Here is a 62,213-nt window from a genome sequence, read left to right on the forward strand (position 1 = left end):
ACTTCTCCAGGACCATAACAATTTAGATTACACATATTACCCAATCCCAGGACAAAATCCATTCATGGAGCAAAAGCAGGAACCTGGAGGCTGGACCTGAAGCACACACCATGGAGATACACCACACACTAGATTGTTCCTCATGCCTTCTTCAGCCTGCTTTCTTATACAATTTAGGATGACCTGCCAAGGTGTGAAACTACCCCATATATTTTCTTTTGCATATTTTTCTTTTGGATTTTTGCATTTTCAGTCCATCCTGCATGGACTAGGAGAGGCATCTCTGTTTGTCTGTCTGTCTGCTTGCCATCTTCCTGCCTCAGCCTCCCAAAGTTAAGATTACAGGGACTATGAACATCATGAAGATGGAATTTAATTTGAAGTCTCTTTAATCCAAGTTCCTTTCCAAGAATGAAGCAGAGAAATGATTTTAGGTTCACGTGACAACAAAATTTCTGTATTAATAAAGAAAAGTCAAATAGAACATTTGCAGGAAAATAGATGCTACTTGAAATCATTATGTGTATCAAAATAAGCCAGATTCAGAAAGATAAACACACATATAACTTTATATATAGAAACTAGATTTTAATTATATTTTTACTTTTTAATTTTGTATTGACTTTTTACATTATCACACAAAGTATTAGGTTTCATTATGACATTTTTATACATATTTTCTCATAGCTTGTGTGTGTGACAAAACTAGAAAAAGAATGAGAAAAAACAAAGAACTCTTCTTAATATAAGGCTTCTTTAATTTTAAGGAAATTACACATGTGCATACAATGTACTTTGATCATATTCAATGCTGATTCCTCTCCCAGAAATGGCTGTCCTGTAAAGCATATCAACTTCTTACAGGACTCAGGGAACATCATAAAACAAGGGGCAGTGAAACAAATGTAAGAGCCAGAGGATGGGAAGGGGTGCTGTGAGAGGCTGTGTGCTGGTGTGCTAATGACTGAAAGTCCTCAGGTATATTCTCAAGAGTGGTATAGATGGATAAAGTGATGAGACTTCTGTCTAAATCTTTTAGGCAATTGTAAAAGGTAGTGTTATCTTGGCATTATTGCTATTGTGATTTTCAGTTTTAAATGTCATCCTGCCACAATCTAGAATCACTTCAAAATAAAGTGTGGCAGAGAATTTGTCTAAATCAGAGAGTTGGTGTATGGGCATGTCTGGGGAAATTTTTCCTATTTATTGTGAAGAGATCTTCCCAATATTTAGGGAATGCCACCATTTCCTAAGCAGGAAATTCTGGACTGCCTAAGAATGAATACAGCAAGCTGAGCATAAGCATGTATTCCTTTATCTCTGTTCTAACTAAGGATGCAATGTGACCTGTCCAAGTGATTGTCTCTGTAACTCACACATAATGATGGAACTGTGGGTCAGATAAACCTTTACTCCCTTAAAAATCGGAATAAAAAAGGTTAAAAACAAATATGGCTGTGCACACTTGTACTCCCTCATTTGGCAAGGTGAAGGAAAAGGAACTCATTTTGAGTTCAGGCTGTGCTTCATAAGTGAGTTATGAGATACACTGGGATGCATAATAAAGACTGCCAGCAAAAATTAAAAAGAAATTCCAGGTGCAAAAAGACACAGGAATTTGAGCACCAATCAACATTGCATTGAGGAAAACCCTCCTTTCATGTCTGAAATATAAACAGGATTCTTGGCCTCTTCTAAAAGTCCACCCAAGAGCAGCTGAGAACTTTTCAAAAAGGAACTGTTCCATTTGCCTATGGAGCAAAAGATGTAGAAATCCTGTGGTCAGGAACTCAGACCTCACACATCCTGTGAGTCCTACAGTCTCAAAAGTATCTGTTGTCTATTAATGCACACAGACAGGAAGTTGAGGACATATCAACATCATGGCTCCACAGGACACCACCTTCCTGTGTCTCGGTGAGTCCTGAAATGAAACTGGGTTTGAAAGAAAGACAGAGATTCCACAAAAGCTAGAACCTCTCTTAACACAAAAGCTAATTGATTTTAGTGGCAGCCAAGGATAGTTTAATCTCCTTATCATTCTGCTGAGGTGGTAGTAACTGGGTCTCTGTTAGAATCTTGTGGGGCTTGCTTGCCTCTATTCAATACATTTCATACTGTCTGGGTTTTTTGATAACTGCAGGGTAGAGACAGGGAGACTGAAAATGTAAGGGTGACCCTTCAGGTGTGTTTGTTTTTGGAAAAAAATATTCTTGTGGATATACAGACATACATTTGAAATCTAGAGCTAGACAGAAGAAATGATACAACACAGACAAAACTAGATTATCTATAGAGGTGATAAATCAGTGATTGAAACTGACTGGCAGATTTATTGATAGATTGCAGATAATTTATAAAAGATTATCAATTAATAGATAATACCTATATGGGTAGGTAGAGATGATCAACACATACATATATGCATACATACATACATAATAGATAATAGATTATAGAGAGATAACTGAAATTACTATAGATAATAGCTATATAGATAATAGATAGGCTGTAGATAAATGAATAGATAGGTAGAGAGACACATACACACATACATACATACTTACATACATACAGATTCACTCCATAACTCATTATGCAGGGAGACTTGTACCAGAGTTTGGATATTGGAAGATTAAATTTTTACCAATGGTTCTCTTCCAGCAGTCTTCCTGGGCCAGACAATTTGGGCACAAGAAGGTAAGTGCCCTCTAAGTCTTATCTGTCACAAAACCTTAAATGCTACTCATGACAGCTGTGGAGTAGAATGTTGGAAAGATAGTCTGAAGCCCAAGTAAACTCCCCTTCTACTCCCATTCTATTGTTTTCTGTTTCCATCACTGTGTTATCTCATTAAGGGGACCCCAGGGCCCTCTGTAGATACAGCCTTGGCCTCTGCTGGCTGCATGTCTAACAAAGACCTGTGTTCTACTGAATAGTCATAAGAGGAAGCATAAGAGTTGGTTTTGTCTAACATCCTCCTGAGTGTTGATTCCTTTTTTCTCCAAAACCAAGGTTTGTTTACTTCACCTGTTTAGAGGAAGTCGGTCTACTCTAGCTCTATTATACAGCCATGTACTCTACCACAATGCTGAACCCTAAGTAGTACTGAGGGAAGCATTGACTTAAACTGAAGGAAGCGGTAATCAGGTTAAATTCTGCATATTTTGTCACTCTGACTCCTGTTTTGGTCTCCTAGTACATGTGAACCCCTCACCTACCATGTCTTCTCTCTCCTGAATCCTTCCAAAGACTGAGTTATTTGTATGCTTAAGACACAGTTCTAGGTATCTCCCTCTGATAGCTCCTCAGAGCTGTCTTAGGTGCAGTGCTCTAAGTTGCCTCCCACCTTCCTCTTCCTGGCTTGTATCTGCTCCTCCAGAATGTCTGTCTCTTCCCCTCTTCACCCATGCTTACCTTCATTGAGTTTATCTTTCACTTTGTGCCTTTATCAACCCTCAGCCTTTCCTGTAGTGCCCCTTCTCTCTACAGTGCTCCATCCCACCTAGGCACACCTCCCACACAGTCCCTCCACTTCCCTGTCTGAACTTCCACACCAGTCGCCTGATCTCCTTTTCTACAACTTGACACTGTTGATCACAGAGCCACACGTGTGCACTTGGGATCTCAACTGCACAAATTTACAGGGTACAATGGGATGAAATACTCAGTGTATTCAGACCACATGTGCTAACCAAACCAGATTAATTAATATTTATATCTCCATATATATGAAAATGCCACAGTATGCATCTGGAGGTCAGAGGACAACCTTGAATATCTGCCCTTGCCTTTTACCTTAGTATATCGTATTTAGGGCTTTTCAAATTCCTCTCTCCTGTTTATTCACAATAGGTTATTGAAAACTGTAGTCATCTAGAGAACTAGAATTTATTGAACTGCCCATTTTTCAGCCTTTGTCTGTCCCCAATCCCTCTAGTGACCATTATTCTATATTCAGGTCAAATTTATTGTCATCATCAATTATTGTTTATTTAATCTTGTATCTATAGGGCAAAATGTGATGTCAGGTATATGTTAAGTACTCTTTCAATGTCTTCTAAATGACTGATTGAGTGTTAGGTTCAGATATGAAATTACTCAGCTGTTTTAACTATATGAAATCATGGAGGTAGTCACAAACCTCATTGGGGGGTCTATGGGCAGTTAATGGGTTCTGGGGAAGGGATTGTCATTTTCTTCAGTAGTGTAGCCTACATGCCATTAAATAGCATCCCACATACATCCAATAAACTCTGATGAAAACTGGTGGGTCAAAAGAAGACATCACCAGGTTTCTCCCTAATCCCCAAATGTCCCCTCTATTAAGCTTCTCTTTCATTACTCTCTCACTCCATCCTGCCCCCAACTACCTCCCATGCCAAGCCCACCCAACCTAATCCCTCATGTGCCCATCCCCCCACCCGGCCCCCAACCCCAACCCCAGTTTACCCAGGAGATCTGTTCTATTTCCCCTTCTCAGGGAAATCCGTGCATCTCTTTTGGGGCCCTCTTTATTATCTAGCCTCTCTGTGGCTGTGGATTGTAGGCTGGTTATCCTTTACTTCACTCCTAATATCCACTTATGAGTGGGTACATACCATGTTTGTCTTTCTGAGTCTGGATTACCTCAGTCAGAATAATTTTTTTTTCTAATTCCTCTATTTGCCTGCTAGTTTCGTGAGGTCATTGTTTTTTACATCTGAGTAATATTCCATTGTGTCAATGTACCAAATTACTTTATCCATTTTTTGGTTGAGGAGAATCTAGGTTGTTTTCAAGTTCTGGGTATTACAAATAATGCTGCTATGAACACAGTTGAGCAAGTGTCCTTGTTGTATGTATGACTGAGCATCCTGTGGGTATATGCTCAAGATTGGTAAAGCTGGGCCTGGAGGTAGATTGATTTCCAATTTTCTGAGAAACTGCCATATTGATTTCCAAAATAGCTGTAAAAGTTTTCACTCCCACCAGCAGTGGAGGAGTGTTCTCCTTACTCTACATCCTCTCTAACATAAGCTGTCATTACTGTTTCTTTATCTTAGCCATTCTGAAAGGTATAAGATGGTACAGAGTTGTTTTGATTTGCATTTCCCTAGTGACTATTCTGTAAGAAAGGCTAAGATCAAAAACACTGAAGACAGCTTATGTTGGAGAGGATGTGGAGCAAGGGGAACTCTCCTCCACTGTTGGTGGGAGTGCAGACTGATACAGCCACCGTAGGACATACATGAGCTACAGAGATGATGCTGAGAGGAAGTTAGCCCAAGTTGTTTATGCAGAGATTAGATACAAATGATGCTGAAAGGAAGTTTGCTCAAGTTCTTTATGCTGAGATAAGATACAAAGATCAGGAGATAATGTCAGTGCATAAATAACTCCTAAACAAGGAAATGAGTATAGGGTAAACTTTAAAACAATTGGTTGGTTCCTTCCACTTCCTCCTAAGGTTCTGAGGTTTTTCTTCTATAAAAGAGGCTTACTGCCTAACAATAAACAAGTTCTTGCTCGACTCCCCACTGCATCTGATTGTCTCTGACTAAGAGGAAGGCTGGGAAATGGGTGAGCGGTGCACTTACCTTTCCTTAGTTCTAGGCCACCTCTTCAGGGGTGACCTAAGTTCCCAGTGGGGCAAGACCCCCACACGGCCACTTTGCAAATCAGTATAGTGGTTTCTCAGAAAATTGGGAATTGATCTACCTCAAAACCTTTGGGTATATGCCCAAGATAGCACTCTTGGGCATATACCCAAAGGATGCTCAATCATACCACGAGGACACTTGCTCAGCTGTGTTCATAGCCACATTATTCATAATAGCCATAACATGGAAACAACCTAAATTCCCTTCAACTGAAGAATGGATAAAGAAAATGTGGTACATATACACAGTAGTGTATTACTTGGATGTGAAAAAAATCATGAAATTTGCAGGCAAATGAAGGGAACTAGAAAATATCATCCTGAGTGAGGATGTTGAACAGTTCTTAAGTGTCTTCCAATCATTTGATATTCTTCTGTTGAGAATTCTGTTTATATCTGTACCCATTTTTAATTAGATTATTTGGTTTTTTTATGTCTCACTCCTTGATTTCTTTGTATATTTTGGAGATCACCCCTGTCAGATGTGAGGTTAGTGAAGATCTTTTCCCATTCTGTAAGCTACCATTTTGTCTTATTGACGGTGTTCTTTTCCTTACAGAAGCTTTTCAGTTTCAGGAGATCCCATTTGTTAGTTGTCTATCTCAGTGTCTGTGCTGCTGGTGTTATATTCAGGAAGTTGCCTCCTGTACCGACAGATTCAAGCTACTTCCTACTTCCTCTTCTATCAGGTTCAGTGTAAATGGATTTGTTAACTGTTGAGGTCTTTTATCCACTTGGACTTGAGTTTTGCACAGGGCAATACATATGGATCTATTTGCATTCTTCTACATGTGGACTTCCAGTTACACCAGCACCATTTGTTGAAGATGCTATTTTTTTTCTATTGTACAGTTTTGGCTTCTTTGTCAAAAAATCAGGTGTTCAGAGGTGTGTGGATTAATGTCAGGGTCTTCAGTTCTATTCCATTGATCCACATGTCGGTTTTTATGCCAATACCAAGCTGGTTTTGTAACTATACCTCTATAGTACAGCTTGAAGTGAGGGATGATGATACCTCTGGAAGTTTCTTTATTGTACAAGATTGTTTTAGCTATCCTGGATTATTTGTTTTTCCATATGAAGTTGAGTATTGTTCTTTCAAGGTCTGTGAAGAATTGTGTTGGGGTTTTGATTAAAATTGTGTTGAATCTGTAGATTGCTTTTGGTAAGATTGCCATTATTAATATGTTAATCCTACCTATCCATGAGTGTGAGAGATCTTCTCATTTTTTGATATCTTCTTCAATTTCTTTCTTCAAAGACATAAAGTTCTTGTCATATAGGTCTTTCACTTGTTTGGCTAGAGTTACCCCCAGGATATTTTCTGTTACTTGTGGCTGTTGTGAAGAGTGTTGTTTCTCTGATTTTTTCTTATCCCATTTACCATTTGTCTGTAGAAGGACTACTGAATTTTTAGTTAATCTTGTATCCTACAATATTACCGAAGGTGTTCATCAGCTGGTGCTTATCAGGTTTAGGGGAACCTGTTCCCCATGCTGGATTACCTCACCCAGCCTTGGCATAGGGCTTGATCTTGCCTCAACTTGATGTGCCATGTTTTGTGCATCCCCATGGGAGGCCTGGCCTTTTCTGAATGGAGATGATGGAGGAGGAGTGAATTGGGAGGGAGTGGATAGGAGGTGGGGAGAGAATGGGAGGAGAGGAGGGAGGGGAAACTGTGGTCAGTATGTAAAATAAATGAAAAAAATAATTAAAAATGAAAAAAACCCACATGGTGAAGGGAAAAAAGTAGACATCTAAAGGGCTTTTTGACAAGGGTGAATTTGGCAACAGAGCAGGAAGATCAGAGAGAGAAATGGGGGTGGTGAAAATGACCAAAGTGTATTTTAAGTGCACATGTGGAAATGAAAAAGCATTTTAAAATCACATTTCTAAACATCCACATATGAGAGTGAACACGTAGTACTTACATTTTAGTTTTGGTTTGGCTTTGTGATACCAAAGGTCACACCCATGACTTCCTGTGTGATGGGAAGCATTACACCAACTCAGCTGCACCCATGGAGCAAACACCCACGACGAAGAGAATCTGAGGGCTTTGAGTGCCCCATTGCCTATTTCATACAATGATTAAAAGCTGAGAATAAAGTCTTAAAGATGCAAAAAAATCGCTTGCTCAAGGCAATCAACAGTAAAGCCAGGAAGATAACTAACATGTTCTGGCTCCCCGTGAGGTCCTGGACTCAGCACCAGGATCTGCCCATTCTGGTTCCAGATTACCTGGCCCTGGCCCTCAGAACTCTTCATTCCTCTATCAGATACATACATACATACACATGTGTGTGTATTTATACATGTATGTGTGTATGTATTATTTATAAAATATACACAAATATGCATGCAATCACACACACATATCTCTTTTACAATTTTTTTTTTATTTTTGGTACTTGGAGACAAGAAATGGGTTTGAAGTCCAGATTCTGACTAAGGGAGAGTGACAATTTACTGCTTCATGGTTACAGGGTTTCTATCTGAGGTTGTGAAACCATCATAAATGGTGATGATGAGTGTACAGCATGATAAAGCAATCAGTGCAACTAAATTAACACGAACAGTCATTTTTGAAAAAGCCTAGCAATGGCGGTACACATCTGTAACCCAAATTCTTGGGAGGCAAAACGGTTGTGAGTTTGAAACTGCATAGTAAAACCATGTATATATTTCAATGTATGAAATATACCCAAAACAACTGCTTCCTTTGGGAGGGTTGTTCATGTATGTGCAGGTGAGCATGCACATCTGTGTGCATATAGTGGACACAGGACAAAATTGCTGTTGTTCCCCTTCAGGTGATGTCCACCTTCTTGTTCTTTTAAAAATATTTAATTACACTTGTTCTTTGACAAGTTCATACCTGTATACAGTGAATTCTTATTGATAACACTCTCACACTTTCTCTTACCTCCCTCCTACACTTCTTACCCTCCACTTCTTCCCTACAAGTCTCTTTCACATGTCCATGCCTTTTTGGTTTGTGTGTGTGAGGGGTGTGTGTGTGTGTGTGTGTGTGTGTGTGTGTGTGTGTGTGTGTGTGTGTATTTGGCCCAATGAGTTTAACCAGGGCCTCCTGAGTAACCATGGGTTTACAGGCATCCACTGGAGCCTGAAGGACTCACTAATGGGTACATACTCAAGATAATGCCTACCCCTTTCTCAGAATCCATTAGTAATCAATAATTCAGCAAAGAGGGGTGAGGACAGGTGGGCTCTTCTCCCATCTATCATTAGTTATTGACAAGCTGTCTTCTGCAGGCTCTTTGCTGGCAGCTGCTGTTGCTGCTGTGAAATATGTTTGCATTGGCTATGTCAGCCCCTAAGGATGACATTTGACAGCTCGTCTCCCTGTCTTCCATCTCTTACCTACTCTCCACACACTTTCCAATTATGTTCCCTGAGACTTAGAGGAGGTGGTTTAAGTCTCCCATTTAAGGCTGTACACTCAGCCTTCACAAATTATCAGCATCACAGGAAACCATGAGTCTGCATTCACTGCTGTTCTTTGAAGCAGAATCTCTCACTGGCCTGGGGCTCACTGATTAAGCTAGCCTGACTGGCCCGAAAGCCCTGAAATTTGCTTGCCTCTGCCTCCACAATGGGTTTATAAGTGCACCTCACCACTTCTGGTTGTTGGTGTGAGTTCTGGAGAGGCAAGTTAGGTGCTCATTCTTGCAAATCAAGGGGGCTAGAGAGATGCCTCAATGGTTAAGAGTGCTGGCTGCTCTTCCAAAGGACCCTGGTTCAATTCCCAGCACCCATGTGGCAGCTCACAACTGTCTGTAACTCCAAGATCTGACACCTTACACAGACACACATGCAGGCAACACGCCAATACATATAAAAGAAAAAGAAATTAATTGAAACACAGAGCTTGCAGGTCAAGCACTTTAGCAACTGAGATTTATCTCCAGACACAATACTATTTCAAATTGAAATGGTTATAGGTCCTTTGCAGTTTAACTCATGGCCCCCAACACAGATGAAATAAAATAGCTTCTGCAAGCCATCTGAGCCTAGGCTCCGTTTCCTTTCAGAACTTCCCATTCCTACCATATCTGCTGCCACAAGTCCTGTGGTTCCCTGGAATGGTTCTGTGAGGATTCTCTGCTGGGGAATACCCGAAGCCTTCCTGTATCAGCTGTCCCTGATGAAAAACTCCACGCACACAGTCATCGAGAAGAAATTAGGATTTCAGAAAAAGGCTGAATTCATCATCAACCACATGAATACAACCATGGCAGGAGGTTATCAGTGTCAGTATAAGAAGAAGTACCACTGGTCAGAGTGGAGCAAACCCCTGGAGGTGGTGGTGACAGGTGAGGAGACATCTTGGGAACCTGGCCTTCGGATGGTTTTGTCTTAATGAGCAGACTTTGGTTTTTGTCTTTATTTTTGTTCATTACAATTGTTAAGAGGTAACTAACACAGTGTACGCAGTGCACACTAACCACTCTCACCCCCACTTCTATTCATTTTTGTTTTGTGACCCACTGAGATTAACCAGGTCCATTCCTATTACTAGGGGTTTGTAGATAAACGTCTGGAGCCTGGCGGGATCCTCAGTAGGTACACAACTAAAGGCAAAGATTCCCCCTCCCCCAGAGTCTGTCAAGAGCCAGTAATCCCGTCATAAAGGGCAGGAGCCCCTGATTACTCCCTCATCCCCCAAGTCCCCTGCTTCCTTGACCTACTGTTGACAGGGTTGCTCTTGTGTGGACTGAATGCAGGTAATTACGGTTGTATGTTAATAATTGTGATGGGTCTGTCAAGTCTAGAGAATGACATTTACTAACTCTCACCCTGTCCTCTGACTCTTGAATACTTCCCATTCACCTTTGGAAAGTGTTCCCTGAGTCTTAGACAGGGATGGTATAAATGTCTTGTTTATGTTTGGGACCACAGCCATCTTTTTTCTCTATATCTTGGGCAGCTGTGAGTCTCTGCATTCGATGATGTTCATACTTTTTAAATTTTTATTTAAATTGTTTTCATACAATACATTTTTTATCATATTCTTTTCCCTCCCGCAATTCTTCCCAGATCTTCCCCACCTCACATATTTTTAGGATAGCTTTAGGTTCAGAAAAACTAAGAAGATGTTGAAGACTGAGAAGATCAAGAATGAATGAATAAATATTGATCTCTCTCTTAGCTGGTATCTCAAGTATATTCAGAGTTCCTTAGTTGCTATCTAATGGCCTTTATCTACTCCAGGACCCCATCCAAGATCTTACATTGTATTTAGTTCTCTCTCTTGCTTTTGATAGCCTTGACAGTTTTGAAGAGCACGGGTAAGTATTTTCTGGGACTTTCCATTCTTAGAAATTGACTGATACTTTTCTCCTTTTCTCATGACTACACTGGGTCATGGGTCATTACAAGAAAACCAGAGGCTATGCATGTTGTATTTCAACTGTTCTTTACCACAAAAAACATAACTGTGTCAGGTGATATATGTGCTATTCACTCCAATTAGCCATTACAAAATGTATACATGTATCAAACGTCATGGCTTGCATGATAGATATACAACATCATAGTGTACATGATAAACACACAAAACCTTTTTAGTTTTAAAAATAAGCCAGATGTGATGATGCACACTAGTAACTCAATAATCCCAGAGGTGGAGGCAGGAGAAGCAGACGTTCTAGGTCATCCATTGCTCCGTAGTTAATTTGAGGTCAGCCCCGGCTACATGAGAGCCTTTTGACAGAAACAGAGAAGGGGCAGAGGAAGGGAAGGGGTGAGAAGATGATGGGAGGAGAGAGAGTGGAAATGGGAGAGGAGGGGAAGGGAGAGGAGGAGAGAGAAGGACAGGGGACAAGAAGGGATGAAAAATTGGGTGTGTTTGGTACACACCAGTAGTCCCAGCACTCAAGGTGAGACAGAAGGATCATAAGTTCAAAGCGAATCTGAGTTATATTTCAAGACCCTGTCTCAAAATTTAAATAAATAAAAAAATCGACCCACAAGCCTGCCTGGCCCTGCTCAGCCTGGGTGGGTGGAATTTACCCACAGTCCCTCCCAGCACCTCAAGGCAACTCTATGGTGGAGAAACGGGAGAGAAAGAGAAGCAGAGCCGATCATGTGCTGAGAGAGAGGCAGAACCGAGGAAGCAAAGGCAGTGAGGAAGAGGCTGATGTGGGTGGCCTAACTGCCACCCAGGGCCATGGTGATATTCAGCCGAGCTTCTACCAAGAACCATGTCTGGGTCTGTGACCCTACAGCAGCCAGGATCTGTGTGGATGTCCATGGCTCCTGTTACCACTAAAGGCCGTGCAGATGCCAAGCATCTGGGTCACCACCTGGGACCGTGTTGGTGTCTGAGTGCCATGCTGCCCCCAGATCATACTGATCTTGGCCTGTGCTGCCACCCAGAGCCATGGTGACGTCCAGGCCCGAACTGCTACAGAGCGCCATGTCTGCATCTGTGGCCTGCCTCAGCCAGGGTCTGTGTGGATGTCTGCAGCTCCTATTAGCATCAAAGTCTATGGCTGCCAGGGGTCTGAGTGGCCATTTGTGGCCATGCTGCTGTCAGGGCCATACTGATCTGTGTGGCCTGTCCTGCCCCAGAACCAGAGTGACATCTGAGGCTGAGCTACTGCCAAGGGCCATGTCTGGATCCATGGTCCTTCTGCAGCTGTTGTCTGTGTTGATGTCTGTGGCCCATGTTACCACCTGGGGGAGGAGAGAATGCAAATCACGCATGTTGATGCTGAGCTGGTCCCACCCTTGACTGGCCCTGCCCCCTCCCCCTGCTGCTGCAGCAGGAGACTTGGCCCCACCCCACATGGGAGAGCTGGCCCTGACAGCCTTGGCCCTAGGAGATCTGGCCACAACCCTCACCATGGGCACAGGAGAGCTGACCCCGATGGTGGGGAACGCAGGAGAGCTAGCTCTGCTCCTTGCCGGAGGGGTGTGGTCCCAGCAGAGGATAGGAATGACTAGCTCAGCGACTACACAGGTATCACATCCAGTGCTTTGAGTTGGCCTACCCCAACATCTACCCCATCTATGGAGCACATGAAGGGACTGGTCCTGTGGAACCAGAGCTGCGGCATCTCCATGACTCCGGGCAACAGTGGGATACTTAAAAGGAGTTTTGTGAGGGGTCAGTATTGATGGTGTACCAAAAGCCAGAGAGGCCTTGAACCAGACCAACAACTTATTACCATGGACAACTGCAAGTAAAGCCATTGGGACAAAAGGGTCTACTGTGTAACACACCGCAGCTCCCAGTGCCACTAAGATGAGCCAAGAGGTGTTGGAGAGGTGGGAAGGACAAAGGAGTGAGGTGTTTGGGGGGGGTGTTTGTTAATTAATGTTTTTCTTTGGGGGAGCTGCAAGGGGGAACAGCACATATGGAAGGACAGGGAAATGAGTGGGATTGCAGAGCACGATGTCAATTCCCCAAAGAATCAATAAAAAATTATATTTAATTTTTTTTTAATCTTTAAAAATTAGGGGGAAAAGGTGAATAAGGAAAAGTAGTATGGTGTTTGCCTCTTATACATGAAGCCCTGGATTCCATCCCCATAACAAATAATAAGTTTGCTTTTGTTCTTGTCGGGGTGTGTGTGTGTGTGTGTGTGTGTGTGTGTGTGTGTGTGTTTATAACTGCTTCTCTTTTCACGTCATATAGTCATGCATTAATTTATATATCTATATAAAAGTATATGATCCACAACTGAGAGAAAACATGATTTTTCTGAGTCTGACTAAATTTACTTAATATAATAATCTCCAGTTATATCCATTTTTGTCTTCATGGTTGGAAACAACCCTGTTGTACATCACATGCCCCAGACAGACATAGAGTTGATTCCATAAAATTTCTACTTGTGAGACAGAGTCTCACTCAGTATCCCACACGAACCTTTACTCTTGACTTTCCTACCTCACCACACCCCCCCCCCGGATTGCTGAGGTAACATCCACAAACCATAATGCCTGGCTGCAAATAATTTTTTAAAATAGCAAGAGGAGAACATCTTCTAGTCAATTTACTCAACTGAATTGTTTTTCTTGTTAAAAGATTTATTTATTTCTGTATATGAGTGTGTTGTCTGAATGTATATCTGCACATCAGAAGAGTGCATCGGATCCCATGGAACTGCAATTATAGATGGTTGTGAGCCACCATGTGGGGTCTGGGAATTGAACTCAGGACCCCTGAAAGAGCAGCCAGTGCTCTTAACAACTGATCCTTCTCTCCAGCACCATCAACTGAATTTTTTATTTTCTGTATATGGATTTTTTGCCTGCCAGTGGACCATGTGAATGCAGTGCACTTGGAAGCCAGAAGAGGGCATCAAATCCCCTAGAACTGAAGTTACAAGCTGTTGTGACTCTGATAGAGCAGCCAGTGCTTTTAACTGCAAACCCACTGCCCCCCAGCCCCTGAAAATAATGCTTTAAAGAACAAAATTTTGCTAATAGCTCAATGTCTTCTCTTTCAGGCTTATACGACAAACCTGTCCTCTCCACAGATCAAAGCCCTGTGCTGATACCAGGAGGGAACATTTCTTTCCAGTGCAGTTCAGCACACACCCTGTTCAGCAGATTTTCACTGGCCAAGGAGGGAGACACTTCATCGCCATGGCACCAACCTGAAGAGTATCAGGGCAACTTCAGTCTTGGTCCTGTGAATGCTGGCTTCTCTGGGAATTACAGGTGCTATGGTTGGCACAGCAGCAGCCCCCATGTGTGGTCAGCCCCCAGTAATGCCCTGGAGATCGTTGTCACAGGTAGATGCATCACAGCCCGACTCTTTGTTTTCCACCAATGCTGCCTGTAGGTGGGAGTGTGAAGAGGTGTTCTGAGAAAGAGGCGTATGGCAGTAAAGACTCACTCTCCCGAAGAGCATGAGGAGAAAGGGGCGTGTGTGTGTGTGTGTGTGTGTGTGTGTGTGTGTGTGTGTGTGTGTGTGTATGCACAAGAAGAGGGTGATTGATTCCCTGGAGCTGAATTTACAGGTGATACTGAACCATCCAGTGTGGGTGCAGAACCTCGGCAAGTGCAGCAAATGCTTTTAACCACTGCACCATCCATCCATCTTCTCAGTCTATTGATAAAGGAGAGAATCACATTCAGGGTCACTTATTTTAGTAGCTAGCAATCTTTAAATTCACTTTGAGAATCCACTGGGAGTGATTGACTATAAAGATTGAATGATAAGACTCATCTATTTTGTTGTTGACATATAAAACTGCACTTGAAGGAGCAAAAAAAAGGTGAGATTTCTGGTAGAGGAAACTAGTTGCTGGTAGCTGAGTGGGTTGACCACATTCTGCTTCTCCTGCCCATCTTTTGAGAAAAGTATCATCACCCCAGCGATGCTGTGAGCTCTGCAGTGTGGTAACCGTGTGTCACAAGGTTGTAAAGCTAGATGGGTCTTTCCAATGAGTGGCAGAGAGACACCTGGATTTCCCTGCAGAAGAATTAGAGTTCAATTAAAAAAGTTCAATTAAACAAGAACACATTGCTGATGGATTAGAGGCTTAACTGCCAAGTATATCCTGTGGGAGACCACAAAAGGGAATTACCTTGACCCTGACATAGGAAATGGCTTCTAAAACAAGATACAGGACGTGCTTGCTCTAAAGAAAAGAAATAACGAACTCAACCAAACTAAATCTTAAAATGCATGTTCATGATAATGATAAAAGGAAAAAATCACATTTCATATAATTGACTAGGTCATGGAATCTATTTGTTGTTCTGAGATAGAGTCTCACAAACTTATGCATGCTAGAGAATATTGTTGAACATTCAATTTTTCTGAACATTGTCAGCTCATATATTACATTACAGCCATGGGGGCGGGGGAAACAGGTTTATAAAGATAAAGACCAACTAACCTGTGAAAAAATTTTAAAAAGTAGCTCACTTGAGCATCCTTGTCTACAAACATCATACAATAATTGGAAATGAGAAGTTGGAATGAAGTTGAGCGACAGAGCACCTGCCTAGCATGCATAAGGCAATTGGCTCCATCATCATCACAATGGTCATTTTTAAGTAGAGATACGTTTCAGCTAAACTTATCTTAAATCTTGCAGTGTCGGTGTGTCTATTTTGACACATTTGAGAGGAACATAAATTGTCATGTAGGGTGAGGAAAGTATGAAGGAAAAAATTCAGAGCTCCTGACGCAGGGAGGTATTGACCAAATGAGGTGAGAAAATAAAGCACAACTCCTCCTTTCCCTGGAACCACAATTTCTCACCCTTGGTCTTCCTCTATCTCACACACCCTAGAAGTGTGGTGACTGTGAATATGTGAGCTCATTAAAAGGGGCTAGGACCGGGTTTTGGCAATGTATAGGGCAAAGAGTCCCTACTTCAGGGATATAGAACTGAGATAGAATGGATCATGGCCAATAATTACCCATTTCTTTCCCTTATGTCTCTAGACTCCAGCAAGCAAAATTCCATGATGGAGAATTCAATCCGGATGGGTATGGCAGGGCTGGTCCTTGTGGTTCTCTTGGTGATACTAGCTGAAGATTGGAACAGCCGCAGGGTATCACACAAGGAAGACTTTCAGGAATTGGCTGCACAGAGATGGAGCAAATAGTGGCTGTGGGTAAACACTGGGAACTGCAGGTGGGGATGCATCTTGCAAAAAGGAAAAGCCATTAGAAGCCTGGATCCATCTGCAGAACGTAAGGTTCAAGTGTAAAGTGTCCATCACAGGCTCATGTGTTTGAACACTTACTCCCCAGCAGAGGGCGCTGTGTGGGGAGATGTGATATATGTAGGTCAATGGAGGCTGCTCTTTGAAGGTGATGCTCACTTTGGGTTCCCATCTAACTCTCTGCCACTGTCACTCCCATGGAGCTGCTCCTATTGCATGCTCTCCTGCAATAATAGAATACTCTCTTTGAAAACATGGGCCAGAATCAGCCTTGTCTTCCTTTCTTTCAAGACAAAAAAATCCATAGTACACAGAGCTATCACACGGTGTGGTCCTAGGTGGATCTGATGCTATTTCTTCTCTACTGGTTAGTATGAGGGTTAGTTTTTTTAATATATTTTTTCTTTTATTTGTGAGATTATAATATAACTACATCATTTTCCCCTTCCCTTAGTTAGTTGTTTTTTTCTTGGTTGTGTTTTTTGGGAAGGGAGCAGTCAACTAGACACAAGCTAGGGTTATCCGGGAAGAGGAGATGTCCATTGAGAAAATGTCTCAATCAGATTGTCCTGTAGGCAAATCTGTGGGATATTTTCTTGATTAATGATTGATGTGGGGGGCCACAGATCACTGTGGATGGTGCCACCTTGGGCAGGTGGTTCTGGGTTTTATAAAATGCAAACTGGGAAAGCTAGTACACACCACTCTTCCATGGCCTCTGCCTTCAGTTCCTGTATCCATGTTCCTGCATCCATGTTCCTGCCTTGATTTCCTACCTCGGCTTCCCCTGATGACAGACTGTAACCTATAAGCTAAATAAATCTTTTCCTCCCCAAGTTGCTTCTGTCATGGTGTTTTACCACAGCTGTAGAAAGCAAACCGAGACCATTGATTATAATTATAATTTTCCATCTTTTTAACATCCTTTTTGTGTTCCTCCTTTTGTGATACTGGAGGCTGAACTGATGGTCTCACGCATGGTCGATGAGTTTTCTACAACTGAGTTGCACCCCCAGCCCTCTTTTCATTTTAAGAGTTTTCATAGAGTTGTCCAGGCTAGACTTGAACTCACTTTGTGGCCCAGTCTAACATCAAACTTGTGATCCTCTGTAAGAATTCTTTTTTAAGAAATGCTATTTACAGTTTGCCTTTACACATCAAACTCTCATCCAATTTATAATCAATTATGTGTTTTGAGATCTTCAGAGCTATGTACTAATTCTTCTGACATCCTATATACTCAGCCTGTTCAAAATTAGCTGACCTCTAGGAAAAGCTTACAATCAATCATATTATACTTTGGACATACAATGTAAGTCATGCCTTCAAGCTCAGCTGAATGCACAATCTCAGTTTTACCACATTTCCTATTTCACCTGTGTGACACATTTATGCCTTGACTCAAGAAGTGTGTGAATGTGGCGGGGGGCGGGGGGTCGGAGGAAGGGAGATGTGGTGACCAGGTCTAAGACTATGTGCTGGAATCATCGAGGTGTTGAAATCAATGACCCACACACAAAATATGTTGGAAACCTCATGTGGGTACAGAATGATGATATGTGATTATGGCTTTGTGTGCTGTTCTGAGTAAGTACGGCCAGGAACATAATTTTCTACCTTATGAGACTCCTGTAAATTAAGACAACAGTTCCTCATTCTTTTTTGTTATTGTATTTGCTGTGCTGTTTGGTATATACAGAGTATGACCTTTATTCACACTACTTCATTTTTTATAATTTTTTATTTTATAATTTAATTTAATTTTACATATCAGCCACAGATTCCCTTGTCCTTCCCCCTCCTGCGCCCCCCCCCCGTCTTCCCCCCAGCCCACCCCCCATTCCCATCTCCTCCAGGGCAAAGACTCCCCTGGGGATTAAGTTCAACCTGGTAGATTCAGTCCAGGCAGGTCCAGTCCCCTCCTCCCAGGCTAAGCAAAGTGTCCCTGCATAAGCCCCAGGTTCCAAACGGCCAGCTCATGCACTGAGGATAGATCCTGGTCCCACTGCCTGGATGTCTCCCAAACAGTTCAAGCTAATCAACTGTCTCAGACACTCCACAATAGACTACTGGCAATGGTTGAGAGAAAGCCCAAACTGACCAACTCTGGTGATAGGATGGCCAAACACCCTAATTGTCATGCTAGAAATCTCATCCAAAGACTGAGGGAAGTGGATGCAGAGATCCACGGCCAGGCCCCAGGTGGGGGAGTCCATTTGTCGAGAAAGAGGAGGGTTTGTATGAGCGAGAATTGTTGAGATCAAGATTGGAAAAAGCACAGGGACAAATAGCCAAACGAATGGAAACACATGAACTATGAACCAATAGCTGAGGAGCCACCAACTGGATCAGGCCCTCTGGATATTCACACTGCTTCTTAGATTACAAAGTTGTCTTTTACACTAGGCTTCTTTTAGATTAAACAAATATTAGATTAGAGCACAAGATAGAGAAACCCTTCTGAGCATATCAGGCCCACGCTTGAGTAACCGAAACCAAGAGTCTTTCTTCTTTTATGGAGCATCGCCTCAATCCTCCTGACTCAGCCTCTTGGGTAGCTAGGATAACAGGTCTACACCACCAGGCTAGGACCTCTCTTTTACTTCTCTGGTTTTCTTCTTTATTCTTTATAGTTCTTCTTTATATTTTTATTCTTACTGTTCAAGAATTCCATATGTGAATATATTTTGATAAAATTCACTCCCATCTCCTTCAGTTCCTTCCTTCTCCATACCACCACTCCCACACCCCCACCCCCCACTTAATTCATATGCTGTATTTTAAAACTCACTGAACCTAGTTAGTATGACCAGTATGTGCCTGGTTGATAGAGCCATGCCCTGGAACATGGGCTGCCTCTCAATGACTGCACCCTATGGGGAAATACTGACTCCCTCTCCCAGCAGCCATCAATGGGTTAAACAGTTCCTCAGCCAGGGGTGGGACTTTGTGACACCCATTCCGCATCTACACAGGGATTTGGATATTTTTAAATGTGTATCCACCAATTATAAACAACTGGTAGGCTTGCTGCAATAGTAAGTCCCCTCCTTTGTCTTTAAGGTATTGGTTTTGTCTAAATGTAAATTAAATACATAAACACAAGAACAAATGAAGGTCACAATCCAATCCTATTTGGGAAATATGAAACTGTATTAAATGACAACTTCATTTGGGGCACAAAGTTGACATTTACAACTTTGAAAGATGCTAGCCATTCTGACTTGTCACAGTGCCAATGTATTTGACACCATTGGACCAATAATTGAAAAAGTTAGAAGAAATAAACCAGTCTCACAAACACCAGAAACATATATTTTCTATTATATATGTATTTGGAGTGGGGAAAGGACATAAAAGTAAAATGGGGATTATTAGAGATGTGGAAGGAGAAGATGGGAGGGGGTAATAAAAAGTAACAGAGAGGATGGATATCTTCAGGACCACAAAATAGTTCATGCCTATAAGGAAATGTCATACCAAAAGCTTTATACATGCAATTAACATATTTATGCTAAATGTCACACAAAAAGCTTTATTTATGCTAATAAAATTGGGGAAATCTCAAAGAAATTATGTAAACATTCATAGCATTGAAGAAATCATGAGGGCTGGAAAGATGGCTATGCTCACAACCAACAATGTCAGAAATTGTGAGTTTGAGAAAATGGGGTGTGAATTCTGACTTGACGCTCCAGTTGTGGTAGATGTTAATGTGGAAGTGTTAGCTAAATAAACCATTTCTCCCCTAGGCTTCCTTTGCCAGGGTAACTTATCACAGCAACGAGAGTGAAAGTAGAACGGTGATTAAAAGACAAAATCTGAGACCCCACCAGATGGCAAGAATGTTGTCAAATGCATCACAGGTCTAGATAATCTATAAAATCAACTTAGAGCAGAAAGTTTCCCAAGTCGAGAGAAAGACCTAGACATCCAAACACAAGAGTTATCTTGAACTCCAAATAGACATAATCAGAGTAGAACTCTGCATGACAAAATACAGTCAAGATATCAAAAACACAAAACAAAGAAAGACTATTTTTAATAGTTTTTTAGCCATAAGGGTAAGACACCAGCTCATTTATAAAGGCACATATATCAGAATAATGTAAGCTCTCTCAGCAACCCAAAAGGCAGAAAAGTGTGGGATGATGTATTTCAAGACTTGAAATCAATTAACTCAACTAATGCTGCTATATCCAGGAGAGTTTTGCCTTGAAGTTGACAAGGAAGTAAGGATATTTTAAGATAAACACAAACTGAGGCTGGTCATGATCACCAAGCAAGCCTCACAGAAGATGACAAAATTAATATCATGCACATAGGAGGAAGAAAGATGTTCTCAGTCACAAGGATACAGGAAATAATAAATTTCATGAAAGAGGTAAGCAAGACAGGAAGAAGGAATCCATGGTGTCCAACATAGTAAACCAACAAACCCCAACATTAATGGAGGAGAAAGGGAGAGAAAGCAAACTGACCAACAAGTCAGTAAAATGCTCACCTTACAACTGTGAGGACCTCAGTTCAATCTCCCAAAGCCAGGTAGAACCTGGAAGGATGGCTCAGCAGTGAAGATCATCCACATCAGGAGGCTCACGACCACCTGTAATTCCAGCTCTACAGAATCCTTTTGAGGCCCTTTTGAGGCCTCTACAGGCACTACACTCACGTGCACATACCCACACATGGACACACATAATTTAAAATGAAATCTCTAAAACATAAAAACCAAGGGTGGTAACACATGCTCATGATCACTGTGCTGGGGAGGCAGGACGTGGATACCTAGGGCTTATGGGTCAGCTAGCCTAGCCTATTGGCAAGTTCCTGGCTCTTGAGGAACATTGTATCCAAAAATACACAGATCTGCGCATGCGCGCACACGCGCGCGCGCGCGCGCGCGCGCACACACACACACACACACACACACACACACACACACACACACCTAATAGGTTTGGGGAGATAGCTCAGTGATTAAAATGTTTGCAAGGCTAGAATAAAGACCTGAGTCTAGCTCCCTAAAACCCACATAAAACATCACATGGACATGGAAGCCCACTTGTAGTTCCAGCCTGGGAATGCAGAGGCAAGGAATCCCCAGGACCACTTATCTAGGGAGATATTGGTAAGCTCTGAGTTTGATTGAGAGACCCTGCCTCGGTGAATAAGGTGGAAGAGCAATCAAAGATGATCCATGGCACCAACCACAGGCCTCTCTACATGCACACATGCACACAGATGTTTCTATGTACATGCAAACATACATACACATACATATACACACCACATATGCACATGAAAATAAAAATAATAGAATAAGAGCATTTTACTGAAATAAAATAGCAAAAATTTTAATAACGCATTAGTGTTGCTTTCTGATTAAACCAATCATCAAATCCAAACACATGCATGTTGCACACAGTTAAAATTCCCATTTTGGGAAATCCTCAGACATTTTGCTCTGTAAATCTCCCCCATGCCTTCCCCAAATGAATTAAAGTTTGACCAAGAAACGGGTTTCAGACTGGGCAGATGATGGTCAAGGGAACCTTTTAGACTCAAAATGTGGTTAAATGTGTTGTGTGAACCACAACTTTGCCTGAAGCCCAAGGTCAGTGGAGATCTGTGACCCTTTCTGTTTAAAAAAAAAATGTGTGAAAGTCCCATGGTGATTGGTGTTGGAGCTCACCTACCACATCCTGTGCATCTCCCTCACAAACTGGACTCAGTCCAAACACACATACACACACACACACACACACACACACACACACACACACACACACACACACACACACACAGTTCAGCATTAGACTCACCAGTGGTATGCCGTCCACACTCACTGCCCTACTCTGCCTCCGTAAGTCCTTCATAAAAGGGGGTGGAATCAAGAGCAGGGATGGGGGGAGACATTGTATCATTGTTGTTGTTTTCTAGAGCTATGTCTGAGCCAGAGGATCAACACAGAAGAACGTAAGTCCTTCCTCCCTTGAGAGCCTCGGGATCGTTCATCTCAGGTTCATCTCAGAGTCTATCTGAGAACATCCCAGAAACAGAGATGAGCATTCTGCCTCACTATGATGGATGGCCTCAAGCTGGTGGCTGAGGGTAAATAGAGTAGATAGGAAATGGTTCACCTGGGACTCCTGCTTTTGGTTCCTTTTCAGAGAATCTCCCGAAACCCATCATCTGGGCCCAACCCAGTACCAGGGTCCCAAAAGGAACCCCTGTGTACATCTGGTGCCAGGGTCCTCAGAGTGCCTCTGAGTATCAACTGTTCTTTAGAGGAAGCATTTTGGACTTGAAGAAAGCAGAGTCACATAGATCAAGGAGCAAAGTAAACGTCTTCATTCCACAAATGACCTTACACACTGCAGGGGAGTACGCTTGCTTCTATCGGAGTGGGGAGCTTCAATCAGAACCCAGCGATCCCCTGGATCTGGTAGTTACTGGTGAGTGTCTTGGTTTTTATAGAGAGAGCCATGTTGGTATGAATCATGGGGAGTGCCTGTGTTCACAAAGCCCCACTGCTCTGACACTGCTTATCTTGGCTGGAAGTCAGGGGGATGTGTCCAATTGCAGCTACTTCCTATAAGGGTAAACAACAAGGGTCAGCTCTCTGTCCTGGCATCAAATGTGTCTTAGGTCAAGATCTCTGAAAGATGTTTCTAAAATAGGCCACTGTGTGCTGGGGTAAGACTAAGGACTGATAGACAAGAGAACCAAAGCTGGGCAGGAAGAGGTTGGACTGTGATGGAGTTTCATCAGAAAATGTAGCCACACACATGGTTCTCAAATTTATCCAAGCTTAAAAACTATCTAGAGACCTTGTAAAAGCACAGATAGCTCTCGCACATGCATGTTCATGGGAGCATTAGTCACAATAGCTAAGAAGTGACTGGTTAGATGGTGCATGAATAAGAGAGCTTGCTGTTCAAGTATGAGAAACTGAATTCAAATCCCCAGAAACCACATAAAAAGTCAGGTGTGTCTGTAACACTAGAACGGGGCCGGGACCAACACCAGTTTGCTGTGGCTTCATAGCCACCAGCCTAGCTGAAGGTTCAATAGACCCTGTCTCAAGGGAATAAGATGAAGAGTGAAAGAGCAGGACACCCAACTCTGGCCTCCACACATGATCATACAGGTGCACACATTGATACACACACGGGAGCATACACTACATATGCCATACACAATCACACAGAGGAAAAATAGAGAAACTAAATAAATAAGTAAACTAAATAATACCAAAAGGAAGTAATAACACTACTGTCTCTTGGTGAATAAATGGATGAACAAAACGTGGTACATTCATACAGTGGAATATTACTCTACCTTGCAAAGGAAGAAAATTCTGGCACACACTACGACGTGACTAAACACCAAGGATGTTATGCTAATGGAGACAAATACTGTCTGGCTGTACTTAACTGAGTCACCTGGAACAGTCGGATTCACAGAGACCAAGAATGTAGAAGGGAGGTTGCCAGATCTTGGGAAGGCAGAAAGGGAGTTGTTTAATAGTGTCAAGTGTTCTGGTTTTGAGAAGAAAAAGTTCCAGAGGTGAGGGATACAAATGCTTTATAGCGGTGTCATGTGTTGACTGCCTCTGCACAAGTGTGTGCCAGTCCATGTGTTCACGGGGGGGGGGGTGAGTGTGTGAGTGTGTGTGTGTGTGTGTAAGTATATATGTGTGTATATATATGTATACATATACAGATATATATGTAACAACAATTACTGAAAAAAGGGAGACCACCGGTTTGAAAGGGAGCAAGGGGGGGGTGGGGTAGATAGGAGGTTTGGGAGAGGGAAAAGGAAAGGGGAAATGGTGTAATTATAATATCAAAAAATGATAATATTTAAAATGTAAAAGGCTGTCTTAGAGTTTCTGAAGCAATGGTTCTGGGTAGGGGCAGAGCATCTTCAGACTTCTAGGTAATGTGAGTGGTTTGGGTCCTGAGGAACAAATTCAAAGCCAAAGAGTAGAGATGCAGAAGCTATGGCCTAAGTCCCTCAGTCCTAAAGGATAATGGATCTATCTGTGACAAGCACAAGTTTAGGAAGCAGAAGCAGCCTAGATTCCAAGGAGTGATATTTGGTCACAGGGACAAGGAAGCAGTAGATTGAGGAGTCAGGGTGTGATAATGCTCTCTATATACCAGCTCTCCTTCTCCCACAGGTCTGTATGACACACCCAAACTCCAGGTTCACCCAGGGCACGAAGTAACCTTGGGGGAGAATGTGACCTTCTTCTGCCATCTGGTGTCTGGGACAAGCAAATTCTTTCTGCTCAAGGAAGGACGATCCAACCAAGTCCAGCAAAGATATGGGAACAGGCAAGCAGAGTTCCCCATGGGCCCTATGACTAGAGCCCACAGAGGGACATACAGATGTTTTGGCTCTTACAGTGACTATACATGGTCTTCCCCCAGTGAGCCTGTGACACTCCTCATCTCAGGTAAGGACCCTTTCACCTGTGTCTTAACCACAGCCCTAGAGGATACCCTTGACAGTGACTGTTTTAAAAAGATAGCCAAGAGTTCCCTGCTTCTTAAAGATCCAACCAGCCACTTGGAAACACCAGAGGGGCAGAGAAAGATGAAGGAATAAAGGATACTGGAGGAGACCTAAAATTCTTTTTAAAAAATGAATTATTTTCTATTTCTAGGTGTTGAGAACACCAGCCTTGCACCCACAGGCCCTGCTTATTCTCTTGGTGAGTCACTTCCAAATTCACCAGAAAGGACCTGGGAATTGGCTATTAGTGAAGTGCTCACCACATAAGCTTGAGGTCTCAAGTTGGATCCACAGTCAAGCACAGAGAGAAACAAACACATCCATGCTACCTGTTTCTGATCTCATCAAGTGTTCTCCTGTCCTATGCTGTTCATACAACCATGTCCAGAGAATGGTGACATCCACAATGAACTAGGTCTTCACACATCAATTAATAATTAAAGCAATCCTACACAGACGTGCTCATAAGCCAACCTGATCTCAATAATTAGATTTGAACTTGAACTTGCTTTTCAGACAACTATAGAGTATGGCAAATTGACATTTAAACCTAAGCATCACAGAAATGATGATGGGGAGTGGGGGGGCAGCTCACTTCAGATGGTGAAGAATTTGTCTTCCTGTGAGAAGAAAATTACATTGAATAGATGAGGAAAATGAGGCTTCCCAAGAGTTTCCATCTGGCATGGCGACACATGTATTAGTGCTATGGGTGAATCCAAACTTGAGTATGTCCATCTCTTCACTAGTCTACTCTATTGCCATATAAAGCCCTAGGACTTGGAATTCTGGGTGAGGACCAACATTGGAAAGCCATAGGATGCCATGGGCCATATACAGAAAGAAGAATGTTTCAAAGGAAGGATCCAACACTATCCTCTGTTCACTCATCCCTTCTTCTTTTCCTTATCCTCAGATTATTGGGTGTCCGACTCCACGACTGAAGAATCAGGATTACAGGAGGGTAAGCAAACAGCTAGACGCGTAGACTCTGAAGAAAGGTGCAAGGCAAAGCGGGAGTGAAAAGCAGAAGAGGGGGGATGGGGTGGGTGTAGCCTCTGTCAGCAGTCACCCTGTCTTCTGACTCTAGACTCGGCCTTCTGGGATCATACTACCCAGAATCTCATTCGGATTGGTCTGGCATGCGTGGTCCTGACGGCTATAGTATGGCTTTTGGCTGAAGACTGGCTCAGCAGGAAAAGGGATCAAGAGGGGACCAACAGATCAGCAAGTTGGGAATGCAGGAGAAGATGGAGAGTACAACGTTCCCTTGAAGAGGAACAAAGGGATGCAATATCTATGAGCGAAGTGAAGGCAACTCCTGGACCTGGGACCATATGAGCTTTATGCTGCCCCCTGGAGGAAGGAAGAGGTCATTGCAGGAATGAAGGGGTAGTGTCACTGGTGAGATGAAGCCTCTAAGTTTCTACTGTAGGCAAATTCTTGCTGTCTCTGTCAAGCTTTGCATATTTTAATGCTTATTTACTGAAAGCCATACTTTTAACCACTCTGGTCTTTCCTAAAAATAGCTACCTTCCAATGTGCTGGCCGTGGGAATATTTCCTTATTACTTTGGTCTTTTTTTCTCTAATTTTATTTATTTTATGTGGATGGGTGTTTTCCAGGCATGTATGTCTGTGCACCATGTGTGTACCTAGTGTCAGATCCCCAGGGACTGGAGTTACAGATGGCTGTGAGCTGCCATGTGGGTGCCTGGAATTGAACCCAAGTGCTCTGAACCACTGCAGCGCTGCACAATATTTGTTTTATACTGTGTAAAGATGTGTCACTGTGATTGGTTTAATAAAGAGCTCCATAGCCAATAGCTAGGCAGGAGAGAATAGGTAGAGCTTCCCAGCAAAGAGAGAAACTCGGGATGAATATAGGCTTGCTAGAGATTCCAGCAAGACATGAAACAAGTCAGAAATACATAATGGGAGAGAGGTAAAGGCCACATGGCAAAATATAGATTAGTAAAAGCAGGTTAATTTAAGTTATAAAAGCTAGTTGGAGAAAAGCCTAAGCTAAGGCCAAGCTTTATAATTAATAATGTCTCCATGTTATTTGTGAGCTGGTCCAAAGAAAGACTGGCTACAATGAGTCATATCTTCAGCTCTACCCTCAATTCACTTTTTATATTGTGTGTCCATGTGTGATGTGTGTGCACACACATGTCATATCACTCATATGAGGTCAGAGGATACCTTTGTGCAGTCAGTTTTCTCCTTTCATTTTTTTTAAAAATTATTTCTGTTATTTTTTGAGATTAATATATCTTCCTCTCTTCCCTTTCTTCTCTTCAAGCACTCCCATATACCCCTCCTTGCCCCCTTTCAAATGCATGGCCTCTTTTTTCATTAACTGTTGCTACACATATATGTATATGTGTATACATATGTTCCTAAATACATAAATTTTATGTGGGTTCCAAAAATTGAATACAGGTTAGACATATGCAGCAATTGTTTTTAACCTGCTGAGCCTTCTCCTTGCTAGCCTATCCCTATTTCTTTCTTCTTTCCTTTGTCTGCAAGAATCCCATTCAAAATAAGTGCCAAACAACAATACCAATAAGTATACATGTACTGCTTGGCTAGTAGTATGTCAACTTGATAGAAGTTAGAGTCATTTTGGAAGAGGGAACATCAGTTGAGAAAATGTCCCCACAATATTGGCCTGTAGGAAAACCTACAGTGCAAGTTATTGGATGATAAGTGATGTAGAGGGCCCAGTCCACTGTGGGCAGCGTCATCCCTAGGCTGGTGGTCCTGGGTTCTATAAGAAAGTGTGCTGAGCAAGCCATGAGGAAAAGGCCAATAAGCAGCACCCCTTCCTGGTCTCTGCATCAGCTTCTGCCTCTAGGTTCCTGTCTTGATTTCTCTCAGTGCTGGACTGTGGTATGGAATTGTAAGCTGAAATAAACCCTTTTCCCCCAAAGTTACTTTTGGTCATGGTGTTTTATCACATTAGAAACTTAACTAAAATATTATGAAATGGTTCAAAAACCATTGTAGCCACAACCAACCTGTAAAAATGCAAGCTATGAACAAATAGTCCAGAGACATAGGTGTGTCCTAGCTGGATCTCAGCAAAACCTTGGTTTCCCTGTCTATACACTATGTGGGTCCTGGGGATTGAACTCATGATCAGGCTTGGTGGCAAGTGTTTTTTCTAGCTGAGCCACTGAACCTGCCCTTGATATTTCCTATAATAGCACCAGAATCCTGTCAGTGTTCACATCTCTATGTTCCCAACTGTAATATGGGTTTCATGTGAATTGAGTCTATCAGCTTGATGATTATGTTCTTAGTCATCAGTGCGATATCAGGAAACCCACTGATGAATGGGTACATGAATACAACACAGAACTTGACACTCCTGAGTCTTGATATAGGGTATAGGGTCCAGCAGCTTTTTCTGCTTTGAACTATTTGATTGTCCCATTAATATACTAATATGGATCACCCTTCTGTTCTATACAGACACATCAGGCAGGTTAAATCCATCTCTAAAGCTAAATGTCCTGTTACGTATCAAGGAATATTCCTAAACCCAAAGAAATGCTATAAGGCTTTTTACTGTTATTTTTTGTTTGTTTGGTTGGTTGGTTGGTTGGGGCTGTTTTGTTTTGTGAGTCAGAGTCTCACTACATGCCCAAGATACCCTCAAACTCTTGGTCCTCCATCTTCAGCCTCCCAAGAGTTGGGATTCCAGGCATGTGCTGCCATGCCTGGTTTAATACAAAGATTTAATGGGGAGTAATATCGAGAAACTAGACTAAACTCTGACATACATGTCACTCACTGCACTGTAGGCAACTGATGGTTGTACCCATTGCTGGAGGCGGGACTCCAAATTGAATTTTATTTTCTCTTTTCCTATTAGCAGAACTTTCTAACTTACTATAAAATTATAATCTCCCAACACCCTATTCAACCCGAGATTAAATGGATTGGTTTAGAGTGAGTTTATGACATGTTGAATCTTCCCTATTCTAGTTTATGGCAAGAAAACTGTCATCTTAAGCAAAATATCATGCAAGTTAGAAATATTTTATATCCCTATACCTAGAGTCAGAACTTGGTCTTGGTAAAGGTGCCTCCTCGAGGAAATGAGGAACTGGTCCTGACCAGCCCTAACTCTGTATTCTTAACTCATTCTAATCAAATCTCTCAAACAGATCACAAGCAAGATCCAAGGGTTCTGTATTGTATTTACAATTTTTGAGTTACTGAACATGGTATCTTAAACATCAAAAAGAAGAATGCAGAGAAAACAAAAACCTTCAGTTGCTAAGTTAAATTATATATAAAAGCACTATTTTAAAAATTCAAAATGAACACAACTTCCATAATGGACAAAGTATCAAAATCTTAAACACAGATGGTGCATATTGTCCGTTAGAAATACCACAACAAAATACTGCAAGACTGGTAACATAATAGAAATTTATTACCTCAAGATCATGATATGCTCTGAGATACTGACTATTGATAGACTCTGTGAGAGGGAGGAAATCTCCATCTTTAGGTATCTGCCCTCTACAGGCTCCAGAGCATAGCTCCAAACCCACCGTCACACAGATGGACCTGGTTAACCTCAGTGGGTCACAAAACAAAATGAACATAAGAGATTTGTGGGGATGAGGGCATGGGCAGGAGTGGTGGAAAGGTGGGGGTGGTAGTGACCACCATGCAAGGTATACATGTGCAAAATTGTCTAAAAATAATTTAATTTTTAAGATCAACATGTGGACAGGGTTTCTCATGAGACCCCTCTCTTTGGCTACCTTCTCTTTCTTCACATGACTGAGGTGTGGATGTGTATTGTGTGTTCCCCAACAGGACACAAGACAAATTAAAGTTTTTCCCAAAGCTCCTCTATGGCCATCTAGTCTCTATGTCTTCTTCCATTATTCTCACTTCACCATCCTCTCTCACCTCTGTCTCTGTCTCTCTCTCTCTCCATGTGTGTCTGTCTTGTCTCTCTTGCCATCTCTATTTCTCTGTTTCTGTCTCCATCTGTCTGTCTCCGTGTGTGTCCCTTTCTGTGTCTCTGTCTCTCTTGCCATCTCTCTCCATCTGTCTCTGTCTCTGTCTCTTTCTGTGTCTCTCTCTTTTGCCTGTGGATATGGATGTAAGACTCTCAGTTATTGCCCTAGCTGCATATCTCTCTGCTTCCTGCCATGATGATCATAGAGTAATCTTCTAAATCTGTAAACAAGCCCCCAGTAAAATTTCTTTTATAAGGGTTGCCTTAGCCATGGTGTTTCTTCACAGGACAGTAACTAGAACAAACCATCTTGCACCCTCTTTTATGTATGGATCTGGAGCTCAGTTCCCCATGATATTACCCAACATAGAGATATATGCTTTGATTCCTCATATGACTCCCCAAGTCCCTGGAAATCATCTTCTCTCCACCACTGTTTCCTCTCAAGCTGCTAATGTAATAATCACTAATAAGTTTCTGGTAAGGTAACATGCAATGGGCTCTTCACCTCTTGTTGGTTATATCTGATAGGGTGTCTACTTCTTCCCCAAGATTGTCATTGCTCTGGTTTCTCTCATCATCTCACTAATTATCTTCAAATGGTTATAGTATTATCATGTTTTCAAGCTTCTCCAACACCAGGTGCACTTAAAAAATTAAATTAATAGAAACATGTTATTTATGTGAGGGCTGTGTGTGTGTGTGTGTGTGTGTGTGAGAGAGAGAGAGAGAGAGAGAGAGAGAGAGAGAGAGAGAGAGAGAGAGGAGAGAGAGAGAGAGAGGTGCCTGTGGTGGCCAAAGGGTGGAATCACATCCCCTGAAGCAGGAGTTATGGTTATGAACTACTTTCTATCACTAAGATGCAAACGCAGAAACACCTTCTGGCATGCCTTCCCCTCTCTGATGGACTATACACCCACAAACCATAACTCAAAGTAAATCTCTCCTCCCCAAATTTGCATCTTGTCATATATCTGGGCACAAGAATAAGAAAAGTAGCTGATAAGGTAAGCTGGCAGATTCTTTCAGTCCAGTGCCAGATCTTTCACATTCTGTGATAATATGCCCTGTCCATAGATGAAAGCCTAGGTTGATGATGGCCAAGCATATTGCTTCAATTTTCCTCAGATTGATGCCCAAATCTATTTCTCTGAACTATAGCCTCAGAACTTCAGATCATTTTTATCAGCTTCTTCCATTAAACTAGGGTTCATAATTTTCTTTTTAAATTTTTATTTGCACGTAATATGTGCATGCAAGTGCCCATGGAGTCAAGAATAGGGATGTCACAATCAATGGAGCTGGAATGGCAAGCAGTTGTGCAGTATCCAAGCTTCATTCTGGAACTGAACTCTGGTCCTCTGTAAAAGCAACAAACGCAGCTGGGCAGTGGTGCATGCCTTTAATCCTAGCACTCAGGAGGCAGAGGCAGGCGGATCTCTGTGAGTTCGAGGCCAGCCTGGTCTACAGAGTGAGATCCAGGAAAGGCGCAAAGCTACACAGAGAAACCCTATCCCAAAAAGACCAAAAAAAAAAAAGCAACACACGCTCTTAACCACTGAGTCGTCACTCCATTCCCTAGATCCACCACTTTCTCATAGTCAGAATTGTTCCTCCAAGTTTGAAAAAACCTTAACCCCATTCACAGTCACTCATACTGACACATGTGCAGAAAAACCCACAAATCAGCTAACATGAATCATCAGACCCTCGCCACTGGTGGAGGCATGATAAAATAAACTTGTAACACATTCATGCAAGCATATCATTGTGCTTGGCTCATAGTCACCCTGCCAGGGCCCACTTTATCCCCTTTTTCCCATAAATAATCTTCCTCTACTTTCATGTCATTTGCGATAAATCTACATCCCAAATACGAGAAAACGTATTTGTCTGTCTTTCCGCCATTACTCTTTTTCACTTGTGTCCTGGCAATACACTTAAAAGGTCTCTCATACCTGCTGGGGACTGAAAGAGGCCCTCTGAATGTGGGTGACAGCTGTGTGGTTTGGGCAGTTTGTGGAGCCTCTAGCAGTGGGACCAGGATTTATCCCTGGTGCATGAATTGGCTTTTTGGAACACATTCCCTATGGAAAGATACCCTGCTCAGCCTTGATACGGGGTGGGGGGTGGTCCTGCCTCAACTTGATATGCCAGACTTTGTTGGCTCCCCATGGGAAGCCTTACCCTCTCTAAGGAGAGGCTGGGGAGTAGAGTTGGGGGAGGTGGAGGATAGTAGAGGAAGGGAGGGAGGGAGAACTGTGGTTAGTATGTAAAATGAAAAAAAGTAAATTAAAAAAATGAGATTAAAAAAATAAGGTGCTCAGTTCCAATTGCATTACTCTTGATAGTCACAAGCCAGACCATTCAGTAGAAGAAAAGAACAAAAAGAGAAAAAAATAAAAGTCTGGATATTATCATACTAAAAACAATCAAAATAAAAAAAATAAAGGGTCTCTGATACCACAGTGCTTTTATATTTCTTATTAAACTTGATTTTCTTCAGGTAACCTATTTTATCAAATATATCATTTGTATTGCAAAAGTTATTTGCATCATTGTTTTGAGAGTGGCCTCATATAGCCCAGGCTGGCCTTAAACTTACTATTAGTTCAGGATGACCTTAAACTTCTGATCTTCCAGCCTCCACCTTCCAAGTGGAGAATTATATCATGAAAACCACCCTTCCTAAATTCATTTTCTTTTCTTCTTTATGAAAAGCCAATTATAAAGACAAGACTATACAGCATCTCCCTTGTTCTACCCTCCACCTTATGCAATAGTCTCCTTCATCCTCAACTTCTATTTTCAGTCTCAGTTACACATGCTCAACCATCATCCAAAAACATCAAGCCTTTAATTCCAGCATTCAGGAGGCAAAGCTGGGTGGATCTTTGTTAGTTCCAGGCCAGCTCATAGCTATATAGTGAGGCCCTGTCTCCAAAAATATTACCACAGTGCAGTGAGGATTTGGGACATTGAGGGAGAGGCACCCTATTTCATAATTATTTTTACTTTATTGTTAATCTCTTATCGTGCCTAAATTATAAAGTTTGGGGTCTGGAGAGATGGTTCAGTGTTTAAAATGTTTGCCATAAAAGTATGAGGACCTGAGTATAAAACTTCAGAACCTATGTAAATGTTAGCTGTACATAGAAGCCCACCTGTAATTCCAACCTCAGAAGGTGGACACAGAGAGTCCCTAGAGCAAGCAGCCAGAAGACGAGCCATATCAGCAAGCTCTGTGAACAGATGGGGGCAAGACAGTCAACAAAAACAATAAATGAAGGGGCCATAACGAAACCCATTGATTTCTATGCTAACTGTGTGTGTGTGTGTGTGAGTGTGTGTGTGTGTACGCGCGCGTGCAAATGTCTGTATATGCACTGCATGCATGAAGTACCCATGGAATCCAGAAGAGGGTATCAGACTCCTCCAAACTAGAGCTACAGATAATTGCTAACTGCCTGGTACAGGTGCTGGGAACTGAATCCAGGTCATTTGGAAGAGCAACATGCACCCAGCCACTTCCCCATCTCTCCAGCCTCCTGTATGCTAACATTAAAACTCATACAACTACTTAAAATAAGTTTATGCAGTTTTTAAGTTATTAACTGTGTGTGTGTGTGTGTGTGTGCGTGCATGCACACACACTCACACTCCACAGCACACATGTGGAGGTTCTCTCCCATCATCCTGTGGGTCCTGGGGACTGAACCCAGGACATCAGGTTTGTCTGAAATCACCTTTACCCACTGAGCCATCTCATCAGCCTCAGTGAGAATTTTTGTAAAAAATCATTTCTTAAACCACTGGCTGTGCATATGTGGATTGATGTAGGATAACCCGCCAGAGAACTTACCAGTGGCTACACTCTCAAAGAAAAAATAACCCCCATCACCTGTTAACTGCAAATAGTTCCTCAGTTTGCAGGTGGGGCCTTCATAGCCATCCATGCTGGAAACTTACTGGCTTGAGCTTTGTGTAGGATGTTTTTAAATTTTTTCAATTTTTTCTATTTCAAAATTCAATTATCACTTATAGCACATTATGTATAGATGCCACACTATATATTCATGATTGACTAAGATGTCGATCAACTGAGGGATATTCTGCCCATCCTGCCACCCACCACCCCCACACACTATCACCACCCTACAAATTTAAAAACATTTCAACCCTTTGCTGCCCAGTGGCTTTTTGCACTCAGCGTTGTGTGTGACCATCACTGCTAGCTACTTCCTACGCTTTTATATCAGCCAAAAAGGTAATTTGAGAGAGCTGGCCAGATGACTCAGCAGGTAAAAAGATCTACTGCCAAGACCGAAAACCTGAGTTCAGGCTCTGTGATCCCTAAGGTAAAAGGGGAGAGCCAACTCTAAAAAGTTCTCCTGACCTCCACAAGGGTGCTATGACATGTGAACACCAACACACAAATGTATACAATTAAAAGTGTAATAAAAAAATATTTAACAAGAATGCTACATCCAGTGAACAAGTTATTCCAAATTTCTCCTCTAGCCCCTGGCAACCATTAATTGGCATCTACGTATCTATTTCAAAAAAATCTGTCTTGCTGGTTCTATAAGCTTCTGATGAGCAGAAACTGCAAGACTAATAAAATCTTATGTGTACTACCCACTCAGTGAAGAATCTGGCCCTTAATGTCAACCATACTGATGTTGAATCATCTGATATAGAGAATAAATGGCTTAGGGTTCCTACCTGAATACTCTTCAGGATTTTGCACACACACACACACACACACACACACACACACACACACACACACACACAAACACCTACCTCAGTATTAATACTGGGTGAAGAAATTTATCTCTGGGGTACCCGATGGTCCCCACTTCCTACATCTGTATTTCTTTGAGACCAGAACTGCAGGGTTTCTGTAGTACTGACATTTGGACCAGGATCTTTCTTTGCCAGTAGAGGATGCTGTCCTCTGTGTTGATAAGTTGGATGTTATGAGAAGAACCCTGATCTCCATCCATTAGTGCTAACAGCACCTCCTAGTTGTGACAAGCAGAAATGCGTACAAATATTATGTGATAGCTCCATAAGCTTTTTGCTGTGGGTAGAGGTTAATATAGAGACTCAACTGGTCAAGATGCAGGGAACACGTGACTGTGGAGTGCTCCACTCTAATATCACATCCCTTTTCGCCATGGGTCAGATGACATCATGGAAGAGGTCAAAGGATGGGGAGGTCTGCTGTGAAATACTGTCTACAAGTCATGACAGGACCGGTGCACTTGTGAACTCACAACAGCTGTGGTTGCCTACAAATGACCAAGCCAGTAAACATTCTAGCATGGACGTGGGAGGGATTCACAAGACTTCTCTCATAGCTGAGGAGCTATTGATGGCTGCTGAGGAAGAGTCAGTTTTCCTTAGTGGCATGGCCCATACTTGGTAGATTGCCCATACTTCAGTGGTCAGCCCTAGACCCATAGCATACTGGAAGTACTAATTGGACTCAAGTGGGCTATCAATACACACACACACACACACACACACACACATGAGAGAGAGAGAGAGAGACAGAGACAGAGAGACAGAGAGACAGAGAGACAGAGACAGAGAGACAGAGAGAGAGACAGAGAGACACAGAGAGAGAGATGCTGTAGGAGAGTCTGGGCAGAGTTGGAGTGGAAATGAGTACAGATATGAACAAAATACATTGTATACATGTATGACATTCTCAATAAAATTTAAAAGTACTGGGGGGGTATATCCAAAAGACCTATCCAGCCTGTACAAGACCATGAATAAACCCCTTAACATAGCAAAAGAAAAATATTTAAACTATACATTTCAACGTAGACTCTCTAATGAGATCACTTTTACCCAAATGTTTGACTCAGTCCAACATCTAATCACTTATTGAAATCTCGATTCTTAATTTCTCCAACATATTTTCTATTATTGTGAACTATGTACCAGACTTCTTTGCCTAGCTTCATCCCACTATAGTTGCCCCAAAGCCTGAGTTAACACCAGCCAAGCACAATCCCAAATACTACAGAAATCTTGAATATTTGGCAAGACTTACTACCATGGAGCCATCAAAAACGGAGGTGCTATGTGAAAGTAATTTAAAATTGGACATCTATAGTACAGACTGCTCAAGGCTCGGGGAACACTGAAGAGTGAGAAAAGATTGTTAAGAGTCAGGAGATCAGGGATGACCAATGCAAAACAGTATCTCCTGGGTGGGACAAGGCTGCATAAGATCAAGCTAGCCAACATTCCAGTGTGGGTGGGGTAGAGGCTCATAATGTGCCCCCAACTTCCCCCTGAAGAGATACAGACCTTTGATGACTGCTAGGGAAGAGTCAGTTTTCTTTAGGGATGTGGTCCATGGGAAGACGGAGGGGAGTGGAGGAATATATATAACCAAAATACATTGTAGACTCAGAAATTCTCAAAGATGATTTTAAAGCTGTCCCTTATGTTTTCATCCTACATAATTAGTGATAAGAATATGAATGTAGGAACGCTGACTCAAAGTAGTGATTGTCTACTTGAGTCTGGTGGAAAAAATCATGGGAGGTTGCAGACCAATTACCTTGTGTCAATGCCTGGGAACAAATGCTCAATTAAATAGTAACTTTGAACTTTTTCTCTAAGAAAAATTCATAAGTCGACCTGAATTTTCAATTAATAGAAATGATTCTTGGCAACACAGGGGAAAGTATGTTTCCCACCAAAAAAGTGAGGGGTAGAGAGAACAGGCTTATATAAAGAGGTACAGAGATTGACAGAGATGGCGGTGAAAGTTTAAAAATTGATGTGGTGAAATGCACTCACCTCACCTCTTCAGTATGCAGCTGGAGGCAGAAGATCAAGAGTTCCAGACTACTGGACTCCTGGAGCTCAGCCTGGTGCTTGGCTGTGGATCTCTGCATCTGCTTCTATCAGTTACTGGATGAAGGCTCTATGATGACAGTAGGGTATTCACCAATCTGCTTACCAGGGTAGGCCAGTTCAGGCACCCTCTCCACTACTGCTAGTCTAAGCTGGGGTCATCCTTGTGGATTCCTGGGAACTTCCTAAGTATGTCCATCATGAAATTTATTGCCAAATGGGCTCTGAGATTGTTAATAAATGAAGCTTTACGTTGCAGAGATCCACAGCCAACCACTGGGCTGAACTCTGTGAGCCCTATTGAAGAGAGGAATGACTGTATGGGCAAGGGGGTCAGGGTCATGACGGGAACCCACAGAGATGACTGACTTGAGCTGGCAGGAGCTCACGACTCTGGACCAACACCTAAGGAGCCTGCATGGGACCAATATAGGCCCTCTGCATGTGTGTGACAGCTGTGTAGCTTATCTGTTTATAGGGCTCCTAGCAATGGAATCAGGACCTGTCCCTGGCAATTTGGCTGGCTTTTGGAATCCCATTCCCCATGCTGGATTGCCTCACCCAACCTTAATGCAGGGGGAGGAGCTTGGTCCTGCCTCAACTTGATGTGCCATGCTTTGTTGACTCCCGTGGGAGGCCTGCCCCTTTCTGAATGGAGATGGAGGTGGAGTGGATGGGACAGGGGTAGAAGGGAGGTGTGGGGAGGGAACAGGAAGAGAGAAGGGGAAACAGTGGTCAGTGTGTGAAATAAAATAAAATAAATGAAGCTTTAAATGGAGTGACTTAAAACTTTTATTATGCTGGTGAGAACACATCGTGGACAAAAGTGGGTGTGTGATATGTGCAGAATTTACCACTAAGCAGAGAGAAAAAGTCAGCGTCTTAGTTACTGAGTGTCAAGTCGTATCACTCGGTGCTCCGGATGTCTTCCAGCCCAGATTGCCTTCCCTAAGCTGTCAGAGGAACAGTTTCGGCATACGCAGAGACGAGGTCACAAGGCAATGGTGCAGTTGTGCTGGTGGCATTGTCAATCCTCAAGCTGGGTTTGCTCTCTTATTTTCTTCAACAGTTTCTCCATTATCCAGGCTCGAATTATCTATCTTCAACCTGTAAGACCACAGAGCATGAATGTTCCCAGGGAGCTTAAGTCATGTTGTCTTCAAGACATTCATTCCTAACTGCTCCCACCAAAGAAAAGAATCTGTTTCAGGGTGGCAGAAAACTTGTTAGCTTAGCATCTGTAATGTAAATTATATCATTAAATTGATGTTTTCTCAGGAAGCTCTGGCCCCTAACTGAAGAGTTATAGGAAATAGATGGCTGCAGGGGGTGGGGAGGGATCATATTGCTTCCAGGATTTGACCCTGATAGACTCCCAGTGGATGACCCTAGGCACACATTGGCAGCACAGAGTGGGCTCACTGAGTGTAAAGGGAGCACATGGCATGAGAAAGAAGAGTGGTGGGTGGGGTATGGGTGGGCACAGGAGAAGTGGAAAGGGGAGAATGGGGGCATTGAATTTGGTCAAGACACTTATGTATGAAATTTGCAAACAGTAAGAAAAATTGTATGTGCTATTTGTTCTCTTAATCAGCTATTCCAGTCATCTCTGTTGGGTGGGCTACACTCCCAATTTGACAAGACAAGGCTTCCAGTGGAGAGACTAGGACAACAACCCAGCCACTAACGTGTCTGCCTACAATCTGTCCTGCCTACAAGATGTGCTGGGATAAAGATGGTACAGAAATTGTGGGAGGGGCCAACTAATGACTGGTCCAGCTGGAGACCCATGTACCCTGAAAGGGAGCTCACCACTGAGGGCCAGGACCCAGAGGCAGGATACCCCAGAGACCTAGGATAGAATCAAACATGGGGGGGTGAGTCAAACATTAGGTAGAGTTCCAGTAATCCTGGAGAACAGAGGGAGGAAAGATTGTAGGCTCCAGTGGGGTCAAGGGTGCCTCAAGAAAACCCACAGAACCAACTAACCTGGGCTCATAGGAGCGCAGAGAGACTGAAATGAAACCTGGGAGCCTGCGCAGGACTGACCTCGGCCCTCTGCACATTTGTCACAGTTGTGTAACTTGGTCTTCCTGTGGGGCTCCTAGACGAGGGAGCAGGGGCTGTCTGTGACTGTGTTGCCTGCTTTGGGGACCCATTCCTCCTACCAGATTGCCTCATTCAAACTTAATAGAAGAAGAGATTCATAATTTCACTGAAATTTGATATACCACAGCTAGAGGATATCCATGGGAGGCCTGTCCATATCTGAAAAGAAACAGAGGAGGGGTGGATGGGGGGAGAGAAGATTGGGAGAGAAACTGGGGAGAAAAGAAGGGAAATTTGGGGATGTAAAAAAAATAAATGAATAAAACAAAATTAATTTTTTAAAATCAATTAAATGATTCCTAATGATATTCTGCTATCCTCGTGGATCAGTACCTAGCCCAACTGTCAGAGAGGCTTTACCCAGCAACTGATGAAAACAGAGACAGAGACCCACAGCCAAACATCAGGCTTAGGCAGAGCTTGGGGAGCCAGTAGAGTCAAGGGCACCACAAAAAAAAACAGCCTCATGGCACCATGACATCTCCAACTCACTCTCTGCTCCCTGCACATAGTTGCAATGTGAGCTCTCAGCTTCTTGCTCTTTGGCTCTTTGCTATCCTGTGGATTAGTGCCATGCCTCTCACCATGATAGACCCTTATTTCTCTGGAACCTATATCCAAATAAACTCTTTCTATAAGTTTCCTTGGCCACAGTGTTTTATCACAGCAACTGAAAAGTAGTGCAACCAGTTAAGGCCACTTTTAACATTCAAGAAATTGAGTGATGAAATTTTTCAGTAGCTATGACAATGGTCTGTTTGTCAGAAATGCTTCATGAGTAGTAAGAAATACAACAGAATCCTGGGCTCACATCACTACTAGTGCTCCATCTGGAAATAATGGAAGCAGAGGTGAAGAAGAACCAGAGCAGAGGCCAGCAAGACTGGTGAAAGCCAGCAACCTACCTGGTTTTATTTATTTGTTTTTAAGAAAAGCTTTATTAAAAACATAATGCACACATATTGCCTATGAAGTAGCCTATTCTCTTTACTGCCTGGTCCTTGGAAATTTTAAAGCCAAGCATGATGATGCAAAGCTGTAATGTCAGCCCTTGGGAGATTGAAGTGAGAGAACTGCCATAAGTTCAAAGCCAGCCTGCACTAGCTACATAGTGAGCTCTAGAACAGCCTGCAATACAGTATGAGATACTGTCTGAATGGAAAGGCAGATAGACACCCACAGTCTTCTTAAAATGTTAAATTTAGATTTGTCTCACTAAAATACGGTAAATAATGATATTAGGGTTCTCTGCATATAACCAAATAATGCAAAAGTGAATATTTAAATAAGATGAGGTTGGCAGTCCATCTGTAGGACAAATTTCTAAAAGTCAGAAACCTAGAGCTCCCTTGGGGATAACTGCATAGTCACATTGGTATATGATGTAATACCTGTGTGAACTTGTGTGTATCTGCACACTCAGGCTTCTACTCTGTAGGATGTGCCTCAGGAATGTTATAAACACAGGCCAATACAAAAAATCATAAATTTGGGGCTGCAGAGATGGTTCTACAGTTAAGAGCACTGACTGTTCTTCTAGAGGACCCAGATTCAATTCCCAGGACCCACGTGGTGGCTCACAACCATCCATGATTCCCATTTTTCCGGGTATCTCATGCTCTCTGCTGGCCTTCACTGGCACTACATACACATGGTGCACAGACATACAGACAAAAACACCCATTCGCATAAAATAAAAATAAGTCCATTTAAAAACATCATAAACTTGCCGGGCGGTGGTGGCGCACGCCTTTAATCCCAGCACTCGGGAGGCAGAGGCAGGCAGATCTCTGTGAGTTCGAGGCCAGCCTGGACTACCAAGTGAGTCCCAGGAAAGGCGCAAAGCTACACAGAGAAACCCTGTCTCGAAAAACCAAAAAAAAAAATCATAAACTTAGGATATTGAGACATTTTGTGATTTTGTAATTTGATTGTACAGTTCTTAAGTATAAAATTTGCATCATGACCTTGTCAACTGCTATGTCAAAAGGGTGGACACCCCTGGAAGGCATCAATCTGTGTATTCTTAACACTGAGTATTCTGGGAAATGTTCTTTCCTTGGAATTGAATATTTTTTACATTTGGAGAGTAGGTAATCAACTTTTCCTAAGTAAGAGGATATCATCAGAAGGCTAACTTGACTGATTCTATTGGAAGGTGCCTTAACTTGGATCCCATAGTGTGTACTCCCACTTAAAGCTCCCCAAGACATTAATCTCTTCATGGAAAATTCACCAGGTCAAACAGAAAGGCCATACCTGATTGTCTTCAAGTGCACAGTATTATCTTTTAAAGCATCCAAGGTCACTGTTACTCCACTTTTCCCCAAGATATTCTGGCCCAGGTCGAGAGTTTCCAGCTTCAGGTTGCTAGCAATGGCAGTGGCAAGTTCCTGATGCAATGGACTGATGGAGCATCCACAGAGCCTTGAAGGAAAAAAATAGCATTTACTCCTTGGTAATCTCCTGCTGAGGCCTTGTATAGTATTTCTAGGGATCCTGCAGTAAAGAAATGTGGAACCAGACCAGAGCTACTTAAGGTGCTATCTCAAAAAATGTTTTGCTCAGGGGCTAAGAGTGTAACTCAGTGATGAAACACTTGCCTAGAATCCACAAGTAAGGGGTAGAGTCATGTCTCAGCAATAGAGAAATTAGTGAGAAGCTGGGGTTATGGCTCAGTGGCAGAGTGTCTATCTAGTATGCACAAGGTGATGAGAGGTTTCACACCCAACTATTTAAAAAAAACACAAACTGAAAGTGCATGCCAATAACTAGTAAAAGGTTCACTTAAGAAAACCGACTCTTCCTTCTAGAAGATACCAATAGTCAATTGATCCTCAACTCGAGGTGGGACTTCATGACCACATCTCCCTCTGTACTGGTTAGGTTTATGTCAACTTGACACAAGCTAGAGTCAGAGAGGAGGGAGCCTTAACTGGGAAAAAATGCCTCCAGAAGATCTGGCTGTAGACAAGACTGTGGGGCGTTTTCTTAGTGGTTGATGGGAATGACTCAGCCCACTGTTGGTGGTGCCATCCCTGAACTGGTGGTCTTGGGTTCTATAAGAAAGCAGGGGGATCGATCCATGAGGAACAAGCCAGTAAGCAGCAACCCTCACGGCCTCCACTTCAGCCCCTGCCTCCAGGATCCCGCAGCCTTGGTGTGAGTTCCTGTCCTGACTTCCTTCAGTGATGAACAGTGATGTAGAAGTGTTAACCAGACACACCCTTCCCCTCCCCCAACTTGCTTTTTGGTCATGCTGTTTAACCACAGCAATAGTAGCCCTAACCATAGTCTCCAATGCTTGGATTTTGTCTGATTTGAGCTTTACCTGGTCTTGAACATACTGTAATGATCAGTTTGAGTTCATATGCACCCTCTTTCAAAATGATCCTGGAACCTTAGGATGAGGCATTGTGATATATACATCCAATTTATGTAGGGTTGACCATACTCCAGTGAATGACCATACGTCTAAGAGTATACAGTTGGCACAAATCAGTTGCACAAATTTAACTTAATGATCACAAACTTGGGTAGGCAGGGAAAAGGGAATGGATCCCCCTTGTCAACTCCATGCTGCCTTTGCTCTTATTAGGCAAGGGAAGTTGCTGTTTACACAAACATCATTCTGCCAGTCCACCCCTAGATCTATACAAACCCTGACAGAAGTTGTTAATAATTCCCAGTCACAGTCAAAACAGAACAGAAGCATCTATAATTTTAGTGTTGTTTTTCTTTTCTCATCTCTGCAGTCATGAAATGATTTCACCACCCAGGTTCTCTTTCCCAGAACCCTGGCTTCAAAGTAGGCTGCATCATTGAATTGTGTTTAGCTGAGACTTGGAAGAGAGAAGGGAAATGAGGTTCATCATGCTCTTTATGGGACCACTGCATTTTCTGGGTATGGTATAACATTCGGTTGCCCAATTACTGAACAGGGGCAGGACCTAGGCTTCCTGATCATTGCATCCCAACAGAAACAGTATTTTCCAGAAACTCACCTCACTGTAAACTGTTCCCATCCCATGTCCTCAATGCCCCTGAACAATGTTGTGAGCGCCCAGTCAGTTACCTATACTGAGTCCCAGAGGAGTTTATCTAAAAGGAATAATATTTCTGCAATCTGAGATGTTCTAGAAGAAATTAAAGATTCCAAACTCTCTAAAAATAAACACCAAAACCTACCCTAGGCATTTTAGACTGCATTTTGGATTTTTAAAGTGTTACAGAACACCATCTGTCCAGCAGCTATGATATTCAGACCCAAGTTCAAGTGTGTTAAGTTAGAGTCTCCACAGAGCACCTGACATATGCTTGATTCCATGAGCGGTTGTGTTGTTGTGCTTTATCCCGCAGAACAAGAAAATAAGAAACACTCGATAACCTCTGGGAAGTTATTTTAAATAACTTTAAAACATCAAGCTTTATGCTACCAGGTTTATTTGCACATGCTAGCATGCAAATTGACTGCACAATTATCTCTAAGTGATAGAGGATCAAATCAAATTTTTCTGCTATGAAGAAACACACGGCTCCTGAATATGGGGTTTCCTAGGATGCAAGCGTGGAGGGAGGGCGGGGAGAGGGGCAGGTGTAGGGGGCGGGTGTAGGGGAAGAAACTAGACATGAAGACTTACACCAGCACATGTAGTTTACAATCAGGGGAGCACAAGCCTTCACACAGTATTTTCACTCCACCATCTCCGAGGTTTTTCCTGGCCAGGCTCAGATGTGTCAGCTTCTGGCTGACCATTAAAAAGGAAAAGAGCTCCTTGCTATAGGTTTCTGTGAGTTGACAGTTTTCCATCCTTCAAAAGAATAAAACAGCTGGTCAGATGAAAAACACCTTCCAATGCATAGCCTTCTCAGCTGCCTCCTAATGAAAGAAGCTCAAGCCATTGTTGATTCCTATATCCTTTATCACATAGTTGGGATAGAATAAGAAGATCCATGAACCACTTTCCACAGACTGAACATGAGCAGGTATCTGTGTCAGTGGCTGGATCCATATTGGTTACTCAGCAAGTCTGATGTCACTATGCCTCATGTCTAAAGACAAACAGAAAATACAGCACTTTTAAAATACTTTTCAGGAAGCACCTGGGATACTTCAGAGTCATACACAGCAACATGGCACCCCCATCCAGGAGCTTGTTGCCCGAGAAGTCCACACATGTCAGGAACTGGTTCATATGGAGAAACAAGAAGTCATTCCATTGATGAATGGAGGCAGAACAAGATCCTAGCCTGTGACATAAACAGAAGCAAGGCATTCTCAGAGGACATAAAGGGTAAACTGCTCACTATGACTCCATCCCCTGAAGACCATATCTTCATTCCTTATAATTCACATGTCCACCCCTACCCTTCATTATTAAAGATAACTTTAAATACTTTCCAATGTTCCCTATTCAAATGCATCTATTTAAATACTCCCAAGGGAGCCCATTACCTATGGTGGGACGCCCTTGCTCAGCCTTGATGCAGGGGGGAGGGGCTTGGTCCTGCCTCAACTAAATGCACCAGGCTTTGCTCGACTCCCCATGCCTTACACTTTCAGAGAAGGGGATGCAGGGTTGGTCAGGGGGAAGAAAGCAGGGGGAGTGGGAAGAGGTATGAGAGGGGGATCTGTGGTTGGTATATAAAATAAATTTAAAATTTTTAAATAAAAAATACTCCCAGGGTATTTGATCAACATACAACCTCATCTCCAAGCATAATAAAAACTAATCTTGAATACAATTCTCTTCTATGACCAAAATGAGTAATTCTCAGTGATGGGAGTGTAGCTCAGTATTGAGACACTTTTCTAACATTTGTGAAACACTCGATTCCATTCCATGGACTGCCAAAAAGCTCCAACTCTCAAAGAGCTAGCCTTAAAAGTTGAATTTTGAAATTTCAAAATTCAAGAAACAAGAAAATTGATGCTTAAGCAGCCAGGTCTGAAAGTACATCCAGTTTGGGTGTTGTAAGGATACAAGGAATTGGGGACTTGCCCTGTTGTTGGAAATGAAAATGTCATGTTAATATTTGATATGTTGCTATTTGTTATCAATTTAATATTTCTAACTTATTACATTTGGCTCTAGAACCTAGGTATTTTGGCAAACATACATTTAAAATCTTCAAGTGTGTACTGAAGGTCATAATTAGAAACCATGGCTCTACCTCTTGGGTTCAAAACTCTTCACAAGTCACCTAACCTTTTTGATATTAAGTTATTCCTATTGGTGATTGAGGTGATTATAATCCCTTCATGTCTGTGCCTAGTGGACCATTGGCTATTTGAGAGTGGAGTTCTTCAAAATTAGTACCTTTCTCCAATTGTGCCTTAATCTATTATAATGGAATTATAAATCTGCTCCAGTAATTAGAAGACGTAATTTTAATTGTCTCAAAAAATGAGCAGAGATAGGAAATTCTATTTCAGCCATCTATCCTTATGGAGTCTCAATGTATTAAGAAACATGATTGTATCAAGACTGTAGATGGGTCAAATATCTTTCCAATACAAGGGTCAGAACATCTTGGAAGAGGGATGGGCATAAATAATCTAAGTGCCAGAGGATAGGAAGGAATCCTGTGAAATACTGTCCTCTGGATATATGTGGCCACTACTACACACATGAAATAGCAGCTTTAGTTACGTACACAATACCAGTCCAGTTTAAAAGTTCTAGAAATAGCCATGAGTTCTACCCTGGGAGGGGGGCAGCACTGGCCATAGGTTCTACCCCCCGGGGGCAGGCAGCACTGACCATGGGTTCTATGCCCCAGGGACAGGCAACATTGACCATGGGTTCTATCCCCCAGGGGGGCCAGCACTGACCATGGGTTCTACGGCCCGGGGGCAGGCAGCACTGACCATGGGTTCTACCCCCCAGGGGGGGCAGCACTGACCATGGGTTCTACCCCCCAGGGGGGGCAGCACTGACCATGGGTTCTACCCCCCAGGGGGGGCAGCACTGACCATGGGTTCTACCCCCCGGGGGCAGCACCAACCATGAGTTCTACTCCTGAGGGCAGCATGGACCATGGGTTGTACCCCCATGGGACAGTACAGACCATGAGTTCTTCCTCAGAGAACAGAAAACACCATGTGTTCAACCATAGAGCACCACAATGAGTTACCCTGGGGGACAGCAGTGACTGTGCAGCTTACCTCAGGAACTGCAGCTTGTATCTGTTGTGCTTCACCATCTCACCCAGAAGCATCAGCTGTAGCATCTTTTTCTCCTTGATATTCAATAGGAAAAAATGGGTTGCTGATTGACTTGGCATCCTCTTAAAAACACGCTACAAAATATGTCCATTGGCACAATAGTGGCAATAATGGCATGAATGTTATTGGAGCAACCAATGACTTTCTGGTGGGATTTAAGGCCTGTCATACAGGACAGAACTAATGCTTGGTAATGTAAACCTGGGAAAGCAGCTATTTTGAGGACAATCATAGGGAGAAGATATTTTGTCATACGGGCAAAGCATCAAACTGCCTTCTTAACATTTATCTTAATACCTGTAGATTGGTACAGCTCTCAGCACAAAAAGCTTTTTTACAATGGACAGAGGTTAATACATAGACTCTCAAGTGGTCAAAATGCAGAGAATACATTATGGTGGGGTGCTAAGCCATAAACTTGACATCTATATCATACCCCTCTCCCCTGAAAAAATCTCAGATAACATCTCAGAAGTTACGGCACAAAGACTGTAAGAGCCAGAATTTGGGGAAATCAGTGTGAAACAGTGTCTTCTGGACATGACAGGGCCATTGCACTCATGAACTCACAGCAACTGTAGTTACTTGTACAAGATCAAGCCAGTCCACATTTCAGAATGGATAGGGAACAAGCCAATGAGGCCCCACTCCTTGCTGAGGCCCCGCCCCTTGCTGAGGCAGTATTGGCAAGTTGTAATGGCTGCTGAGGAAGGAGAGCCACATTTTGGGGATGGGGCCATGGCCACGAGTAGCTTGTCCAATAGCCAGTGGGTTCCCCTACACCTGTACATATATGGACATCACTAATTGGACTAAATAGGTAACTAAAAATAAGAAATGAAGCTGGGAGGGAGACACCCTGGAGGATATAAGAATTGGAGGGGGTGTGGGGAACGTATATGATCAACATGCATTGTATACAGCTATGAAATTCTCAAAAATAAAAATTACAAGGGAATCTGTGGCTGTTATGTAGAACTGAATGGTATTGTAAAATAAAAGGAAAAAAATAAAAAATAAATTACAAGAACATAGTATACAGATCCAGACATAAAAAAAAGCAGGAAGGGGCTTAACCTTGTATGTTCCATAATAACAGACTCTGTACACCTACCTAGCTCTTCTGTCTCTGACGTCTTATATCTCCCAACACTGAGTTTTCTGTTTCCAATGTCTATAAATGCTCTGAAAAATAAAGAGATGTAAGCTTGACATATGAGGTTTCCTTTACCTCCTATACCAGCCATTATTCTAAATAAAGGCAGCTTCTAGCACAGTCTCTTTGGTTACAGTAAACGCATACAAGATGTAGTATTTTAAAGGTTGGAATTCAACCATTGAATTGGGTGTAGCTCAGTAATAAAGTGCCTGCCTAGCATGAGCAAGGAGCCGAGTTTAATCCCCAACACTGAAAAGGAAAATAACATGTAATTCCATAGTATTTGTGCATCAACAATATGCTTTTTCATTGTTTAGTTCCAATGCTTACAACCCACTAGATACAGTGATTGTAATACATTTTTTATACACCTTCATGAAGCTAAGAAGCACCATCCCGTCTCTGTAAATTCATTTATTCAGGATACTTTGTACAAATGGAATTCTAAAAACACAAAACCTTTTATGACTAATTTCCTTTTGATGGCCATCTTTGGCTTTTGTTCATGGTTTAGCACACATTAGTGGTCCATTCCCTTTTGTCATTGGATAATAATCATTGGTTATATCTACCTACACACTGCCAAATAATCTCACTCCTAAATAAATATCCATAGACAAGTTCTTGATTCACACCTGTCTTTCAGGTTTTGGGGGTCAGGGATGACTTACATCCTAGGAGACTGGTTAAGGTATATGGTAATTTTGTTTAAAAAAACTCTGAACCATTAGGAAACATGCTATTTAAGGGGATGGAGCCAGTTGTGGTAGTACATATCAATAAGATGTGCTAAGAGGTTGAAGCAGGAGGATCACAAGCTCATGACCAACCTGGGCTATGTCTTGGGCTGGCAAGAGGGCTCAGTGGGTGAAGGTACTTGCCACCAAGGCTAATGACCTGAGTTCAATCTCTAGAAACCACAGGATAGAAGATGAGGATCAACTTCAAACTGTCCTCTGACTACAGGCACACTGCAGCAAGTGCACACCAACACAGGCATGTGTGTGCACACACATGGGCCCACACATGCATACGTAAAACAAACATTTTAAAAACAAGGATAATCTGACCACCTCTACAGTAAGCACTAAGTCCTCCAGGAGGATGTATTGACAAGAACCCTTGATGAGACAAGGGTGTAAGAATGGAGCCAATAGGACCTATAAACAAAGAAGACTAAAGCCATTACACACACATACAAAGAAAAGGCCATATGAGGAGACAGCAAGAAGGCAAGGTAGCCTACTTCTGAGTCTCAAGGCCAGTATCAGAAGAAACCAACCCTGTTAACACCCGATCTTACATTGCCAGTCTTCTTAGCAGCAAGAGCTTAAAATTCCATAGTCTAAGGCACTGGCCTGGGATATTGTCTTACAGCAGCTATGGCAAGGACTGCTCTAGCTCATATGCTTCTACCACCATAACACATGTCATGTGCTTGGACCCAAGCACACTACAGTAGACTGTTAGGTTTCCAGGAGGCCAAGTTCTTTCTCTTGTAAAGGCTCCTGACATCATTGAGAAGCCATTCTTGATGACACAATGGATGGTGTGCAGAAAGGGATGTAACTGGAGCAAATGGCCCATTGCAGCCAAACCCTTCTATTATTTCAGCACCTAGCGATGCTGATACCAGTCCATTTCCCCCTTTCTGGATTCTTTATTCTCTGTTCATGTGTATTTCCAATTTTTTGGAACCATGTGAACTCTGAAAATGAAGGTAGTTATGTTCTTATGTAGTTTTATCTTGAAGGCATATACCATAAAGTCAAAGAGAGCTCTAGATATTTTGAATTCAGCTTTGAGGTTGTGGGGATGTTAGCCTATTCACGTTCCTATGCCAAACTCCCTGAGGCTGGATAATTTATGGAGAATATAAATTTTCTCAGTTCTAGAGACTAGAAAATACAATATAGCACAACCATAACTTCATAATTATTTGGTGAGAGCAAAGATGGACCTCTTGGTGCCTCATGATGCTTCAGATTGAACAAAGGGAGACATCCTGCATCCTCTTTTCTAAGTAGCTACCCCATTCATAAGTATTGCACAGTCATGATTTATCTCTATGAAGGTTCCATCTCTTTGACAATTAGGTTTCATTATATGAATTGGGGGATGCTGAACAGAGATGGGAGCCCAGTCACAGCACATCTATCATCTTTTGTTGATATAGTATCCTATGTAAACCTAGTGTTACCCTTCAACTTGCAATCCTCAGCTCTCGAAGCCACAAGAGTTGGCATTTCAGATGTGTTTCATCACAGCATAAAAATCACAATAGTTAAGTCTTTATTTAGTTAACAAAATAATGACATACTGAAGATCAAAAGGCAAGTATAGTAGGTTACTATTTCAAGGTTACATATTACTTGAAGTTATAAAGAAAATCCCATGCAGCTCATAATATGTATGTACTTGATGCCTAAGGAGAAACCAGTCTCATGGATTATCTTCCCAGGCTTTATGGAGAGATACAATTGCCATGAATTGAGAATATAGGATCAGTGGCCCTAAAGGGATGAGAAGTACATTACATGTTACATGATCAATTTATTTTGAGAAAGGATCTTCCTATGTAGCTCAGGCTGGCCTTGAACTGGCAGGCTTCAACCTCCCAAGTACTAGGATTATAGTGCTTTATAATCTGGCTATGTGGCCAGTTGTTTATAAGATATAAAGAACATGTTTATGGATAGCTAGGCAATACCTTCTCTGGGGAGGAGGCATTATTATAGCTCATTTTCAGCAAGAAAATGAAACTACAACAAGAGAAATATGAAGAGGCTATCAGAACACTAGGCCCTCCCAAACTTTGAAAAGCAGGCAAAAAACCCTCCAGTCCCAAAGAATTGGAAGAATTTTATGAAAGAAAATGGCTCCACACCCATGCACATATGGACAACATTAATTGGACTTAGTAGGCTATTGAAAAAAGAAAAATACATGAAGCTGAAAGGTAGAAAGGATACAGGGGAGGTGAAGGCAGGAAATGTGGTGTGATTTTATCTCATAAACATATATGATATTCAAGAATAAAGAAACAATTTGACAAAGGATCTTACTATGTAGCCCTAGCTGGCCTGGAACTTATATGGAACAGGCTGGCTTTGAACTCAGAGATCTACCTACCTCTGACTCTCAAGTGCTGTGATCAAAGGCATGGGTAGAATATGTGAGGAGTTTGGGGTGATAAATATGATTAAAATGCACTGTATGAGATTCTCAAAGAACAGATATTTTTAAAATAAATTGCATAATATAAATGGGAATAAAGAAATCAAAGCATTCCTGTACTTAAGTAAAAATATAACAATGTCTGGGACACATTAAAAGCAGTACTAAGCAGGAAATGTATAGCACTAAATGCCTACAATAAGGTTTTAATGTAACAAAGTCACATTGTTACATGCATCATATATCATCATCAAATGGCCATTTTCAAATTAGAAAGGTGTGCAATTGCTATGATCCAAAATTGTATAATTGTGCCAGTTTTTAAAATTTATGATTATGCCAGAAAACAACCCACAACTCCAGAGAAGCTAGCTAATAAGACCCAAAATGGAAGACATGGATCACCCTGGGAAGGGAAAATAGAGGAGATCTCCATGAGTAACTGGGGGTGAGGGGTGGGCAATAGAGGGTAGGGGACAGGGGATGAGAACATAAGGGAATGGATGGTTGAGTTGGAACAGGGATGGAGTGGGAAGCAATGAAAGAGAGACCATGATAGAAGGGAAGAGGGGGATCTTTGATTGATGTGTAAAAAGGAATGGAAATATTTTTCTTAATTAAAAAGAAAGTCAATCAAGGAAGTACAGATTTTTGAAAAATGTTCACTGACTTACTATGAATAGAAATAATTGAAGACAATGCTAAAGTTAAGAATAAAAAAATTATGGTTATGAAAAAGACCCTATGGTCTATAAGGGATAAATCTAAATCTCTAAAGAAAATCCTCATGAACTCTTAACCCTTGTCACAACCAATCAACACACTCACCTGAGGGTTGAGGCAATTCAGTGTTCTTTATCTTGTCCAAGATGGACAGGGTCACAAACTTCAGCCTTTCACTTGGTAATTTCTTGATCAGAATATCTGCCAGTTTCACATTATCAGCCTCATCTACCTCACAACATGAGGACTTTTGTAAGTCTTCTCTGAATTCTGGAAAGGTCTTTAGTTGAAATTTAAATTTCTTTAATTCATCAATCTTCAGGTTTGCCAGAAAGGCCTTCACATTAAACTCTGGCTGACGAAATTGTAGATTGCCAAAGAATGGGACCTCAGATTTCTGCATTAAAGGGTAAGTTGGTAATAGAAAGAAAAAAAGAGTTGCCAGTTATCAAATAAGTATCATTGGATAAAACATCAATGGTCTTGTAGCAAGAACTTACCAGATTTCATTGATGTACCAAGGATAGCAACATGTCATAAAAACCAAATTAAGAAAATATGGGCTGGAGTGAAACTTGGCAGGTTAAGAGTGATTGATTCTCCTCCAGAGAATCTGAGTTCAGTTCCCAGTACCCACATCAGGCAGTTCTCAACCGCCTGTAACTCCAGCTCCAGATGATCTAGTGCCTTCTTCTGGCCACTATGGGCATAGAACTAGACATCGTATATATACAGAGAGATGCACATACATTTACATGAATAAAAATAAAAATATGCTTGGTGGTGGTGGTACACACCTTTAATCACAACATGCAGAAGCAGGCAGATCTCCAAGTTCTAGGCCAGCCAGGTATACAAAACAAGGTCCAGGATAACCAGAACTGTTACACAGAGAAACCTTGTCTTGAAAAATATATCAATAAATAAAAATTTATTTTAAAAACTAGAGAGATGATTCAGTAGTTAAGAGTACTTGCTGCTCTGCCAGAGGACCCAAGTCCAAATCCCAGCACCCATATCAGGTGGGAGCTCATAACCACTTGTAACTCTACCTTTAGGGGATTGGATATTCTGGCCCCTGTGGACACCTACACACAGTATGTGTGCATTCATACTCTGACACTCAATTTTTTTTAATTTAAGAACAATCTAGAATAGGGATGTGGCTGAATATTAAGCACTTGCCTACCATGGTGATTACATTCTTAAGGCTAAAAATAAAATCAGATGCTGAATACTCAAGACTTCTTCCATTATTACACATGGTGAGGGCTCATCACCAAATCTTTTTTCATCTGTTGTAAAATATACACATCGACATTGACCGTTTTCCCAAGTATGTACCTAAATGAGTCATTGTTTTCTTGAATAAAAGATACAGGTATGTTAACACCTTTGTTCATCATGTTCCCAAAACACAGCTGTAAAAGAAACTTCACAAAGAGGCTTTATCTGACTGTGGGGCCACAACCTGTTATCCTAACCATGCTAGGAGGGTGTCTAGGAGAAGGCAGGAGATAACTTAAATATGATGAGTGGGCATTATACAGCTATATGCAAATGCCATGCCATCTCATTTAAAGGCCCTGAGCAGCCACCAATTTCGTGTCTTGGCAGGTCCAGGAGACAGCGCCCTATGAGTACCAAGGAACAACTCTTTTTTTCTAGCAGTGTTTGGCAGGGGGCAGGAAGTGTGTAAGAGCCAGAAGATAGGGCAGATGGGCTACACACTGCCATTCTCTAGGCTCAACAAAACTGCTATTATTAACTAACCATTATAGTTACCTGCACTGGACCCACATAAAACCAGCCCAAACAACAGTCAGGGAAGGGACAGGGCTCATAGGGCTCTACTTTTTATCCTCTGTACTATTGATAAAGAAATTTAATAAAGTTTATAGTAATGAATGCTTACATTTAAAAACCAGAAATATTTCAACATAACATACCTCAAAATTTTCAAAAAAAAAAAAAAGAAGTTCAACCCCAAAGCAATATACAATAACAAGCAACAAAGTTCAAGACAGGAATTAATGAGATGAAAACTATACAACAGAACTGATTCTTTGGGGGTAGTGAGGAGATTGACAAATGCCTAGCCAAACTGACCAAAATAAAGAAGATTCAATTAATAGAACTGAAGACGTTTCCCTCTCCCAGCTCCTCCCAATCCTCCCTCACCCACTACCAACTTTTAAAGAGGAAAGGCATACAGAGTCCAATAAGATACAGAGGATCATTATAGAAGACATAGAAAACTTAAAAAGAGAAGAAGTCAAAGTCCTTAACCTAGAAAAAGTACTGAGAGTGATGAAGGAATATTAGCAGGAATATTGGTCAGGGGTGGGAGAATAATCAGAACATTATAGATGTGCATGAAATTGTCAAATAACACAATTAAAAATCAGAAAAACCAAGTTATGATCTTCTAGTCATATTTTAAAGGAACTAAAATTTCCAATATAAATGGATAAATTCCTAGCTACTTATGGTCTACCAACGTTAAATTAAGAAGTTCAACAAATTGATCCATATCAATCAAAGCAACAATTTTAAAAAACACATGGATATGGAAAAGGGACTTGTAAGAAGGAAAAAGAGTGACCACATTAGTGACTACCCCAATTGTCCGAGATCCTTTATCCAACAATTGATGGACACAGATGCAGAGATCTATAGCCAACCATTAGGCTGAACTCAAGGGAAGAAGAGTTGTAGAAGCCAGATTGGTCCAGGACATCACAAGAAAACCCACAGAAACAACTAACCTGGTTCATAGGAGCTCATAGAGTCTGAATCGACAACCAGGGAGCCTGCATGGGACCATCCTTGGCCTTCTACGTATGTGTGACAATTGTGTAACTTGGTCTACTTGTGAGATTCCTACCAGTGGGAGCAGGGCCTGTCCCTAATGATTTGGCTGGTTTGAGGAACCTATTCCTCATACTGGGTTGCCTCACCCTGAATACAAGGAGAGGAGCTCAGCCCTACCTCAACTTGATATGCCATGCTTTGTTGACACCCATGGGAGGCCTGTCCCTCCCTGAACAGAAACAGAGGAAGAATGGATGGGGGTGGAGGAGAGGTTGGGGAGAGGGAATGGAAGGAGAGGAGGGAGGGAAACTGTTAGGCTGTAAAATAAATAAATTTAATTTTAAAAAAGAAAAAAGGATGTGTGTGGGAGGGATATGAGGGACAGGAGGGTGGACGGTAATCAGAATCCATGTTTATATATATAAACATGTCAAAGAACAAATTTAAATTATACATATACACACATATATATAGATACATACACACACATGTAGATAGATAGATAGATAGATAGATAGATAGATAGATAGATAGATAGATAGATAGATAGATAGATAGACAGACAGATAGACAGATAGGGCCACAAGCCAGGAAGGAAAAGAACAAGACCAACTCAATCTTCAAAACCTTATCCAGACATGAAAACTAAACAAGGGCACAACAAACTTAAGGCCCACGGACCAATTTCTCTGATGAATCAATGGAGGGAAGAATCTTGGTAAACACTCTTGCACCCTGAACAACACATTAAGAAAATAACATAAAGACCAGCCTGGTCTCAATCCAAGGTTGCAGGGTTTGTCTGACCTACAGAAATCAGTGTAAAAGGATGGAGAGATGCCTCACTGAATAAAAGCACTTGCTGCTCTTGCTGGAGACCTAGATTCTGGCCCCAGAACCCTCTTGGTGGCTCATAACCATCTGCAAGTCCAATTCCAGAGAGCCTGACATACTCTTCTGACCTCCACAGACACTAGTTATATACTTGCTGTACTTACATACATGCAGGCAAACCATGACATTGGCAGGAAAGTGAATGGAACCAGAATTTACTGTATTAAGCAAAATAAGTCAGATTCATAAAGACAAATCCTGCCTGTTTTCTATATTCTCTTAATATGTGGAATCTAGATTTAAAATTATCTATGTGACCATGTGGAGCTCATGAAAACAGACAGGACAGCATGAGAAATGAGGAAGAGATCTTAAGTGAGGGAGGGAAGATGGGTAGTGGAATACATGTGAGTTGAAGGCAGAAGCTGGAACTATTTAGGAGAGAAAGGAACCAGGAGAATTGGGGGAAGGGTTGGGGTGGATATGGAAGAAGAGCAGTTACAGAGAGGGATTGATGAGAACAGAGTATAATGACATTATGAAGATTCCAATATGAAACCCATTTTGCATGTTAACTGAAAAGATAGATTTCAAACACAAAAAGAAAGTTTGTATATATCAAGCCTAATTGCTACTCAGTAGAGTTTAGCTCTTTGGGCCACCCAAGGGTTACCCATTAACACCTGAGGCAGGTACAGCGAGCAAGTGCTGATTTATCTCACTGTGCAAGAGATAAGCCACACTTTTGAGAATCCCCAGAGTAGGGGAAAACCTGACTGAAACTTGATTCCATGATTCTACTTCCCTGAGACTTACAGCAAACAGTCATTTATTTTCTTATTCCCCCTCCTGCCTGTTTGGCTGACAGCTTCCCAGAAAACCAAGCCATGCAAATACACACACACACACACACACACACACACACACACACACACACACCACAACCAAACCATGCAAAGAATACACACACACACACACACACCAAGCCATGCAAAGAATACACACACCCTACAACCAAGCCATGCAAATACACACACACACACACACACACACACACACACACACACACACAGTTAGCACAGGAGGTGTGATGCCTGGCCTGGAACTTGCTGCAGCTGCCACCTGTAAAAAAAAGGAGGGAGGTTCTTCACCAAAATTTGAATCTGGGAAAGCTGAGAGAAAAGATAGAAGCAAAAGGCTAGTTTCGAAAATCACAAAATGAAAAATCCCCTGTGCAGCCAGCCACACCCCTAGTGACAAGAGAGAGTAACTTTGCCCTGGGAGGAAAGGGCCGTTCTTCCCTGGCACCCCAGTAATAGTGAGATAGGATTTCATTTTCAAAGAATGCAACATGAAATTATGATACACACACTTTAAATGACTAGCAAACCAAGCGAAATAGCACATCCATTTCCTCTCTCTCTCTATGTAGAGGAATCTCAAATTCTCAAGGACATGTTCCATCATCAGCAGTAACTACTGCTCTACTTTTGGACACAACTGCTTTATCCCGGCTAGCCTTTGACCATCATCTCTACTCTCCCTGCCAGGCTCAGGCCCTCATAACCACACACTGCTCTTTCTATATAACTTTAGGGGCCAGAGCTACTCTGGAACTGGGGTAGCTGTGAGTAACTAATGATGGCCCAGGCAGCCCTGATCAAAACAGGAGCTGAACAAGAATAGCCAGAATAGCCTTGAGAGATGTTTCCCTCGGCTAACAAAGCACAGTATCTCCTACCAGGAAACAACATGATAACAGCCTGATGCCTTAGGACAGGTGGTGTCTGCTTTTCAGTGAGCCGCTGCACATGGCTTCACAGCTCCCCTTGCTGTGTACTCATCATGGGTGTTTAAAGGCGAAATACAGACCCATGAACCCCCACCATAAGCACAGGCTTCTCTCCCTCTGCCTCCATGACCATAACACTCACTGAAATGCAGGTCTCTCCTCCCAAATGATAGACAAACGAGGGGGGTTAGAGACTGGCTTGCCCTGTGCCCACCTACAACAGGAATTGCATGTTCACTATTGATGGATGGGGGAGGGGCTTTGTGCGTGATGGAAATGTTCTAAGACTGAGCCATGGTGATGCTGGCATCGTGCCACAAGTCTGTACTTAACAGGAGTTTTACAGTGTATAAACTAGTCAATAAAACTTTTTAAAGTGTACAACTACACACACACCCCATCTCAAGGCTCAGGAACCAACATGGAAGGGGGCAGAAAAATTGTAAAACACAGAGGCCTGGAAGATGGCAGTGAAGCTGTCTTCTGGACACCACAGGACTGGATCACTGCACTAATGAACTCAAAGCAGCTGTGGTTGCCAGTCCATGATCAAGTCAGTCAATACTGTAACATGCAGGAAGAGGGCTCATGAGTTCCCACCCCAACAGAGGAGCTCCTGACAGTTAATGGTTCCCAGGGAAAGGAGTATAAGCTTTCTTTTAGAGGTGTGACCCCTGGTAGGTCAACCACACTCCACTGGATGACCCCACATTCATGAGTATTAAAAAAAGATTTCAAATTGGAAGGTATATCTAGGACTCGGGGGCAGGGAGTAGGAACCATTATGGCCACAATGCAATGTATGCTTGTATGAAATTTGTTTTTTAAAAGTTCCTTTAAAATGTTATTGTGTGTGTGAATTGTGAGATTAATGGCTTTCAAAACAAAAATAAGCTTTAATTTAAACTACATAATGAAATTACAGGTATTTAGATGGGTAGGGCAAACTTTGGGTCTGTGGGGGAAAAAATCCTCCTTGAACCCCAACCAATCAGCGCTATTCACAGAGGCAGACAGAAGACACAGTACCGACCTGCTCAGTGCTGGGGCTCTCTCTTTGCTTGCAGTCAAGTTGGACCCAGGACATGGCTGCCTGAAGGTTCTTCCACAGGGCTCAGCTCTGGAACAGCCTTCCCTCCTGTTTCCTGGAGCCCTGCTTCTAGAGTGGACAGATGGTCCAGAATTAAATAGATATCAGCCACAAATGCTTAAGCACCTGGGCTCCATCCTTCATGAATTTAACTTAATTGGCTGAGGTTGGGTTTGGATGAGTCAGGATCTTCAGCCAGCACCCCCAGGTGACTCTAAGATGCAGGTCCCTTCCCAAACCACCTGAGTTGGGTATAGTAGAATGCTATTATAGGAAACTTAAAATATATACATTTTATTTCCTTAGACAAGGTCTTATGTAGCACAGACTGGTCTTGAAGTGTCTATGCTCAAAGATGACTTTGAACCTCTGAAGTGCTGGGATTACAGGCATGCACCACCATGCCTGATTTATGTAATGCTGGGGTGTCGAACCCAAGGCCTTGCACATGCTTGGCAGGCACTTTGCAAACTAGGCTACATCCCACCCATGTAAACATTGAGGGTGTTGTGAATGGTCCCTGACTCTCTGTAACGTCCACAGTAGAAACAACAGGAATATCTTTTGTTAAAATACTTGACCTTGGTTCCTGAAAACTTTTGGGAGTATAAGACAAAGATAAGAAGGCAAGCCCAGCTACACTTCAGCCTAACTTAAGGTGATTTGGGGATAGGCCCAGGCAACCACAACGCTGAAGGGCTCATTGCCACAGGACCAACCACATGTGGAACTTCCAGTCCCGCTGCAACTTGACCTCCATGGAGGGAAGAAGGGCTGTCACTCAAGTGGATCACTGGTGGCCAGCGATGTAATCTCTCATGCCCATGTAAAAAATCCTTCACAGAACCCTCACCCCAAAGTATGGGGCCTGGGGGAATTTTCTTGTCTGTGAACAAGAATACTCCCATATGCCAAGGGACCAGAGTACCCCAACTCCTTGAAAACAAGAGACTCTGGCGGGGGACCCTTGTGAATCTCACCTTGCCTCTTACACTGCCTTCCTCTGGCAGTTATCTGTGTCCATCAGAACACTGTGGTCAGTGAGTAAATGTGCAATAGTGAGTTTGCCTGAGTTCTGTGAGCCGTCTAGCAAACTTAACTGAGCACAGGAGGGCATTGCAGAAGCCTCCAAATTACAGGCAGCTGGCTAGTCAGAAATACAGATTGCAGCTTGAGACGTGTGGTTGAGGCTGGAAGTGGGGGAGATAACACAGCTCCCCCATTTTGCCAAAACTTCTTTCCTTTATATGTTTAAGTGTTGGCAAAGAATAACACACACAAGCACACACACAAATGAAGGTGTTTGCAGGAAAATGGACATAACTAGAAATAAGCAGGTTAACATCATTGAGTCATTCTCAGTAAGAAAAATGAGTTTTCTCTTATTTGCATATCCTTTATAGATACAGAAACTTATGTACTAATGACATGAGATGAGAAGTGAACCTGTCTGTGGGAAAATGGGTTGGTAGTTGGTCATGTGGAGTGTGCACAAAGAACATTTAATGCTTGCATAAATGTGACTTTATGTAGCCAAGTACAATAATTATAAATTGTTAAGTAACAATCATAAGACTACCCATGGATTCCAACAAGCCAAACTAAAACCAAAATGGAGTCATGCATGCTAAAATTCTAGATGGGCATGATGAAACCAAATTGTTCATCTGACTTTTTAAGAAATCAGTGCTCAAAGGAGAAGAAATCTCTGAAGGGGGCCAAATTGCTTTGAGTAATAATAAGTTTCCATCTACCTTAATTCTGCCACAAAAGAGGTCACCTGAGGACTGGCATTTGACTAAGAGACAACACACCAGCCTGTCATGTATAAGGCCATAGGACTAATCGCCAACACAACAGCAAAAAGTGTGAAATTTCTGAAACACATCAGGAAAATTTATGTATTTCAACTAAATCATTGAAAAGTTTAAGTTCAAAAGCATTGCAGAACTTAGCAAAAGTCTCAGAACTAAGCCAGTATGAGTCAGACCTTGCATTCAGGAGGCTGAGGCAAGAGGATTGTCATGAATTGGAAGTGAGCCTGAGCTACAGGGTGAGTTCAGATGAACCTAGACTACAAAATGAGACAGTGTCAAAAGGAAGCCTCAGGTTTGGCCATGGTGCCTTCATTTAATCCCAGCACTAAGGAAACAGAAGCAGGGGGATCTCTGTGTGCATAAGTTCAGCCTGGTCTACATAGTGAGTTCCAGGACAGTGAGGGTTGCATAGTGAGACCCTGACTCAAAAAAAATCTTAGAACTATCAGAATAAGCAACATCTCAGTTATCAAGATTAACATTCTTTTTACAAAGTTTCTTCTCTAATGATGGACTGGGTCATGTGCTTCAGATCCTGACTATAAGAGAATCCTCAAATGGAATTCAGTAGCTTGATAAATACATGACTTGAAGGGTAGTATTATGACTCAGAATGCTTGCTTAGCATGGATGAAGCCCTAAATTCCCCTAGTCAGTCTCTCTCTCTCTCTCTCTCTCTCTCTCTCTCTCTCTCTCTCTCTCTCTCTCTCTCTCTCTCTCTCTCTCACACACACACACACACACACACACACACACACACACCAGAAAGCCATTACTGATATTTTTAGACAGGATCTCATTTTGTAACCCAGCTGACTTTAAACTTTAGATCAACTTCATTAACTGCTGGGATTACAGGTGTGTGTTGTCACGCTCAATCAGAAATTCATCTTAAATGTATGTGTGCATTAGTGTGTGTGTGTGTGTGTGTGTGTGTGTTCGTTCATTTAAATCTAGATTCCTGGACCAGTGAGATGGCTCAGCATGTAAGGGTGCTTACCACCAAACCTGACAACCTGAGTTCAATCCCCCATCCTCAGGACCCACATAATGAAAGACGATAACTACCTCACATCAGTTGATGTCTGACTTCCACCTGTGTGCAACATGTTGCACACATAATAATAATAATAATAATAATAATAATAATAATAATAATAATAAATGTGATAAAATTAATAAATAAATCTAGATTTTTTATAAGAGAGAAAACAATTTCTTGTCATTCTTTTCCCTCATTACCATCTCTTTTCTTTCCTCCTCTCAGGTCCCCTTGGACTTTCAGAGCTCTTTAATGTTTTGACACCCACCTAACCTAAAAACAGACTCTTGGGACATCAGCACTGTGAAATGACACCCATCCACCCCGACCCTGGAATGGATCATTCTAATTGCAACCAAAATTGCAAACCACTGGCATAGCTAGGAACAGCATGGGGCTGGGGTGGGGATCGGTCTCCACCTATCCCTTTCCTAGATAGAAATTTCTCAGTGGTGGGATTGATTCCCAGGAGCCAATCACAGGGCTTGGGTGGGAAGGCAGCCACTTTTAAAAGTGCTTTCTCACACCTGTAGCACTGGAAGCCTGTGTAGATGCCGGCTTTGGAGAGGTGAGCAACAGTCGAGCTATTTACTCTTTTTTGTTGGGGGGTGGTGTCTCTGTGGTTCCCTCCTCCATTTCTTTGAATATTTGGATGTCTTGCCAGGAAGAATTAGGAGTTGTGGGGTTTGCACTCAAATGTGATTTTTGGAAACAGGGTCTCATGAAGCCCAGGCTGGTTTTCAACTTGCCTTATAGCTAAGAATGTCTTTGAACTGATTCTCCTGGCTCTAGCTCTAGTGTGCTGAAATTACAGGCTTGTATCTGTACTCAAATTATGCAGCATTTTGTGCATGATAGGCAAGCACTTAACCAACTAAACCACATCCTTCAGAACTTCTCTGTGCTTGGAGGAGCCCTCTCCAATGACTCTTAAGATATACAACAGCTTTTCCTCCGCTGGAACCTGAGTCCAGGATAAAGTCAATGGTTCAGATACTCAGAGGAAGGTGTGGTATTGAGCACAGCAAAAGTCTCATGCCAGGGTCTTTGTGCTCTCTGAGGGAATTTAGAACCCAGAGATACAGAAAACTGAAACACCTGAGCCTGCAGGGTGTCAACCAAGCTGTGGGCTGAGTCTGGAAAATGCTATAGTTTTGTTCTGAGAGTCCCTTCTGCTTTATACCCTTTCCTCACCCCCTTCATTTATGGGACAGGGCCTTGATGTAGTCCAGGCTACCTCAAACTCCAGGCAATCCTCTTGACTCAGCCTCTTAAGCTATATGACTTATATGATCCACCATGCCTGGGCTAAACATCTCCCCTTAACAGAGGACATCACATTTTGTTTATAGAGATGAAGTATCAAATCTATGATGATCTGTCCCAGTTACTGTCTGCATGTGATTTACATTCGTCTCCTGGATGGATGAGTTATCCTGTGTCATTCAATGTATTTCCATATCAGGCATTTTCAGTGCCTCCTTAAACATTTAAGCAAGCGTAACTTTTCACTTAACCTGCCTATATCTGATTCACCTGGGCACAGCAGCCAGCGCTGAGCATTGCCTAAGCAGCAGGTGTCATTTACCCGGAATGATTCCTCAGGAGGCCAGCACAGGGAGCTGCCCCACTCCCCCACAGCCTGTGAACACAGGAGAGAGGGAAGCAGGAGTCTGGGCATCACAGCCTGGAAGTCTCGGTGAGCTTTCATACCAACCC

General features: G+C 42.2%; 2 protein-coding genes and 1 long non-coding RNA gene across 3 annotated transcripts; 2 read left to right on the plus strand and 1 right to left on the minus strand.

Moving 5' to 3' along the window:
* Positions 1-1,853: 1,853 nt before the first annotated feature.
* Positions 1,854-17,139, plus strand: LOC102923506 (immunoglobulin alpha Fc receptor). Its single transcript, XM_076564527.1, has 5 exons — positions 1,854-1,917; positions 2,665-2,700; positions 9,697-9,978; positions 14,125-14,412; positions 16,080-17,139. The coding sequence occupies exons 1-5, from the start codon at positions 1,884-1,886 to the stop codon at positions 16,241-16,243; spliced, it is 804 nt and encodes a 267-aa protein (XP_076420642.1). The 5' UTR covers positions 1,854-1,883; the 3' UTR covers positions 16,244-17,139.
* Positions 17,140-22,054: 4,915 nt separating this feature from the next.
* On the plus strand, positions 22,055-27,758 carry LOC143272835 (natural cytotoxicity triggering receptor 1-like). The gene is made up of 7 exons (XM_076569087.1): positions 22,055-22,169; positions 22,247-22,282; positions 22,477-22,761; positions 24,495-24,773; positions 24,984-25,031; positions 25,749-25,796; positions 25,923-27,758. The coding sequence occupies exons 1-7, from the start codon at positions 22,136-22,138 to the stop codon at positions 26,171-26,173; spliced, it is 981 nt and encodes a 326-aa protein (XP_076425202.1). The 5' UTR covers positions 22,055-22,135; the 3' UTR covers positions 26,174-27,758.
* Positions 27,759-43,512: 15,754 nt separating this feature from the next.
* Positions 43,513-47,222, minus strand: LOC143271900 (uncharacterized). The gene is made up of 4 exons (XR_013049226.1): positions 47,161-47,222; positions 45,987-46,060; positions 43,922-44,068; positions 43,513-43,629 (listed from the first exon to the last, which is right to left on the minus strand). It is a non-coding gene; the product is annotated as an uncharacterized LOC143271900 (long non-coding RNA).
* Positions 47,223-62,213: the final 14,991 nt, after the last annotated feature.

This window comes from Peromyscus maniculatus, chromosome 1, assembly GCF_049852395.1.
Source record: "Peromyscus maniculatus bairdii isolate BWxNUB_F1_BW_parent chromosome 1, HU_Pman_BW_mat_3.1, whole genome shotgun sequence".
NCBI lineage: Eukaryota > Metazoa > Chordata > Mammalia > Rodentia > Cricetidae > Peromyscus > Peromyscus maniculatus.

Coding starts and splice junctions, on each gene's coding strand:
- LOC102923506 (XM_076564527.1), top strand. CDS start 1,884: ATGGCTCCACAGGACACCACCTTCCTGTGTCTCG. Junction 2,701..9,696: donor GACAATTTGGGCACAAGAAG/GTAAGTGCCCTC, acceptor GTTTCCTTTCAG/AACTTCCCATTCCTACCATA. Junction 9,979..14,124: donor CCTGGAGGTGGTGGTGACAG/GTGAGGAGACAT, acceptor CTTCTCTTTCAG/GCTTATACGACAAACCTGTC.
- LOC143272835 (XM_076569087.1), top strand. CDS start 22,136: ATGCCGTCCACACTCACTGCCCTACTCTGCCTCC. Junction 24,774..24,983: donor TGTGACACTCCTCATCTCAG/GTAAGGACCCTT, acceptor TTCTATTTCTAG/GTGTTGAGAACACCAGCCTT. Junction 25,032..25,748: donor AGGCCCTGCTTATTCTCTTG/GTGAGTCACTTC, acceptor CCTTATCCTCAG/ATTATTGGGTGTCCGACTCC.